Source organism: Lonchura striata, unplaced genomic scaffold (genome assembly GCF_046129695.1).
Source record: "Lonchura striata isolate bLonStr1 unplaced genomic scaffold, bLonStr1.mat Scaffold_127, whole genome shotgun sequence".
NCBI lineage: Eukaryota > Metazoa > Chordata > Aves > Passeriformes > Estrildidae > Lonchura > Lonchura striata.
In genome coordinates this window covers 76,882-146,571 of record NW_027461091.1, presented here as the reverse complement: position 1 = coordinate 146,571, position 69,690 = coordinate 76,882, and the positions used below count along the sequence as shown (strand labels likewise).

The 69,690-nt window shown below is 52.7% G+C and overlaps 1 protein-coding gene and 2 pseudogenes across 1 annotated transcript; 1 reads left to right on the top strand and 2 right to left on the bottom strand.

The window, feature by feature from the left end:
* Positions 1 to 6,792: 6,792 nt before the first annotated feature.
* LOC144248453 (class II histocompatibility antigen, B-L beta chain-like) lies at positions 6,793 to 9,742 on the bottom strand (annotated as a pseudogene).
* A 2,750-nt stretch (positions 9,743 to 12,492) lies between these two features.
* LOC144248455 (uncharacterized) lies at positions 12,493 to 21,471 on the top strand. The gene is made up of 11 exons (XM_077790619.1): positions 12,493 to 12,567; positions 12,911 to 12,995; positions 15,320 to 15,967; positions 16,145 to 16,232; positions 17,063 to 17,111; positions 18,124 to 18,233; positions 18,986 to 19,103; positions 19,496 to 19,595; positions 20,013 to 20,209; positions 20,627 to 20,764; positions 21,197 to 21,471. The coding sequence occupies exons 1-11, from the start codon at positions 12,493 to 12,495 to the stop codon at positions 21,284 to 21,286; spliced, it is 1,698 nt and encodes a 565-aa protein (XP_077646745.1). The 3' UTR covers positions 21,287 to 21,471.
* Positions 21,472 to 36,862: 15,391 nt separating this feature from the next.
* On the bottom strand, positions 36,863 to 60,581 carry LOC144248452 (class II histocompatibility antigen, B-L beta chain-like; annotated as a pseudogene).
* Between the last annotated feature and the right edge of the window lie 9,109 nt (positions 60,582 to 69,690).

The following is a 69,690-nucleotide window of genomic DNA, read 5'->3' as shown; positions in this document are numbered from 1 at the left end:
AAATAAAGTATACAGCATAGTATTAATGGCAATTTCCCTTCTTGCCTGTACAAGTCACAGGCTAAGGCCAGACTATCAGAACTCTTTGACTCAAACACTCCCGATCCTCCTGTTTGAAGTGGCAGTGTTCCTCTGCCAAGGAGGTGTCGGAGGCGTCTCAGGGCTTATTCAGGCAGGGCTTAGAACCAGTGATGCAAGCTTTGCCTTATTTCTCAGTTAGGTGTTATTCTTTGTACCTGCCTTGGGTCATTTGGGTCTTCCCAAACCATTACCACCCAGTCCTGGTTGAAAGTTAATTTGGTATCACCCGGTTTAGATGTGATAGTCCATTCCTCACGTTTCTTCACAAATTCTTTTATTTTGCTGGCATGAATTCACCCTCTTTTCCATGGTTGGGATTGCTGCTTTAGTAGTACCTGGAAAGGACTTCTTAATAACACAGTGTTAAAAGAAAAACAATACTGCATTAACTTTCACCATTAGTTTTCTTCAAAACTTTCTGGGTTTAACTAAAAACTTTTTCTGTAGCTGCTTCTTCTTCTTGTATCCAGCTGTGCTAATTGCTGCAGAGGCCAATTCTTCTTCTTGTGAGCTATAATTAGTTAAATAAAAAAAGACTAGCCCAAATTTAACACAAGATGTATCACATCTCTTGGTTTTTTGCTTTTTAGGCAACATCCAACTGTTTTAGTCTTACAGCCCCATTCTTCAAAACAAAAGCCTCCTTTCCTTAACAACAAAAATCAGAAGGAAAAAAAAGAAGTCTTGTTTAAAAAAATAAAGCACATTGTGAGAGTCAGCTATCTCTGCTTTGATCTTATCTCTATTGGTGGTCCAGCTCTCCCTCTTTTTCACAGCTTTGCCTTTGACTGTGCTTCCTCACTCCCCTCCCCTTGTTGTCACTCTGTCTAGCAGGAATGGGGGAGAACTTACAAATAGCTGCGGTATGGGGACTTTGGGGTGTATTTCGCTCTCCCTCTTTCTCTTTCTCTCTCTTTCCCTTTCTCTCTCTTTCTCTTTTTCTCTCTTCTTCTCTCTTCTCCCTTTCTCTCTCTTTCGCCCTCTTTTTCTCTCTTCACATTTCAACATCCACATTCCAATATCAGTCCACTTTCTAACATTAGTCCTACATCCTGGAGAGGTGAGTCTGCCAATCACCTCTCCCTCCTTTTTCAACTTCCTTACAAATTTAATTACTGTTGTTATGTGTGTTCTGCAGGCGTGTAATTCACAGCACCCTCCACCAAGGGCTACCAGCTACCCACAGCTGACAGTGCTAAAACTAAAGACTTATTTTGCTGTCACAATTTTCCATTCACAAACTTGAAAGGGTTGTAGGAACAAGGTAAACAAAAACTTACTTCTGAAGTGATCTTGCCTGCAGTAAAAAATTTAAGGCAATGCTTGTTAGTGCAATATAATTTGCAAAGAAGCCAAGGTTTGATTTGGGAAGGGCATCTGAGGACACAGAGCATGAGTTTTACCAATCTATAATTTGAAGAGGGAATAGACAAAATGTGGATACAGTGGGGGAGACAGCAAGTAAGGAATTTATCTCTGCAATACTCTCTTTTTGACTGCCAGGAGACACTCTCTGAAGAGGTTCTTACAGTACAAACAATAACTGGATGGGAAGAGGCACTCTTGAATTTAAGCTTTGATGTCAAAGTAGGAAACTGCCCCTGAGCACTGCAGTGCTGGAGCACCCTGCCTGCAAACTCACCAGAGGCAAGCCACTGCTGCCACGCTGCAGGGCTGCCTGCAGCACAGAGGGAACCATGGCCAAGCCCTCCCTGCAGGCCTGGGCAATCCACACAAGGAATCACAATTGCTTCATAACTCTCTAACTCATTCAAGAAATAGGAAACTGTAGTAAACAGAGATCTCCCTCACCATCTTTTTCATATGTGTGTGTCACACACCCACTGTGATGCTGGAAGTAACAAATTGTTTACATTAGAAGATACTGAAACTTTTTCTTCATCTAGCTTTGTAGTTTCCCTTTTCTATATGTAGCCACCTTCCATTGTGGGAAAAAATGAGCCCTATTTTTTTACAAGTGTTTTGTATGCACAATTTTATTTGCTGTTCTAGATACACTGCAAGTAGTTAGCACTTCCAGAAAAACTAGCAAACAAACAAAACAAAAAAACTAAGAAAGCAAAACACATTTGGGTACATGAAAAAGGACTGGTTGGAAGGAAAATTGTTTCTCATTGACCTACCAAGCAGTTGGTGTTACCTTTAGTTTAACTTTACACACTGAGAACACGATTGAACAGTCTGCATTGACTCAAATTAATAGCAGGTTTTGCTATGTTACAGGTGTAAACTAGTTTTTCAATCCTAGAGTACAGTAAGTTATGTATTTCAAGATAAAAATCACAATGCAAATTGGAAGAAATTTAGTACTGCATGAGGTGTGCACACAATTAATTTACCTCTAGAAGTCAGTTTATGACTTTCCTCTACTAGGATTGCAGTAGCTGCTATAGCTTGAATACACACTGGCCAGCCTTGATTTACTGGATCCCACATCTTTGATAAATAAGCCACAGGTCTCTTTACTCCTCCCCACTCTTGAAACAAAACCCTATGAGCTACCCCCTTTTTTTCATTTACATATAAATGAAAGGGTTTTGCTAGTGAAGGTGAGCTTAAAGTTGATATTGGGGCTAGTTTTAACTTCTTTTTTCTTAATTTTTCATTATCCTTTTTGATCCATTTTATATCATCTCCCTCTGTCACTTTTTTTTATTCAAAAATTTTACTGCCTGTGTATATCCTTCAATCCACAATCTATAATTATCCCAATAATCTGAGTATCTTTCTGATTTCCCCCTTTGAAGAAGGAGGGGGAAGGGATAGAATCCCTGTGTTTCAGTCTGGGTTGAGCTTCCAACTACCCTTACTAAGCAAGTGTCCAAGATATTTTACCTCTGATTCTACAAATTGCAGCTTCCCTTTTGATACCCTTAATCCTTTTTCCCCAAGAAAATTCAAAAGCTTTATAGTAGCCTCTCTAACTTCAGCTTCAGCTTCCCCAGAAAGTAAAAGATTATCCACATATTGGATAATTTGTATTCCAGGGGGAGTGGGGAAAGTTTGTAGTATTGTTTCTAAAGCTTGTCCAAATAAGTTTGGGGATTCTGTAAGCCCCTGTGGTAGTTTTGTCCATCTTAATTGCTGTTTTCTCCAGTTAGTGGGTCCTTCCATTCAAAAGCAAAGATAACTTGCTCTCCTGGGCTAATGGGCAAGCCCAAAAGGCATCTTTAAGGTCCACTACACTAAACCACTGATGCTGGGGAGGAACTTTACTGAAAAGAGTATAAGGATTTGGTACCACTGGATAGCGGGTCTGAGTTCCTTTGTTAACCTCCCTTAAGGCTTGTACCAGTCTATAGCTCCCGTCAGGCTTCTTTACTGGGAGTATTGGGGTATTATGGGGAGACATACAAGGTTCTAATGTCCCATCCTTTATTAGTCCTTCTATTACTGGCTTTAAACATTCCTGTCCTTCTAAAGATATAGGATACTGCTGTACATGTATGGGACAATTTTTTTTTCCTCAGTTGTAATCTTTATGGGGTCAATATTTAATCTTCCCCTATTTCCCTCCCCAGCCCAAACTTCCTTGTTAATTCTTCTTCCATCCTCCTGGCCTAGTTTTAAAAGTCTAGCTGTCATCTTCCCATCTTCTGGAACAACCCCTATTCCTAATTTCACCTGTAAATCTTGTCCCAATAAATTGCTACCTGCCCCTGGGACCAAGAAAACATCCCTCATCCAAAATTTAGTTTCTCCCTCTATTACCACATATTTAATAACGGGTACTGTGAAACTCTCTCCTTTTCCTCCTGTTACTATTACGGTATCTTTGCTTACACTATAACCTTTTGGAATATTTAACAGAAAGGTTCATTCTGCCCCTGTGTCTACCACAAATTCCAATTCTTCTTCTTGGGGACCCACTCTTAAAATTATCTCAGCATTCCCCACCTGGACCCCACCTGCGCCCCCCCTCGGCCCCATGGCCCCGCGAGGGGAATTTGGGGAGGTGGGAGTGGGGCAGCGCCAAGGCCGGGCCCCCCCGCGCTGTCCTGGCGGGAGCGGCTGCAGTGGGGACCGAGTGCGGGCGGGAGCGGCCGAGAGCCCAGCGCTGCCCCAGCCCGACCTGCCCCAGCTCCATCCCTGCCCCTGCGCTGGGATGCTGTGGGTGTGGGGGGAAGAGGGAGCCGGCAGTGGGTGCTGGGCCTGGGGGCAGGAGGAGAAGGGAAGGAGAAGCAGGCTTGAGGAACAAAATGGTCAGACGATGCAGGTGGCAGGAGAAGGTGGGATTGTGCAGGAGAAGGAGGAATAGCAAGAGGAAGAGGAGTGTGAGGAAGAGGAGAGACACAGGAGGAGGAGGAGGAGGAGCAGAAAGAGGAAGCAGCAGAAGGTTCCACCCCTCCCTGTGTCTGCAGCCTCCCCCCAGCCCCAGGAGCGCTGCTCCCCCCACATGCAGCAGGTGACTGTGGAGGGGGATCCACGATTTTCACAGGGTGAATCTTGGTGTTTCTGAGCTTTCTTGGGCTAAATGTTGGTGCTTTGGTTTTATGTGGCAGCTGAATCTTTATGTTTTGGAGGTGGATTTGCTGAGCTGTTATGTTTGGGGAGGTTTTGTACTGTGTCTTGAAGTTTGCAGGATTTTTGAGCTAAATCTTGGTGTTTTGTAGGTTCTTATAGACACAAGATTCCCAGTGACTTCCTGAGATGAACTTGGGCAAGGAGGAACCTCCAGTACAAGGAGCTTTTCTCTTGTTTTTCTGTCAAATCAGGATTTGTCATTTCCAGGGCGTGGCTGGATGGAGGAGGAGGAAAAGCCCCGGAGATGCTGCAGGAGGAGGAGCTGCAAACCCAGCCCAGGGAGCTGCGGGGAGGAAAGAGCCCCCCTGAGCCAGGAAGGCGGGCTGAGATCCAGGCGGAGCTCGGAGCTCCTGGAGAAGCCTCATGGCAGGGAGAAGCCCCACAAGTGCTTGGAATGTGGGAAGGGTTTCAGCTGGAGATCCAGCCTGATCCAGCACCAGAGGGTCCACACTGGGGAGAGGCCCTACGAGTGTGGGGAGTGTGGGAAGGGGTTTCAGAGCAGCTCCAATCTCCTCAGACATCAGCAGAGTCACACAGAGGAGAGGCCCTTCCGCTGCCCCGACTGCGGGAAGGGCTTCAAGCACAACTCCGACCTCACCGTGCACCGGCGCATCCACACCGGGGAGAGGCCCTACGAGTGTGGGAAATGTGGGAAGGGCTTCAGACACAGGTCTGGCCTGATCTGGCACCAGGTGATCCACACTGGGGAACGGCCCTACGAGTGCTTGGAATGTGGGAAGAGCTTTGGGCGGAGCTCACACCTGAGAAGACACCAGGGCATCCACACTGGGGAGAGGCCCTACGAGTGTCCCCAGTGTGGGAAGAGGTTTCAGACCAGCTCCAATCTCCTCCTACATGAGCGGATTCACACAGAGGAGAGGCCCTACCGCTGCCCCGACTGCGGGAAGGGCTTCAACCGCAACTCCAGCCTCACTGAGCACCGGCGCATCCACACTGGAGAGAGGCCCTACGAGTGTGGGAAGTGTGGGAAGAACTTCTCCGGTAGCTCTCAACTGACACAACACCAACGGAGGCACCACTAAGGGAAGCCCTGTGAGTGCCCCGAGTGAGGGAAGAGCTTGGAGTGAGGGAAGAGAGTGAGGGAAGAGCTTGGTGTGCTCCTGCAGCTCCATCCCCCATGGGAGGATCCGGGCTGGATGATCCCCAGTGACCCCCGTGGGGCAGAGCCCTGGTGTCCCCGTATGGGGAATAAAACAGAGAGTAAAGCAATGGAGCTGATAAAGGGGCCCGATATCTGAGGCCTGACTGAGCAGAAACTGTGGGAGACACAGACACAGTTTAAATCTCCCAGGGCAAGAAGACTGACCAAGCAACATGGTGTGAGTCTTTGTGATAACATAAATGTTCCCAGGTTACTGGATGTCACGAAGAATGTGTAACCAATGGGAAATTGTTACCAAAAATAGAGCCCTCTATAAGCACCATACAAGTCAATCCCTGTATAAACACCTGGTACACTCAATAAAATTGGCTTTGCTCTAAACTGGGATGTCCCCGTCTCTCCATGGTGGATAACCCTGTTGTGGGTGATCCCCGTTGGGTGGGGGAAGGTGCTGGAGGGATTTCTTTCCCTTCTCCTGGTGCTGCCGTGGTTTGGTTGGTAATAAATTCCCTCCCTGTGCCCAGGCCGGGTCTGTTGTCCCCGTGCCGGTGCTCGGGGCGGGATCTCTCCCGTTCCTTCTCTGCACTGCCGGGCCTCTCCTCAGCCAATGAGAGAACGCGGTGGAGAAGAGTCAGCCAATGAGAGCGAGCGGGTCTGATGACTCACCAGTTGCCGGGCAGACCCGCAGCAGGCAGTGTTCCCCACCTGGACCCGCCCTCCCTGCCCAGGGCCGGCCCCGCCGTGGGGTCCCCCCAAGTCCCTCCCCAGTGCCCCCAGGAACTGGGCTGGGTTTAACTGGGAAGCTTTACTGGGAACACTGGGAGCAGGCGGGCAGGGGCAGAGTGACAGCAGGGCTGGGGGGACACTCGACCCCCCCAAAATCAGCGTGGGGATGGAGTGGGGGGTCCTGGCTGGGCCCGAGGCCATGGGGAGGGGCTCTCACTGCCAGTGGCTCAGGAGCTCTGTGGGCAGAGAAAAGGGGGTGACACCGGGCTGGGGTCCCCGGGGGGACCATTCACATTCTGGGGGAGGTGGGATACGACTCACGGGACCCCCCAGACTCTCTTGCGCAGGTAGAACCCGATCCCCAGTGCCAGGAAGATGAAGCCCAACTCGGAGTCTCCAGTTCCTGCCAGCATCTTGCTGTGGCAGCATCCAGCAGCATCTCTGGGGTCTCCGCAGGGGTCAGGACCCCCCAGAAACTCTCACAGGCACCCAGGCCCCTCCAAGCACCCTCCTGGTTGCTCCCAACCTACTCAGGATCCCTGAAACCTTCCTCTTGATCCCTTCCTCACCTTCCCAGGACCCACCAAAGCCCCTCCTGTCCCTCTCAGGATCCCACAGCCTCCTTCCAGTCACCCCCCACTGCCCCAGGACCCCCAAACTCTCTCTCATTCCCTTCCCAGCCCCACCAGGGTTCATCCAGACCCCTCCCAGTCTCTTCCCAGCACAACCAACCTTGTCCCAATCTCTGCTCTTCCATCCCCAATCTCCATCCAGCTCTTCCAGGCTCACTCACATCCCTCCCAGTCACACCCAGCACACCCAAACTCCCTCCCAGTGTCCACCAGGACCCCCAGAACCCCATCCCATCCTCCCCAGTATCCTTCAAACCCCTTCTTAGCCTTTCCAAATCCACAACCTCCTCTCCCAGTTGAAACCAGGCTCTCCAACTCCCTCCCAGTTGAAACCAGCACATCCCAGTGGCTGTCCCAGTGCCCCCAATTCCTCCCCTGTATCCCAATGCTGGCTCAGGGGGTGCTCCAGGCTGACGTGCTCCACCTGGCAGGTGGAGGTGAGCCCGGCCCGGGTTGAGGTTTCCAGCAGCACCAGGAGCTGGTGGGTCCAGTCCCCTTTGGGGACCATGTCGGTGGCCACCACAGAGAGCTCCTGCTGGCCCTGGAACCACCTCAGCTGGGTGTGGGTAGGGTAGAAATCCACCAAGAAGCAGAGCAGGTGCCGGGGCTGGGCTGGGAGCTCGAGGGCAGAAGAGAGATGGACAAGGTGGGGGTGACTGGGAGAGAGCGGGAACACACTGGGATCAGCTGGGAGAAACGTGGAGAGAGAGGGGAGGGGTGGTGTGGCCTTGGGGCAGACTGGGAATGGACTGAGAGGGACTTGGAATGAACTGGGAAAGACTGGGATGATACTCAGAGAGAGGGGAGGGGATGGGGGACACTGGCAGAGGGTGGAGATCTCGGAGTGAACTGGGGAGGAACTGGGAATGGGCTGGGAAGGAGTGGGAGGGACTGGGGCGGCACTGGGAGGAACTGGGAATGGGCTGGGAAGGAGTGGGAGGGACGGGGGCGGCACTGGGAGGAACTGGGAATGAAGCGCGCGGCACTGGGAGGCCGAGTCCAGTGCGGGGCACGCGGCGCTGCGGGTCTGCCTGGCAACTGATGAGTCATCAGAGACTCGCGCTCTGATTGGCTGAGAGGCGGCAGCGCCACGCCAGGCTGAGATGGAGAGCCGGGAGGCACTGGGAGAGACTGGGATGGACTGGGAGAGCCACGGGGGTCAGTGGCAGGGACAGAAGGTCTCGGGGATGGGCACAAGGAGGGCTGAGGGCTCTGGGGCGATTCCCAGGGAGGTTTTGAGGGCCCTCAGGGTCATTGCCAGAGCAGGGCTCGAGGGGACACGCTCTGCCCCACGCTCACCTCGGCGCTCCGTGAGGAACGGGCTGAGATACTCGTGGTTGTACCGGCAGAGCCAGCCCACCGCAGTCCTTCTTTGCTCCATAACGTGTGGGTCGCTGTTGCAGTACCTGGCTGCTGTCCCTGGAGTATCTGTCCCGTGGTATCTGTGGATACCATGCAAAGGCCTTTTCTGCTTCTTTACCCTGCACTCTCCTCGTAGCAGTTCAGGCTGGAACAAATGGCTCCCAGAACAGGGACCTTGGGCAGTTGTCCAGTCCCAGAGAGCGTCTCCTGAAGGTCATCGGATCTGGGATCTTTGGGAATTCAAGCGTCGTTTGGGACCAGCTCCAGGAGGAGCTTCTTCCTTCGCTTTGTGAGGACTGTTTCTCCTGGCCTGTCGGCACCCCTTTGGAATTCTGAGGGAAGGCTGCCGCTTTGGAAGGGAAGCTTTCAGAATCCAAAGGACCGGCAGGAGCCCACCAGCCCCCTCGAGGTTTCGCTTTTCCTTTGTGTCCCTCGAATTGGTGAGTACTTGCAGCGTGGGCTGCCAGGTTCCCGGGGGAGAACTCCACACATGAACACATTTATCTTAAGTTAATCCTTTTGCCTCGTGGGGGGGAATTTTGGGTTGTTTGGGGAACATGGACAATCATTTATCCCCAGCTCAACGAGAGATTTATATTCAGATTAAAGCAACCTTAGTACTAGGGAATGTTTCATTTAAAAAGAGGGATCTTAAAACTTTTGTTCAGTTTTTGTTTGAGCACTTTCCTGAGGCTTCCCAGGAAGATGTTTTGTCACTTTCATTCTGGGGGAAAGTTGGGTGATGCATTTATGATATACAAGTGGGTGGAAATTATAAAGTGGGCAAGTTTAATCCTATTTTCAATTTGATTTTTAAATTAGTAAAGCCTAAGTGAGAAAGTTGGGTCCCTGGTTCTTGTTCCCCGTGTTCCTCCCTCCCTGATCCTAACCCTGCTTCCCCTATGGGTGGGATGGGAGCCAGACCCTGCCCACGGGCACAGGGCTGTCACCTACTCCCTGCTGCCTCCTGCCCCACTCAGTCCCTCTCTCGGGCTGGCCCTGGCCACTCCAGCAGAGCCTTCCCCGCTCCCTTGTCCCCGACTGCCCTGTCCCCAGTTTGGTCCCCAGCTCCAGGAATGTCAGTTGTACAGCCCCGCCTCGGGTCCCTCCCCTGCGCTCGCAGCTGCGTCGATGGTGTCACCGTCGGGACCAGCCCCTTCTGTCCCCTGCCCACATCCCCGAGTGGGCCCTTGAGGGTGGTTCCCTCCTTCTCCAGCCCATCCCGGTTCCCACGCCGCGGAACCGAACGCGGGCCTGGCTGGAAGCCCGCCATGCTGGCCTGCAGGCCCCGAGTCACCTTCCGAAGAGGATGAGGACGGCGGCACCCCGGCAGTAACAGCAGGCCGGGAGGAGGCTGGACACGGATCAGGGAGGAGCCCTGCGGGATGGGGACCTGGACTTGGTGAGAGATCTCGATTGCCTTGCGGCGCCTGTCGTCATTAAACGGGGAAAGGAGCCGCGATGGGAGCGGATTCCTCACACTGAGGGGAAGGAGTCGAGAAAAGCGGCCAGAGACTATGGCCGCAATTCTCCATATTTTAAAAATGTATTGGACTAAACTTTCACAGGACATACCTTAATTCCCCATGCCTTCCATTACATTACCACTGCACTATTGCAGTGGAAAAAACTTTTAAAGCCAATCCTATCCAAGTATGACTTGAGTGAAGTTTTAGGCGAAGGCCAGGAAGGCCCTGAGGCTTTGGCAGGAGAGGGGGAATTCAGCAGACCAGAGGATCAGGTCATGCTGCCCAACAATGTCTTAGATGACATCAAATCTGCTGCAAAGACTGCTCTTTTAAAAATCCCTGGTGGAACCACCCTTGTCCAAAACTTTTCTTCAATCCATCAGGGGGTTGAAGAGACATTTGTTAAGTTTGTTGACCATCTCCCAGAGGCCATTGATCGCCAAATTGATAATGTAGAGGCCAGGGATGAACTCCTGGGAAAAATGGCAATGTCTAATGCCAACCCGGAAACCAAAAAGCTTCTCGGAGCTCTTCCCCAAAATCCAGAGCCACTCATCCCACAGATGGTCGACACCTGCACTAAGGCCTCTTCTTCAGAAACTGCTTTAGCCCTGGCCATGAGCAAAGGGGTGGGGGAGGCAGTGGTGCCCATTAACAACGAGAGGTGCTTGAACTGTGGCCAGTTGGGCCATTTCCAAGCAAACTGCCCTCACTGGCCTCCTGTGCACTTTAACTCACCTCGCTGCCCTCTCCAGAACACCTAGAAATGATCAGCCCTCGCAGCGTCCGGGAAACGGGCGGGGAGCGCGGCGCGGTCCCGCACGGAGACAACGAGCGGCAGCCGCGGCCCCGGGGCCGAGGGCGGGCGGGCGAGGCCGGCGGGCGGGCAGCCCCGCCGGGGGCGGCTCAGAACCGCAGTCCTGGGGCGAAACTGCCGCCCCCGCCCCGCTGCTGCTCCGGAGCTCCTGCGCCCGCAGCGTCCGCGGGCACCGGCCGGGACAGAGCCGGGAAGGAGAAGGGGCCGAGCCTCGGCGCGGCCGCCAGCGCCGGGAGCGGGACGAGCCCCGCACGGCAGCGCCCCAGCACCGGCGCCACGTCCAGCATCACCAACACACACGCAAACCCGCTGGCCAAGGTAAAAAAGTCCCTGCCATGAACGTTCTGGGGACAGGAAATGGTTCAATGTCAAAAACAGATACGGTTTCATAACCCTGAATGATAACAAACAAGATGTGTTTGTTCAACAGACTGCTATAAAAAAGAATAACCGCAGGAAATAACTCCACAGTCTAGGAGATGTAGAAATTGTGGAATGTAATATAATACAAGGAAGAAAAGGCCCCCAAGCAGCCGATGTGACAGGACCTGGTGGAGTTCCAGTGCAAGGTAGCAAACATGCACCAAACTGCAAACCTGCGAAATATTACCCATGTCATGGAAGTCCTCCACACTCCTACCGGGGAAATTAAACCCAAAACCAGCAGCCAAATCCCAGCAACAGCCCAAAAGCTGAAAGAGCACAGAACACCGATAAGCCACCTTCCATCCAAGACTCCACCTCCATATCAAAACAACTTTCCTGTCTGATAAGTCCCACTTCTTCTAATACCCTTCCCCAATTCCTGTGGCCTCCCTGCCCCCCTCCCACTTTCCCTGTTTCCTTTCCCTTGTCCTATTACCCCTTTTTTATGTTCCCACAAATTCCTACCTCCTTTTCCCCCTTTCCATGGCCTCCCTCCACTAGTCCCTTTCCCCAGAGTTCCTTCATAATACCTGAAGGAGTGTAATTGGTGGGGAAGAAAGGAAAGTTTTCCTAAATTAACCATCTTTTTCTTAAAAAGTAATGATTTCTATTTGGAGTTTCCAACAGGCACATCACCACCTACATTACCTCGTACAGAGTCTGTCACAGCCAGCAGCACTGCCACAGGGGCCAGAGAACCAGTCCCTACTGAAGGCTCCTGATTCCATCTCCTGATAAACCAGACTAAGAAAACCCCACATCCCTCCTGCCAGCTCTAAGAAAATCTATTTGGACATTAGAGACTCAGAATTGTTTGCATTTTGAAAATTGTCGTATGAGCGCTTTTGATTGTTTTTGTCATTTTGTGTTGAATCAGTTTGATCCTCCAGAGAAGCTTTCTTAATAATATAAAAAGGGGAATTGTGGGGATCCTGGGGGGCATTTCCCTGGTTTGGGGAGACGCGGGAGGCTTCCCTCAAGGGGCTGTTGGACTGTTTGCTCCTTGCCCTGTTCCTGTGTCTGTTCCTGTGTCCCTGGGCCACTCCCTCCCTGTTCCCTGACTGGGCCTCACCTTGTACTGCCCAGGGGCCAGGGTCACCCCCACCCCGACTCCTCAGGACAGGGAGAGCTGAGAGTTGGAGCAGGGGGATGGGCGTGCTGGGGAAAACCCTGAACATCTCACGGCATGGCTGATTCAGACATCTGTGGATACCATGCAAAGGCCTTTTCTGCTTCTTTACCGTGGACTCTCCTTTTAGCAGCTCAGGCTGCAACAACTGGGGATCATCCAGCCTGGATCCTCCCATGGGGATGGAGCTGGAGCAGCGCACAAAGCTCTTCCCCCACTCAGGACACCCGCAGGGCCTCCCTGGTGTGGAAGTGCTGGTGAGTGATGATCTCTGAATTCCACCTGAAGCTCTTCTGACATTGCAAGCACTCATAGGGCCGTTCCCCAGTGTGGATCCTGTGGTGCTTGGTGAGGTTGGAGGTCCCACTGAAGCTCTTCCCACATTCCTCACACTCGTAGGGCCTCTCCCCAGTGTGGATCCTCTGGTGTTCCATCAGGTGGGAGTTCCAGCTGAAACCCTGCCCACATTCCAAGCACTTGTGGGGCTTCTCCCTGCCATGAGGCTTCTCCACCAGCTCCGAGCTCCGGCTGGATCTCCGCCCACCTTCCTGGCTCAGGGGGGCTCTTTCCTCCCTGCAGCTCCCTGGGCTGGGTTTGCAGCTCCTCCTCCTGCAGCATCTCCGGGGCTTTTCCTCCTCCTCCATCCAGCCACACCCAGGGAATGACAAATCCTGGTTTGGGGGAAAAACAAGAGGCGAGCACCTTGGACTGGAGGCTCCTCCTGCCCAAGTCCATCCCTAGAACTCAGCAGGACTCTTGTGTCCATGAAAATCTCCACAGTCTCAAGGTTCAGCCCAAAACAACACTCCCAGGAGTTCCCTATCTCTGATCTCTCCACTTTTGGGGTTCCAGAGGTTTCCTTTCCTTGGGATGATGGGGGTCCAATGGCTCCAGGGGTTCCCCCTTCTCAGGTGTCCTGCTTAGGGATGATCCAGGGGCTGTTGGGGCTCCATGGGGTCCCTTCTCCCCTGATGATCTACTCTGAGATCCCAGGTGTCCCAGGGGTTCCTCCTCTCCAGGCTCCCCCCCTTTCCAGCCAGCCGGGGGTCCCCCAGCTCCAGGATCGCCCCTCTCTGCTCTCCCCACTCTGGGGGTCCCAGGGGTTCCCCTCCTCTGCTCCCCCGGGGGTCCCCAGGACAATGTCCTCCCCCTGGTGACACTGGGCAATGGCCACATGGACTCCCAAAGATCCCCCAGGGGGCTCAGCTTTGGGGTCCTGCAAGATCCAAACCTACACACACAGAGAGAAAAAAACCTCCCGGGGTTTATTTGGGCCTCCCAGACGAACATCTGGGGCTCAATTCCACAATCTGCAAGCTCCAAACACACCCCAATAAAAACCCTCTCAGGGACCCCCCGATAGATTTGGGGCGAGCTCCCCCTCCCCTCTCACCTGCAGGATGAGCTGGGGGCGATGGTCCTGGGGCCAAGGGTGCTGCGGCCTCAGGGGGCACTGGAACCTCCTGTTTCTCCTCCTTTTCCTGCTCCTCATCCTCATCTTCCTCCTCCTCCTTCCTAATCCCACCTCCTGCCCAGTTCCTGCCTTCTGTATATTTCGAGTGGAGCACCTTGCTTGTTTTTAGAGCGAGAACAAAGATCCCCGCGGGAACACGGCTTGCTGGCTTTAGTCAGAAGTAGCGGTGACTAAAGGTCCTGTTTCCTCTGCTGTGCTCCCGTCCTTGTTCCTCCTCAGTGTTCAGGCTGGGCTATGGGGTGTCCCTGTTTGCTGCATTTTCAGAGCTCCTCCTGGAGCCTTTGGGCAATAGGCTGTGCCCTGGGAGGGTTCTTTGTGCTCCTTTGTGGCCCAGGAGAACCTTCCGGGCGGTTTCTGCGTGAGCTGCTGCTGTGATGTCACAGGAGCACTGCCACGTCCCCGAGGTGCTCCCGTGGCTCTGGGACACGGAGGCCTCAGTGTCCCCAGTGGCTCTGGGCACTGCTCCGTGCCGGAGGATCCTCCTGCCCGAGGCATTCTCAGCACCAGCCCAGCCCTGACGGGTGTCCTTGTGTGCTTGCAGGGCTGCAGTCTGCAGGCGTGTGCAGCGCAGCCAGAATGATCCAGCACGTGGCTGCTGCAGTTTGCACGCTGTACTCTGTGGCTTATTCGGGCTATTTTTTAACCCACTTGGCACGTAAGTTGATGTTTTCCCTCGGTGCTGTGGCTTTGCGCTTGCTGTGTGCTTTCTGTTCTTCCTCTGGACCCGAGCTGACTTTGTAACCAAATGGCCATGAAGGCTCCATTGCTTTGGGAGAGCTCCTGCCAGCAGCTGCAGCTGAAAAAGGGGGTGTCTGCAGCCAGCGGGGCGTGCACAGCATTTGCAATGAGCCCTGGGGGGTTCTGTTCCCTCCAGCGGGGAGTCTGTGGCAGCAGAGCCGGGAACTCCCTGCCCAGCCAAGAACTGACCCAGCCCAGCATTTTGTGCTGTTCTCTTGCTGTGGGAAGGGACTGTGGCTCCTGGAGGGACGCTGGGAAAGCAAAATGCTCTCTCGGGGTTGACTTGCACTGTGGCATTTCCCACCACAGGCAGTTTTTTCCTGACAGCATCTGGTTCATGTTCCCTCTCCCGTTGCAGGGCACCTCATGTGTGGATTCCGAGCAGCTCCTCCTCCGGTGAGTGGGAAAGGAACCTTTGGTGTTTGGAATTGTGCAGTAAACTGTGAGCTCGGCGTGTGGCAGCTGAGTGCCAGCCTGGGAGGCTGAAGGAAAGTTCCTGTCAGAGTCTTTGCAGCAGCAGCAGCAGCAGCAAAGGGATCCCCAGCAGATTTCTCCTTTTCTGCTGCTGAGCTTTTGAAGAGCTGCAGGTCTGGTTTTGCAGGCAGAGGATTGCTTGCTGGCTTTAGCCACAGTGGAATATCGTTTTCCCAACAATAAGTGGCAATGTCGACTTTAGCCCATTGTTAGTTTGAAGGACTCCAAACCCAATTTCTGCTTAGTGCAGCTGGATGTGCAGCTGAAGGCAAATAAGGTGATCACTGAGATAGAACTTCCCGTCCCTCACGCTGCCATCTGTCCACAGGGCACAAAAGCAGCACCAGCCCCTCCTCTGGCTCCCTCTGCTTCCCAAGAGGAGGCCAAAGAGGAGGAAGACAGCGGTGAGCTCCCCGCTGTTCTGGGGGACGCTGGTGAACTTCCCTCGGTGCCGGGAGATGACAGTGAACTTCCCGCTGCTCTGGGAGACGAGGGCGAACATCCCGCGCTGTGGGAATACAGCGGCGAGGCTCCTGCGGCGTGGGACAAGGACAGTGGACATCTCCCAGCGTGGGACGAGGGCAGTGGATGTCCCCTGGTGCAGGACGAGGATGGCCAAGCCCCCATGGTGTGGGATGAGGACAGAGGACATCTCCCGCTGTGGGATGAGGACAGAGGACATCCTGTGCCTTGGGAAGAGGAGGGTGAACTCCCAGCATGGGAAGAGGACAGTGAACATCCCCTGGCTTGGAAAGATGATGGCGAACCTGCAGCATTTTGGGAAGAGGACCCAGAACCTCCCTGTGCTTGGGAAGAGGACACTGAACCTCCCTGTGCTTGGGAAGAGGACACGGAACCTCCCTCCGCTGTGGGATCCTGGGCTGAAGGTTCTGACAGCAGCACAGCCCTGCAGCCAGAGGGGAGAGGGGAGTGGTGCCTGGTGCAGCTGAGTACGTCTGCTCTGTTCCTGTGTTCAGAGCAGGGGCTGTGTGTGTGTCTCGGCATCAGCTGCAGCCAGCGTTGCTCTGCAGCTGAATGTCACAGGGGCATTTATTGTCCTTCCCCAGCTGAGACCAAGGGGCTCACGGCCCCAGGGAGTGGGGCTGCATTCTGGCTCTGCTCTGGTGGGGTCTCGCTCTGGGAGGGAGCCTCTTCCACGTGGTTTCTTTCAGGGAACATCGTGAGCGTGGAGGAGCCAGACGAGAAATACCTGGAAGTGGAGCAGATTGGCCAAGGGTAAGTGCACGGCAGCTACTTCTGCACAAGCAGCCCAGGGGCTGTGCTGGTGCAGGATCAAGGGAGAAGTCAGGAGAGCTCCAAACACCTTCAGACACTGGGGTGCCATCCTGCTGTCTCTCAGTCCTGATCAGAATTGAGAACTGTGGTCAGAAGGAGCCGTCACAGGCCCCTGAGGCCGGCAGTGTCCTGCCTGCAGCAAGGAGCAGGACCTGGGAGATCTTCTGTGTCTGGAACTGGATTGCCTAAAAGAGCCACTCACCATCTGGAGACTGTCAGACAACAGCTCTCAGGGAGATTTCTTTCAAGTATTTTGCTTCATAAAATATCTTCCGGTCAGAATTAACAACCTAAAGGTTTAGAAACAGGAACCGGAGATGAACTAATAAGTGCTCTATTCTAGCACAGCTCGTAGAGCCCATACATTCAGCAACAGACACAGAGCTGATGCACTCTGGGGGAAAATGCATCACCTGCCTGATGGCAGGGCCCTTGTGGATCCTGCAGGTCTTAGGCAGGAAATGGAAAAGGATGAAATGCATTCTTTTCCAGTTCTTTAGACACCCATTGCTCACAACAGGTTTTGAACTAAAGCAATTAAGTGTGGACATTTGGGATTTGCTCCAGCCCAATTCCTTCGTGTTGGGTCTCAGTTTTCTCTTGCACACCTGGCATGGCAGAGGGCTGGTGGCTGCTGCGCTGTTGTTGCAAGGGTCGATGCACCCAGGTGTTTGTGAGCGCTGCAGGCAGCAGAGATCTCCTGTCTGGGTTAGCTTTCACTCCCAGGGCCTCAAGCACTGCTTCTTTCTTCTCTGCTGTTTTGTCTCCAGGGCTTTCGGAACCGTTTCCAAAGGACTCGACCGGGCCACTGGAGGAGAGGTCAGTGCCAACACGCCCAGCACGTCTGGCAGCTCTCCAGGGCTCTCCCCTCTGCTGGGAGCTGTGGCTGCAGCTCTGGGGGCCAGCAGAGCTTTCCTGCACAGGCTGCTCCTCTGAAGGCAGAGCAGTGTCAGCCTGCAGAGCACAGCTGGGACACACTCAGTCCTTCTGGAGTGCCCAAAGGGATGCAAGGAGGGCAGCGGTGTCTGTGAGAGCAGGACATGCTGGCTTGCTCTTCATATCTAAAAGTGTGAATGGATCAGTGTTGGAGACTGAGGCCCAATTTATCTTCACCCCAGCCGCAGACAGGAACACTATTTAGCAGTTTTTCCATCCTGCCTTTCATCTTCAAAGGGTACCTCAAGGCCTAATTAGGGTGAGATCCTGCTTGGGCTCAATTTGGGACTTTAGTTCCACTTCAGCTGTCCACAGAGAGAGAGGGACAGAAATGAGAAGATGGATGTCCAGAGCAAAGCTCTCTCCTAAACTCTGCAGTTGTGTTTGGGTCTGGGGTCAGTGACAGCCTGTGACAGGGATCACCTGAGCAATGGATGTGTGTGTTTGCTTTGTTGTGCAATCCCAAACAGAGCAGCTGCATCTGAAATCATGACCAAATCCCATGGAATTGCTAAAGGGTTCCCGGCTGTTTTGCTCTGTTTTCACAGAACCAGAATTACCTCCTGCTTGCAAAATGTATTTGAATAATAATGAGAGTGTTGAGGCTATTTGAGAAGACTGTAGGTGCAGAGAATGTGGTTAGAGCTGGGAGGCTGACAGCTGAGGGGCCATTTCTGCAGAGCTTGCAAGGCCAAATGTCTCTGGCCATGTGTCCTGTAAGCAGCCCCAGCAAGCTGAGCAATGGGCTGTGGGAGTGGCCCTTGCTGAGCTCTGGTGCCCATCCCAGGGCAGTTTGGCACAGCCCGGCTCCGTCGCTCCAAAAAGCCTCGCCCCGTGTTGGCTGTGGCCTCCTGCCACAGACTCCTCCAGTTAAAGGTCTGCAATGTCCCCTCAGGTGGCCATAAAGAAAATGAGTCTCAGAGGGCAGAACGGGGAACGCGCTGTGAATGAGCTCCTGCTCCTGAAGGACAAGAAGAACCCCAACATTGTCAACTCTTTGGACAGGTGAGTGCTCCAGGCCTCATCCCGTGCACGGGCCCTGCCTTAACCTTTCCTGGCACCCGTAGTCTGTAGCCTGTTTTGAAAATGCCTGACCCAGCCGTATCTTCCCAAAACAGCAGCCTGGCAGTTCGCTCCCTCCGTGTGCCTTGGTTGCTTTGGTTTGGTTTTTCCTTCATTGACCCCGTTTTCTGTGTCTTACAACAAGTGCTGATAAACCACAGCAGAAATTATTTCCATTGGCTTCTTCTTCCCAGCCCTTTTGCATTGCTGCAGATGCCAGGAAAACCAGGGCCTTGTTTGCACAAATGCCTCATTTGCCCATTTTTCACTGGCCTTGCCTGTTTCTGAAGGGACTTTCTGAAAGGTTTTCTGATTGCTTTTGTCCCAAGTGCTGCATGGCCTCCTCCCCTGGATAACCCTGGGGGTTGTGTTGCCTTGTTCTGCAGGGAATGGTGGAACTGATGAGCTCAGAAGCTGAACCAGCTGGGGGCCAGTGTTGTGGTTCCACACTGATCTGGGCTGTTGCTAAACTGCATTTTTCACCTGCTTGCCATCTAAGGACTCTCCTTTCTCACAGGTGTCTCTTCCTTTAGACTGTGCAGATTCCAAGGACTCTGCAGCCTCGCAGGAATGTCTCTCCATGGGATTCTGTCCTCATGGACAAGTGACCTGGAAACAAAACTCCACTCCAGGCTTTTCCATGGGGGAATTGAGCACTGCACATTCATCTCCATGCCACTGCTTTCCTCTTCCAGCTTCCTTGTTGGCGGAGATCTCTGGCTGGTGATGGAATACATGGATGGAGGAACTTTGCAGGACGTTGTGAGACAGACACGCATGGCTGAAGGAGAGATGGCAGCTGTCAGTCGGGAGGTGAGGGATCCTGCCTGTGGCTGCCACGGCTTGGACACGATGGTCCTTCCATACAGGCATGAGAACAGGAGTGGCTCCATGCTCAGGGCTCTGTTTCTCTGTTGTTTTTATGAGCTGGAGAAGAAAGAGCCTCTGCAGTGAACGGCCTGCCAGCATTGCTGCACTTCTGCTCTGTTCTTGCTCTCTTTCCTGCTGTTGTGGCACTCTCTGTCTGTTCTGGATTTGATGTGCTGTTCTCAGCTTTGCCCTGAACCGTTTGCCTGGAGCCTGTCTGCTCTGCACTCCTGGCCTGTCACAGCAAAGCTGCTGCTGGCAGAATTCGGACCTGTCCTTTCTTGTGTGATAGATTCCGGCCATTGGTTTTTGTCCTGGTGTTTCTTGTTCTCTCTCAGTGCCTGCAGGGCCTGGATTTCCTCCATGCGAACCGGGTGATCCACAGAGATCTGAAGAGCTCCAACATCCTCCTGGGCATGGCCGGCTCTGTCAAGCTGGGTGGGTGTTCCTGGCCAGGCACGGCGCTCCCGGGTGCGGCTGTGGGGCTGCTTCCCAGTGCCGGCCAGAGCCCCACAAGGGCTGCTGGGGGCACTGCCCAGCCCCTGCTGCCAGCTGAGAGCGGCTGCCCCTGCAGAGAGCTCCGGAGAGCAGTAGGGTGCCAGGGGTGGCTTTGCTCTGGGTATGGCCCTGCCAGAGGGGCAGGAGTTGGAATCTAAAGCTTCAAGGGAATCAGTAAAAGCCACTGCACGAAAGCTGAGGGTTTCTTTAAGGGTCCAGTTCCACCTTCCCTTGGCTACAGCCCTGAGCACTTTTCCAGCTCACTTCACTACTGCATTCTCAGACTGAGAGTGGGGAGTCTTGGTGCTTGGTTTCCTCATTCCAACTGCCTTTGACAGTGTTTGTTTCTGTCCTCAGCTGATTTTGGCCTCTGTGCTCAGCTCAGCTCTGAGCAGGACCGGCGCAGCTCCATGGTGGGCACTGCTCACTGGATGGCCCCAGAAGTTGTGACCAGTTCTCCTTATGGCCCCAAGGTGGACATCTGGTCCTTTGGCATTGTGACCATCGAGATGGTGGAGGGAGAACCTCCTTACTTCAAGGAAACGAGGGCCATGGTAAGAGGCAAATTCTCCAGGGGCTGCAGAGCCCTGTGAGCACAGGGTGACCCTGCACTGGGAGCAGCAGCTGGAGGTTTCTGCACCTGGGGAAGGGAATTCCCAGAGCACTCGGGCCTCAACACAGACAAATATTCTGCAGTCTCCAGCAACAATTTGCTTTGGGATTTATGCTGTTGCAGCTCTTCTGGCTCTGAGGATGACCTGAAAATGTGAATCAAGTGCATCAGCTCTTTCCAATGGTTGTGGCAGCACCAGGGTTTGGGTTCTTTGGTTGGCATAGGAAAATGAGCTGTGAGCAGCATCTCTGCCAGGGAGGAAAGTGCCCCTGGAGCTGGGGCTGAGAACCCGGGGTCGCTGTGAGCACCTGTGGGTGGGAAGGAAGCTGGCAGAGCGCTGAGTTTGCTTTTCCTGCAGGCTCGCGCTCTGATCCGGCACAACGGGACCCCGCAGCTGCAGGAGCCCCGGCGCCTGTCGGCTCTGCTGCGGGACTTCCTCGAGTGCAGCCTGGAGCCGGACGAGGAGCAGCGCTGGTCTGCTCAGGAGCTGCTGCAGGTGAATGCCGAGCGGCTGAGGGGAAGCAGCAGCACCAGGGAGGGGTTTTCTGCTGGGGCCCCTCCGATAGTCTCCAGCCTCGCTGCGTTCCACACGCAAAGCAAGCAGAATCCTCGCCGGGTTTGGCTTGGCAGGGTCCTTTCGAGGGCATCTGCCCCTGGTGCCCCACAAGGAGCAGGGCCACCTTCAGGCAGGTCCGGTGCTCAGAGCCCTGCCTGGCCTGAGCTTGGATGTTCCCAGGGAGGAGGCACCTCCCACATCCCTGGGCACCTTCTGTCAGTGTTTCCCCACTCCTGGCAAAAAGATTCTGCCTTAGATCTAACCTGAGCCTGCTTCCCTCTCCTGAGTTTCTGACCATTTCCCTTTGTCCTGTTGCAACAGAGCCTGTGAGAAAGTAACAGTTCATTTCTTTCTTTTTTATCCTTTGGGCAGCACCCGTTTTTATCATCAGCCAAGCCTCTCTCCAGCCTGACCCCTCTGATCACCGCAGCAAAGCAACTGAGGGAGCAGCGGAGGAGATGAAGCACTGGAGGACAGCTGTTAGTTACAGTAGTTAGTTAGGACAACTAGTTAGTGATGGTAGTTAGCAGTGCTAGTTGGTTATGGTAGTTAGGACAGCCTGTTTGTTACAGCTCTTATGACAGCCTGTTTGGTATGGCAGGTTTTTGAATAAAAACTCTCTTAAACCTCAACTCCCTTGAGGTGTCCCTTCCTCCTCCCTCCGTGACTCGGCTGCCCGGAGCAATGTGAGGGGAGAGCGGGCCCAGCCTGGCCCAGAGCTGAGCCCCAGCAGAGCCCTGGCAGAGCCCAGAGCAGCCTCGGATCTGCAGAGTCAGCCTGGGAGGAGGCGCTCGGAGCCTTCTGGGCTGCACCCGACTCTTGGTTACAAACTGCGTGTGCTGGAAAATGCCACCGGCTCTGCCAGAGGGCAGAAGGGGCCCGGGGAAGGCCCCAGGGCTCCCTGCAAGGGAAACACCTGCCCTGGGTTTGTTATACAGAACTATGTAGTTGGTGGCTTTTGCTCTTATGTCTTGACTTCTGCAACTTATTCTTAATCACAACGATTTTGATACAGTACAGTTTGTAATCACTTTTAACTGCTTTTGCTGTAATATAATTTGTCAGCTTTTTGTGGCCAATGCCCTGGCCCCTGTGTAGCTCATATCCTCAGAACTTCATTCATGGCTGATAGTTTAGTTTGTGCACAGTGTGAAAAACATACATACTAGTTTTGGCTATTGCAAAATATTGAACTGGATGCCATGTGTCATGCATTAGAATGTTAACTTTTGCAGAAATAGCTGTAGTTGTGAAATAATAACTAATGCTTTTATTTTTGTAACTAACTGACAGTAATAACTCAGAGGTATTTGTGAAACAGCCAATGTTGATTTAAATACTTGTAGAAGTAGCTAAAACTGTCTGTATGGCCAGATAACATTTAAGGAACGGGTGTGCTGAGGACCCTGCCGCTGACCCTTCGACTGGAAGGAACTGTCTCCTGCTGATGTGGAAACCCAGGTGTCCCAGGGTGAGGTTCTGGTGTTTGTATCCCCAATCGTGGGTTCTGTTCATGTTTGATATTCTGTTCTGTGCTCTCAGAACTGACTCTGAAAGTGAAGGTTTGTTTTGTCTTGTTATCAGCTGGCTCACCTCCCCCCATGGTCTGTTCTCCACAAGAAGCTTGTGTGGGCTGGCTTGGCTTGCTTTTGCTGGCTTTGTTTGCTTGCTCTTCCTTCCGCTCTTGCCTTTGCTTTTTTCTGTTAGTTAGTTTAACTAGGCAGTCCAATTCTTTCCCTGGACTGTTTCTTTCCCTTTCCTTCTTCTGAATACCATCCAACCTGCTCTGGACTGGGACCTGGGAACCCCGAGGAGCACCGGGAGCCTGCGCTCTGTGATCTGCAGCAGCCATCCCCAGTGCCCAGAGCAATCCCCAGCGCCCAGACCCGGGCGACCACCCCCAGGAGAGACTTTCTGGATTTGTCATCTCTGCAGAGTGGTGAAAGAGTTTTGTTGTCATCTGGTGTTGTTCATTTTTTTTTTAGTGCTGGGGAGTGTTTTGTTTGTTAAATAAACAGGTTCTTTTCCACTTCTCTCAGAGAAAATTCTTCCCAAATCAGGTGGGTGGGGAGGGGCTGTGGGGGTTTGTTTTCTGGGGGCTCCTTCCAGAGGAGGATCTGGGGGATTTGCATTCCAAGAGCACTCAGGGTTGCGGATTGAGGTTATGCCCAAGGGGATCTGGGGTTGGACAACACAGCAGGACTGAAGGTTAAAAATGTCCAAGGGGATCTGGGGTTGGAAAACAGTAACACCTAAAATTCTGCTGGGTTGAGAGACATCCAGGATTAAACCTGCTGGGTTGATGGATTAACATTCCATGAGCACTCAGGGTGTAGATATGTAATGTAGACTGTTTGAAAGTAAAAGGTACCTTGTTGTATGTGAGAGTGAGTGAAAAATAAAAGTGAGTAAATGTAGATTAATGGAAGTATATATAATGTAGATTGTTTATTTTGAGCTTTACTTTATCTCCTTGGAGGGAGGTGGATTGTGTTGAATGGTATTGTGAGAGAAAGGACTTTTTGAGTAGTAGAAAGAAGATGGTATTCTGGTTGTTAGAGAAAGTGGGAAACAGAGGCAGAGGACTTGTGAAGAAATGTGAGGAATGGACTATCACATCTAAAATGGACAACACCAAAATACACCAAAGGAGTGTTGAAAAGGACTTGCATAGAAAAATCAGCAAAAAGGAGTGACAAGGGAAACAGAGGGCAAGCCTGGACTGAGCACTGTACTCACCAGTGAGAAGATCACACGTACCTGCTGTGGGCAGCAGCCCCACAGGCAGGGGAGGTGGGGGTATAAGCCACGCCAGACCTCTGTCATTCCTGTTTCTGTCTCTCATTTGTTGTCTTTTCCCTTCTGAGATAGCAGCAAGATCGTGTCACAAATGCTACAGAAAGTATCACATGGAAAGAAACCAAAGTTCCTTTTTGTTACACACACCCATGTCAACAGCCACTGTTATAACCCATCCAAATTAAGTACCTGCAGGCAAAATGGGGAAAAACTGCAGTGTACCAGAATAGGTTGGCTTTAGACTGTTTATTGGCTAATGAAGGGGGTTTTTGTGGAAAGTTTAATATATCAGACTGTTGAAAATAGATGACAACGGGGAGGTCATCCTAGAAAAAAACAACCCAGACACCAATCCAAAAATGGGAAAACAATGTTAAAAACTAACTGGTGGGGTAATGTATTGAGGCTGGGATGGTGGAAGAAATGGGGATTCTTCCTTTTATGTGTTACAACTGTTATAAATGAAAATTTGTCCAGCCAAATTAACATGAAAAAATAAAATATTTATTTTGCAATCAAATTCTATCTAGGCCAGCCACAAGGAAAGAACAGAGCCGAGCCCGGGGTCGGCCCTGGGTGTGCAACAAAGAGGTCAGCCTCAGCACAGGTTTTCCTCTAAGCCCACACACCTCCATCCTGGCACAAGCGGTTTTTATAGGGAAAATTCTGCCTGAGGCCAAGATTTTGGCAGTCAGTCTTCTCTTCAGAGTCCACATGTTAATAAGATTTTCTGCTTTGGTGATGAGGGAGAACAATTCAGTGTCCGGAGTTTGTTGAATCCCTTGATGAAATTTACAGGAGGGAAGGCTGCATTCACCTGTGTCTGCCCAAGGATTTCTATGATATCCATCTCGGGTCCTTCAGGCAAGGATCAGCACCGGGGGTTCCTGCATCTCCCCAGCCATGGCCCATCTCCTGGGGAGCCGCACCTTCTTACTTGTAAATCAGTTTCCAATATACACCCGGTCTCACCTGCGAGGGTGGGGGGGAATGCTTATACAAACGTGTAGAGTGTTAGAGTGTTCTAACAAATCTAACAAATATTCAATGTCACATATATAATATTAGAAATGGCGCCAATTATATCTGCTACATATAACAGTATGGTAAATGTAGCTTTGTAGATAAAATGAAGCTTTAGTAGTAAAAAAGAAACTATGTCTGTGTGTGTGTGTGGGGGGGGGGGGGTTAAGGAATGAGATACTCGCTTCAAGGAACACACAAATTCTCCAGAGAAGAGCAATTTATGGTTTTCTTATTAGAAGAAGCTGATTTCTTCACGCCTTGCTCAGACTCGAAGACCCCGTGGGGATTAAAGAAAGCAGTTGAAATACAACAGAGTTTTTTGTTTCAAATAGAATGTATGCATAACCATGAAGGATATATGAATATGCAACAGTGTATTGTTTTAGGGATGATTCTTTCATTCACAAGATACATTCCTCTTGGTTTAAGTGCCTGAGAGCATCTGGACCTCAGATATTCTTTCCTTTTTATTGTCTTGTAATTGTCCTAACTCTAAATTTTTATTAGTCTAATTATATTCCTATTTTTTTCACCATTTTAATATTATTAAACTTTTAAAATTCTAAAAAACAAGTGATTGTCATTTTTCACAAATTCCTATCAGGAGACAGAGAAACAATTTATCATTTCAATCGCATCATTTGATTACAAGCTGTCCTCGGAATAAGAACCAACCAGACAGCTCCAGCTCCTGACCTTCCTGCCGACCAAGCCACTGAAATGAGGAACACAACATTTCACCAGGGGATGGGATCAGATTATCTGTTAGCAGAAAAAAAAGCAGTTTGTGGAAAACTAAATTACTCAAACTGATGTTGGCAAAGAGATGACAAGGGGAAAGTGTTGAAAAAGATAATTAAGGAAATAGGAAAGCAGTTTCTGTATTGGTCCAAGCAAGGAAAAGATGGGAATGGGACACGGTTTCTTGGCTCCCCGGCAGACCAGGGGTTAAACGTTGGGTGTCTCCTGGATTGTCCCCGGAAAGAGCCCATCTCTGCAGAGACACCTTTTTTCATTTGTAAATTAGGTCTTTCTTTCTCTGCCAACTCTGGTTTTCCAGCCCTGGCTGCAGCCACCGGTCATATAAAACTTTAAGAATCTTTTTCTACAAGCACAACTGACTTAATGTATATTTTACATAAGCACAAATTATTCCATAACATATATTACAATGAGGCCGCAGAGATCCCCCTGCAGGTCCCTGGGGATGCAGAGATCCCCTGCAGGTCCATGGGGATGCAGAGATCCCCTGCAGCCCCTGGAGGAGCCGGGCTGGAGCTCGGCGATGCCTGAGAGGAGCTGTGAGCCCGCGGGCAGAGGGGCCCCGCTGGAGCAGCCTGTCCTGGCAGGACTGAGCCCGTGGCACAGTGACCCACGCTGCAGCACTCGGAGGGGGCTGTGCCCAGGGGATGGACTCCGCTCCGAGAAGTTCCTGGAGAAGTCTCGGCCGGGAGAGAGCGCAGGGTGCAGCAGGGAACGACTCCTGTCCCTGAGCAGAGGGAGAAGCCCCGGGGGATGAGCTGAGCATGGCCCCATTCCCTGTCTCCTGCCCTGCCGGGGGAGGAGGTGCAGCTGGGAGCAGGGAGGCGTGGGGAAAGCTGCATTTAAGGCTCTGCACTGACTTCTCCTGCTCCTGCTCCGAGTCTTTGGAGTTTTCTGACAGAAATCTCTCCCCTCACCCACCCACCCACAGGGCTTCGGGCAGGTCTCCCTTTTCGGGGGAAATCAAAGCGAAGCACTGATGCACTAACGAGGGGCAGGAGAAGTGAGGCTCCTGGGCTTCCCGCAGAGGCGGAGGCACGGGAGGCGCAGGGCCGGGAAAGCCGTGGCGGGAGGCGCGGAGAAGTTTGTTTGTGTGGGCAGCTCAATCCCGGCTCGGCCCGGGCCCGTGCCGGGGCTGTTCCTCATCTCCGGCTTTCCCCTCACGCAGCCCGGGGGCGCCGAGAGCGCGGGGCGAGGCGGGGCCGTGCGCAGAGCCCGCCCCGAGCTCGCTGCCATTGGCCGCCGGTGCCGTCAGTCGCGGTTGCGGCGCGCTGATTGGTGGGAGCGGGGCGCGGCGCGGCCCCGGCGGCGGGCTGAGGGCGGCCGTGGCCGCGCAGCGCCGCCATTGGCCGAGCGGCTGTGCGGGCCCGGCAGCGGCGGCAGCGGCCGGAGCGCGGTGAGGCGGCGGCGGCGGAGCTCGGAGGCGGCCCCGGCGCAGGTGGGAGCCGCGCTGGGCTCTGCGGGGGCTCGGGGCTGGCTGCGGGCGGAGGGGGCGGCAGGGGGCTCCGGCGGCTCGCCGGTGCCGTGTCCGGCCCGTGCCGGCCCCGGGCTGAGGGCGCTGCGGGAGCGGCTGCCCGCGGTCTCCTTCCCGCCGGGGCCGGGCAGGAGCCGCTGCCGGAGCAGCGCTGGCTCGGCCCGGCTGCTGTGGGTAGGACAGAGGGGCTGCCCCGCGGCCGGGAGCGGGCGGGGAAATTCCCGTCGCCGGAGGTTCGTGTGCCCGGCGGAGAGCGAGGAGTCCTGTCAAAGTGACTTTATTGCCGAGCAGGGGCAGAGGCCGTGGGGCATTTGCCGTGCGCTCTCTGCCGTGGCTGTAGCCCGCAGCCTCCTTTTTATCCTCATTTTCCCGGCCGCATCTCCCTCTGCCTTTGCCCACCGGCTGAGTTCCTTGGAAGGTTCCGACTTCCCGATGCGCCTGGAGCCTGTCCTCGTTAATGTGCACCCTCCTTTTGTAGAACAGCCGATATTCATGGCTCTGTTAAGTCTTTGTTCTTCTCCTCGAAGTTCGGGAATGTGGCGGGACTTTGAGCAGCTGTCTGGGTCAATTTGTAACATTTATTGGAAGTGATGGTTTCTCCCCTTATCTATAAGTGCCTGGTCCTATCTCCAGGCAGATTCACTCCTTGACTCTGTTTTGTTCTTCCCAGGCCCTCTTTGGTTTTGGGATTATTCTCGGTGCCCTCATTCCCTGTCCTTTTGTAGCCGTTTGTGGATCAGGAGGCCTGGCTGCCACCTGCATGCCCTGGCTCAGCTGCTGGATGAGCTGCACTGCCAAGGTGTGGAGCATGGTAAAAAGATGAGAGTTGCTGCAGCACAGAAGAGGAGAAGCAGCATTCGTTTGACCCCTGGTCTGCTGGGGAGCCGGGGAACCGTGTCCCATTCCCATCCTTTCCATGTTTGGACCGATACATAAAGTGCTCTCCTATTTCCTTTGTTATCTTTTTTAGCAGTTTTCTCTTGTCATGTCTTTGCCGACTGCAGATTGAGCCACTTTGTTTCCCCCAGACTCCTGTTTTTTCTGCTCACAGATAATCTGATCCCATCCCCTGGTGAAATGTGTTTCTCATTTCAGTGGCTTGGTCGGCAGGAAGGTCAGGAGCTGGAGCTGTCTGGTTGGTTCTTATTCCGAGGACAGCTTGTAATCTAATGATGCCATTGAAATAATAAATGGGTTCTCTGTGTCCTGATATTAATTGATTCGGGTCCCAGGGGCTGGTCCATGGTGTTGTAGGATTTGTTCTGATGGTCCTTTAATTCTTTTGCCCATTTTTGTGTGTTCCCTCCATCCGGGGCTGCGTCAATTGACTGCTTTTTTCTAATTACATTATCAAATAGTTGAATTCCAACTGATTTCCTTGAACTTGTTATAGCAACAACCCCAGTGCTCTGATACACCCTGTACAGCACAGACAGTGACAGCAGGTGTTGGAGTGGGCAGAGGGATGATCCCCCCCTTATTTTAGTGAAGTTTTCCCAACATTCTCCATTTGCTGTTTCCCTTTGCAGCTTCAGCCATTTCTGTTGCAGAGTCAGAGATCCTCAGCATGGGCTCTGCCTTCAGCTGTGCAGATTCCATCTGTGCAAGCAGGCAGAGCTTGGGGTGAGGGGCAGAGGGAATCAGCCAATTCCTGCCTCAGGCAAGAAGAGCCAGGTACATTGTCCCCACTTTGCCCCAGCGGTGTTAATTTGAATTTCTAAAGCTCCTTCTGGGTGCCTGGAATGCAGCTTCTCTTCCAGAGGTGCTTCAGCAGCCTCACATGTGCCCCCCCCACAACCTGCTGCTTATTTTTTTTTCCCCTTCAAATCATCCATTTAATATTTGTGACTTAAAGGGTGATCTTTAAATCTCTTCTATTTTTGCGAAGTACAGCCTAAAGGTGAATGTTGAAAAACCCAGAAAAAAATGTTTGTATCTCTTACAGAAACATACACAAAAAATTCCAAGGCAATTCAGTTTTTTTCTACTTCTCCTTGGAGTAAAAATTCATTTTCACATCTCTGACCCAAACATAACCGGCAATATAGAAGAGGGATTATTACAAAAATATACTCTAATTCTCTAAACTTTGCATTGGAACTGCAGGAAAAAGAAAAACTCCACCAATAGGTTTAGTGTTAGAGTCAAGGCATTCCTTGATTCTGGCCAGGATGTGCAACAGAAATAATTCCATCCCCACACAGCCCGGGTGTGCAAAGAAAATTGTTCCATGACATGTGGGTTTTAGTCTATTTTTCCCAAACTGGATACAGTCTAAATGCATTGGTTTAATGTTCTGTAGTTTCAAGTTGTGCAGTTTTTAGTATTTGGTTTCCAGTTGGACCCGGATTCCTTTGCTTGTGCTGTTAATGAGGTGGGAAGTGCTGGATTTCCTTCTCAGCCTTTTGCAGACCAGGTGTCTGCAGCCCTGCCGGGGGCAGTGTCTGGGGTAGGTGTTGGTTGCTGTTTGCTGCTGGGGTTGATGTTTTGCTGCTGGTCGTTGTCTTTGTGGGTATCTTTTGGGCCATTCCCAGTGTGTTGAGATGTTAAACTCATCTCCACTGAGTGGTGTAACATCCCTTAACAAAACCTTTAACATTTCTTTCCCCAAGGCCAAGGCAAAGCAAGCCTGAGTAGAGAAATCAAAGGTTAACAATGTTCAAGTCTATGAGCTGGTCTATTTTCCATGGATGCACTGGCAGGCAGGGCAGTGTGTGAGTGAGAGCCAGAGTGGAATTGTCCCGGTGTCTCCCCAGCAGCTGTGGCAGTGCAGGCCCAGCGAGCACTGAAGCTGCAGCAGTGGCAGCAAGGGCTGGCCCCGGTGGCTGGAGCTGCCCAGGGAGGGTGGCCAGGCCGAGGATTTCAGCAGAGGAGGTGTGGGCAGGCCCAGGGCCTTGCCCCGCTGTGGAGCCCTGGCTGCTGCTGCGCTGCCTTCAGTGCAGGCTCAGGGGGGCCTCCCATCCTCCTGCTGCAGGCGGGAAGTGCAAATCTCCGGGGCTGCAGAGACCTGGAGCCCAGGCTGAGGGGTCCCCCCGTGTTCAGCTGTGCTGGCGGCTGTTTCTGGCCTCGGGGCCCCTTGGCATGGGCCACGCCACTTGGCCACCAGTGGTGCTGCTTTGCACTCCTTAGGCAGAGCCCACGTCCTGCTTGGATGTTGGCAGCAGCAAAGTGCCAAGGCAGGCTCTGTGCCAGCCCAGCTTCCTGGGAGAGAGATTGCACCAGAGACAGGATTCTGGCCACAGACTGCTTTAAATGTGCATCCCTTATCTCCACCCTGCACTAGGTGGAGAATTACCAGAGTAAGGAATTCCCGAGATCAAATGCAAGGGAAATAATTTAGTATCTGCCCTGGGTCTGGCTCTTCTTCTTGCCCAAGCCAATGGCAAAAGCCGTACCCATGGCATCTTGGTTTCTATCCCCAGCTTCCAAAGGTGTTTCTTTCTTTCCCCATTTATTCTTTGTACCCAGCCTGAGCTCTGGGGTTGCCAGGGGTTCTGGAGGTCCCACTGTATTCCTAAAGCTGCCATAAGCCCCTGGAGGATCTTTCCTGGAGAATGAGTTCTGCTTGTCTGAGTCTGTTTCTTCCACAATCCCTTTTATATTAATTACTTCTTTTACAGTTACCTTAATAAGTGATCCAGTGGTTGCTGAGCAGTCAGAATTGCTTTTGCCCCCCTGTTAGGTGAGATGGTGTCACCAGAAGATATTGGAGCCTTCCTGCTCATGGCATTTCAGTGCCAGGCTCTTACAAGCACACACAGCTGTGCTGGTTGAGCTGACCATGGGGGTAACCTGCGCTTTGTCTGATTCCCTTTCCTCAATAACAGCGTGTCGTGGAACTCTTTTCCCTTCTGCTGCCCTTGAAGAGCCATCCACAAAGACATTTTCTGCCTCAGGCCAGGTAATGTCTCCTGAATCTCCCCCAGGCTGGGTCTGGAGCTGTGTCACTTGAATGCAGTGCTGGGTTTCTTCCCAGCCCCTCTGTGGGCTGTTCAAACAGGAGGCTGGGTTAAACCCTTCCCCTGTGCTCAGTTCTGAATCCTCCTGTGCACTGAACAAGTTTCACACTATAATTACCGAGCACTGCTCATCCATTGCGAGGCTCTTTTGCTTATCAAAGCTTGAACTTGATGGCAGACTGGAACAGTCGGAGATCCTGTTGTCATCAGGTTTTGGGCCTCGGTTCCCGGTGAAGCTGTGGCTGCACAATTTTGCAGCCAATGAGGCCACTCTGGCCACTGGGTGAAACATTTTGGCCCAAGAATTCCTTTGGCATGGCCCTGTTGAACATTCATCTACAATTCCAATTTCTTTTCTGAGTCTGGAAGAGCCCCAGCTGAGGCATTGATATTTTTGGTTGTTCATTTTCCCAAGTTTTGCTCACTTTCTCCTGTCCATACCACAGCATGGAGGCTGTCTGAGGTTAAAAAGTCCTACAATGTTCTGGCTGGAAAGAGAACCCTTAATCCAGCCTGTGTAATTCCCTGTTAATCCTCCGTATTGTCTCAGCTCGTTTTTGGTCCTGGGAAATGTTACTTCTGAGATTGCCCAGACCCTCTCTGCATCAATCTGCCTGGAATCTTCAGTCCCAGTGTTTCCCAAATATTTAAACTTTTTCTGCATCATTTTCACTTCTTTTTCAGATACTCAAAAGGTATTTTTTAGATAGCAAATTGAGCCATTTCACAGGGTCTTTGGCTAGCACTTGTTCTTGTTCTCCTCATTGGAGCCATCTGATTCCCTGACTGGCAGGATAGGAGTGCTGTAGGGAGACATCCCTGGCTCCAAGAGCCCTGCCTTTAGCAGGGACTCCATACCAGGCTGTGAGCCCTTCCTTCCCTGCCCTGGAACAGGGTGTTGCTTTTAGACACCACTTGTCCTGGTTGCTTCCAAGTAATTTGGAGAGGCTCCACATCAAATTTTCCCTGGGGCTGCCCACACCTCTGGGTTCCCTTCAGCACAGGCCTTGCCAGACATTTGACACAAAGGTACAGCAGCAATAGCCTCTGTATCACCTTTTACAATATTACAATGCCACCATCAAATTCCTTCCTGGTTCATAAAAATGACAATAGGAAGAGAAATAAATTAGTTTATTTCAAACCTATCCCTCACAGCTCCTAATAGTGATTAAACAATTGATACCAGCTCAGGTTTCCCATCTATTCCCTTAATAATGAAAACACTCCTTTACAATTTTCCCCCCTAAGGTGTAAGATTTAGAGTGGATGGAGAGGCCCCTGTGTCCATCAGGAGAGGCCTTCTCTGGATGCAGACCAGCCTGAATGTTCTCCAGGGCTCCAGTGTCGTGGGTCCCCGGTGGGATGGGAGCTCAGAGAGCCCTGACAATCCATGTCCATGCAGGGGTGGACTTGCTCCTGCTGAGGGTGCTGCTGTCTGTGCTTGCAATGTCCTTGTGGGCTGCAGCTGGAGCCCTGACTCCTTCCCAGGGGCTGTTTGGGTGGGCTCTGCCCTGGCCAGGAGGGCAATGCCTCTGCCAGGTGCTTGTGGCCGACCCCGTCATCCCCTGGGTGCTGGGGCCCCCTTGGGCCCTGGGGTTGATCCCTCAGGGGCTGTGGGAACTCTGCCGTGGCCTTTGCCTTCAGCTTGGCCTTTTGCTCATCCCTTCTTGCCTTCAGCTGCTGTGCCCTTGTGCCCAAGTGCTGCAGGGCTTCTTCTGCCACTCCTGCAGCCCCGGTCACTGCCTGTGGGTGCTCATCCTCTGAGAGCTGCTGAGCTTTCTGCAAAACCTTTCCTTTCTGCAGGGACCCAAAGCAAATCCTGAACAGCAAATCCTGATCCTTCATGTGCACTCTGCATTTCCCAGCTGTTCCTTTGTGTTCCCCGTTGTGCTCAGGGTCCCTGCCCAGCCCGTGTGGCAGAGCCGGTGCCTGTCCTGCCGCAGTGTCCAAAGGCGGCCCCCCCGGCGGGCAGGGCCGGCAGCTCCCCGGGGCCGGGCAGCGGCCGGGGCGTCCCGCAGCCTCCTGGGGGCCGGGGGCCACTGCCGGCCCTGCCCGGGGCTGGTGGGGTCAGGCAGCGCCCGGCGCTGAGCCCCGGCTGCCCCACAGCCCCGGCCCGGCCCCGCAGCTCCCCACAGGCCCCAGCCCGTGCTCCCGGTGCCGCACCTCTGCGCCCGGTGCTGCCGCTGCCACCGCAGAGAAACCCCTGCCATCCTGACCTCCTGCTTTTCCTCTCCTGGAAACCGGGGATGGAAAGGATCTGGATCAGCTGGCAAATTTCGAGAATAAGACCCTGCTGAAAATCATCCCAATCCTGAGTATTTTTCTCCTCCTCTTTTCTGTCATCCTTTTTATTACCACATAGATTCCTCCTGCTGCCTCTTGCTGTAATGATATTGCTGCACACTCCCCTTCACCTGATCCCTTCCCAGCACACCAACACCCTCCATTCCCTTGTTTTCCAAATGCCTTCTCAGTTTCCCTTATTTCCTCCCTGGGTGTCCATGTCCTTAATTAACTGTGGGGGAATGTGCAAACTACCTCAACATTCTCCCAAGGGACCCTTCAGAGACATTTTGGGATCATCATCCCTTTGGCCAGGACCCTCCCTGGCTTTCCCTTTTCTCCCCTCCATGGGTGCCCTGCCATGTTCACTCCCCGAGGATCCCAGGGCACTCACTGATGAGATTTTCAGTGCTCTCTCCCTGCTGACTCTTCACAGACCCCCTGATGTGTCACTCGTCTGTCTCCTGGTCACTCCCGGGTCCCCAATCAATCCCGGTGCTGCCGCCAGCCAAGGGAGCCGATCACCCAAAGTGGGTGAGGCACCTTCAGCTGCACTCCCTGCCCGCCGCCCCGGACAGTGTTGGAGGACACAGCCTCCTTTTCATCCTAATTCTCCTGGCCACATCTTCCTCTCCCTTTCCGCATTGACTGAAGTACTTGAGAGGTACAGACTTCCCAATCCACCTACTACATACTCCCATAATATGCTCCCTGTTTTTATATAGCAAATGATATTCATGGCTCTGTTAAGTCTTTGTTTTTCTTCTGGAACTTCTGAGCAGGACCTTGGCTGAGGAGCAGTCTGTGTCATCAGTTAATAACATCTTCTGAGACAGATTGTGTCTGCTGTCACTTCCTTATGTACAGGTCCCTGGCCCTATATCCGAGCAGATTCAGAGCATCTGTTTGTAAAGACACTTTCCTGTGGTTCCTTCCATGGGGTCCCCCGTTTGTGGGACATCCCCCCTGGAGCAGGGTGTCCCCTCTGTGCTGCAGCCCCAGGGCTCGGGCCGAGCTCAGCCAATCAGAGCCCGCGGCGCTGATGACTCACCAGTTGCCAGGCAGACTCGCAGCTCCCCGCGTTCCCCACCTGGACCCACCTGCGCCCCCCCTCGGCCCCATGGCCCCGCGAGGGGAATTTGGGGAGGTGGGAGTGGGGCAGCGCCAAGGCCGGGCCCCCCCGCGCTGTCCTGGCGGGAGCGGCTGCAGTGGGGACCGAGTGCGGGCGGGAGCGGCCGAGAGCCCAGCGCTGCCCCAGCCCGACCTGCCCCAGCTCCATCCCTGCCCCTGCGCTGGGATGCTGTGGGTGTGGGGGGAAGAGGGAGCCGGCAGTGGGTGCAGGGCCTGGGGGCAGGAGGAGAAGGGAAGGAGAAGCAGGCTTGAGGAACAGAATGGTCAAAGGATGCAGGTGGCATGAGAAGGTGGGATTTTGCAGGATAAGGAGGAATGGCAGTAGGAAGAGGAGTGTGAGGAAGAGCAGGCACACAAGTGGAGGAGGAGGAGGAGGAGCAGAAAGAGGAAGCAGCAGAAGGTTCCACCACTCCTTATAGGTGCAGCCTCTCCCTCAGCCCAGGATCGCTGCTCCCCCCACATGCAGCAGGTGACTGTGGAGGGGGATCCACGATTTTCACGGGGTGAATCTTGGTGTTTCTGAGTTTTCTTGGGCTAAATGTTGGTGCTTTGGTTTTATGTGGCAGCTGAATCTTTATCTTTTGGAGGAGGATTTGCTGAGCTGTGGTGTTTGGGGTGTTTTTGTTCTGTGTCTTGGAAGTTTATGGGATTTTTGGGCTGAATCTTGGTCCTTTGGAGGTTCTTACAGACACAAGATTCGCAATGACTTCCTGAGATGAACTTGGGCAAGGAGGAACCTCCAGTCCAAGGTGCTCTCCTCTTGTTTTTTCCCCAAACCAGGAGTTTGCATTTCCAGGGCGTGGCTGGATGGAGGAGGAGGAAAAGCCCCGGAGATGCTGCAGGAGGAGGAGCTGCAAACCCAGCCCAGGGAGCTGCAGGGAGGAAAGAGCCCCCCTGAGCCAGGAAGGCGGGTGGAGATCCAGGCGGAGCTCGGAGCTGGTGGAGAAGCCTCATGGCAGGGAGAAGCCCCACAAGTGCTTGGAATGTGGGAAGGGTTTCAGCTGGAGATCCAACCTGATCCAGCACCAGAGGATCCACACTGGGGAGAGGCCCTATGAGTGTGGGGAGTGTGGGAAGAGGTTTCAGAGAAGCTCCACTCTCCTCCTCCATGAGCAGAGTCACACAGAGGAGAGGCCCTTCCGCTGCCCCGACTGCGGGAAGGGCTTCAACCGCAACTCCAGCCTCACCGTGCACCGGCGCATCCACACCGGGGAGAGGCCCTACGAGTGTGGGAAGTGTGGGAAGGGCTTCAGTCACAGGTCTAGCCTGGTCGACCACCAGGTGATCCACACTGGGGAACGGCCCTATGAGTGCTTGGAATGTGGGAAGAGCTTTGGGCAGAGCTCACACCTGAGAACACACCAGCACATCCACACTGGGGAGAGGCCCTACGAGTGTCCCCAGTGTGGGAAGAGGTTTCAGACCAGCTCCAATCTCCTCCTCCATGAGCGGATTCACACAGAGGAGAGGCCCTTCCGCTGCCCCGACTGTGGGAAGGGCTTCAAGCAAAACTCCCACCTCACTGTGCACCGGCGCATCCACACCGGGGAGAGGCCCTACGAATGTGGGAAGTGTGGGAAGAGCTTCTCACAGAGCTCAGCCTTGACCCAGCACCAACGGAGGCACCACTAAGGGAAGCCCTGTGAGTGCCCTGAGTGAGGGATGAGGGTTTGGGAAGAGCTTGGAGTGAGGGAAGAGAGAGAGGGAAGAGCTTGGTGCACTGCTGCAGCTCCATCCATGGGAGGATCCAGGCTGGATGATCCCCAGTGACCCGCGTTGGGTAGAGCCCTGGTGCCCCGGTATGGGGAATAAAACAGAGAGTAAAGCAATGGAGCTGATAAAGGGGCCCGATATCTGAGGCCTGACTGAGCAGAAACTGTGGGAGACACAGACACAGTTTAAATCTCCCAGGGCAAGAAGTGACCAGAAAAAATGGTGTGAGTCTTTGTGATAAGATAAATGTTCCCACGTTACTGGATGTCACGAAGAATATGTAACCAATGGGAAATTGCTACCAAAAACAGAGCCCTCTATAAGCACCATACAAGTAAATCCCTGTATAAACACCTGGTACACTCAATAAAATTGGCTGTGCTCTAAACTGGGATGTCCCCGTCTCTCCATGGTGGGTAACCCTGTTGTGGGTGATCCCCGTTGGGTGGGGGAAGGTGCTGGAGGGATTTCTTTCCCTTCTCCTGGTGCTGCCGTGGTTTGGTTGGTAATAAATTCCCTCCCTGTGCCCAGGCCGGGTCTGTTGTCCCCGTGCCGGTGCTCGGGGCGGGATCTCTCCCGTTCCTTCTCTGCACTGCCGGGCCTCTCCTCAGCCAATGAGAGAACGCGGTGGAGAAGAGTCAGCCAATCAGCGAGAGCGGCGCTGATGACTCACCAGTTGCCGGGCAGACCCGCAGCAGGCAGTGTTCCCCACCTGGACCCGCCCTCCCTGCCCAGTGCCGGCCCCGCCGTGGGGTCCCCCCAAGTCCCTCCCCAGTGCCCCCAGGAACTGGGCTGGGTTTAACTGGGAAGCTTTACTGGGAACACTGGGAGCAGGGGGGCAGGGGCAGAGTGACAGCAGGGCTGGGAGACACTCGACCCCCCCCAAAATCAGCGTGGGGATGGAGCGGTGGTCCTGGCCGGGCCCGAGGTCACAGGGAGCGGCTGCGGCCGCCAGCGGCTCAGGAGCTCTGTGGGCAGAGAAAAGGGGGTGACACCGGGCTGGGGACCCCGGCGAGCACCCACACTCTGGGGGAGGGGGGACACGACTCACGGGACCCCCCAGACTCTCTTGCGCAGGTAGAACCCGATCCCCAGTGCCAGGAAGACAAAACCCAACTCGGGAGTCTCCAGTTCCTGTCAGCATCTTGCTGCGGCAGCATCCACCAGCATCTGGGTGGTCCACAGGGGTCAGGATCTCCCAAAAACTCTCACAGACACCCAGGCCCCTCCAAGCACCCTCCTCATCGCTCCCAACCCACTCAGGATCCCCTGAAACCTCCCTCTTGATCCCTTCCTGACCTCCCCAGGACCCACCAAAGCCCCTCCTGTCCCTCTCAGGATCCCACAGCCTCCTTCCAGTTGCCCCCACTGCCCCAGGACCCCTAAATCCTCTCCCAGTCTCTTCCCAGTGCCCACCAGGACCCCCAGAACCCCATCCCACCCTCCCCAGTATCCTTCAAACCCCTTCTTAGCCCTTCCAAACCTACAACCTCCTCTCCCAGTTGAAACCAGGATCTCTCCAACTCCCTCCCAGTTGCTCCCAGCACATCCCAGTGGTTCTCCCAGCACCCCGAATTCCTCCCCTGTACCACAGTTCCAGCTCAGGGAGTGCTCCAGGCTAACGTGCTCCACCTGGCAGGTGGAGGTGAGCTCGCCCGGGTTGGGGTTTCCAGCAGCACCAGGAGCTGGTGGGTCCAGTCCCCGTTGGGGACCACGTCGGTGGCCACCAAGGAGAGCTCCTGCTGGCCCTGGAACCACCTCAGCTGGACGTGGGCCGGGTAGAAATCCACCAGGGAGCAGAGCAGGCGGCCGGGGCTGGGCTGGGAGCTTGAGGGCACCAGCGAGATGGACACGCTGGGGGTCACTGGGAGAGAGCGGGGACACACTGGGATCAGCTGGGGGGAACTGGGAGAGAGAGGGGAGGGGTGGCGTGACCTTGGGGCAGACTGGGAATGGACTGGGAGGGACTGGGAAGGATTGGGGTGTCACTCAGAGAGATGGGAGGGAATGGGGGGCACTGGGAAGGAACTGGGAATGAAGCGCGCGGCACTGGGAGGCCGAGTCCAGCGCGGGGCACGCGGCGCTGCGGGTCTGCCTGGCAACTGATGAGTCATCAGAGACTCGCGCTCTGATTGGCTGAGGGGCGGCAGCGCCACGCCAGGCTGAGATGGACAGCCGGGAGGCACTGGGAGACACTGGGATGGACTGGGAGAGCCACGGGGGTCAGTAATTAGTTGGTTGGTCCGTCTTTGGGATGCTGCAGGCGAGGCTACAATTCTGGATGGCATTGAAGCGAGACATTTGGGATCCCTGTCACATGATTCCTGTCATTGATCAAGGAATGATGAGGGGGGCTCACCCTCACAGCCTCTGGGCACGGGTTCTGGAAAGTGTAGCACAAAGATACCTGTGTGCAGATGATCTTTATGTGCAGCAGACCCAGTGGAAGACTATAGAACATGGGATCCAACGTCTGAGAGAAATGGCAGTGGCAGAGATTATCTTCTCAGATGAAATAACTAGAAATCCAGGCTTGGCACCATGTACATCTGTGATGTGGCGAAAACTTGTACGGCTTGGGCCACATGAATACGCTTCTGCTTTAGCAATAATGAAACGGGAGGAGAGGGATGAGACCGTGCTCGACATGGCAAGGAAACTCCGAGCATATGCAGATGCTGTACATGGCCCAACCCATGCCAGAATTGCAGCAGTGGAAACATGTCTGCAGAAATTAGAAGATAAGATAGAGGAGAATCATAAGAGACTCAGGGAGGAGATTAAGGAGGACCTTTTCCAAATCTCAGCAGTACAGATCAGAGGTTCTGGTATCCAACATAGACGTTCCTCAGATGGTGAGAGAAGGTACACCCCAAGAGCTGAGCTGTGGTTCTTCCTGTGTGACTGCAGAGAAAACATGAGGAGATGGGACAGAAAATCTGCTGCTGCTCTGGCACAACGGGTGCATGAATTGAAGGAAGGCAAGACTCAGAGAGGAAGTGACACCAAAAGGAGAGCAGCTCCAGTTGCCCGTAGCCAAACTGCCAGGCATGATGATGATGATGACACGTCCGATCCCCTTGAAGGAACCTCTAAGACATACGCCCAAGGTAAGAAGGATAACCAGGCTTAGAGGGGCCCTGCCTCTAGCCAGGTAGAGGCGAGGGAAAACCGTGTTTTCTGGACTGTGTGGATTTGCTGGCCTGGCACATCGGAGCCACAAAGATATAAGGCTTTGGTCGATACTGGTGCACAATGCACATTAATTCCATCAAGACACGTAGGGGCAGAATCTGTCTCTATCGCGGGTGTGACAGGGGGATCACAAGACTTTACCTTGGTGGAAGCTGATGTAAGTCTGGCAGGAAAGGAGTGGAAGAAACACCCTATTGTGACTGGCCCAGAGGCCCCATGTATTTTGGGCATAGATTATCTTCGAAGGGGGTATTTTAAAGACCCAAAGGGACTCAGGTGGGCATTTGGGAGAGCAGCTGTAGCGACAGAGGGCATCCAGAAATTGAACACCTTGCCTGGACTGTCTGAGAATCCAACTACAGTAGGACTTTTGAAGGGAGAAGAACAAAAGGTACCAATTGCCACTTCAACAGTGCATCGTTGACAGTACAGAACAACTTGAGATGCTGTGGTTCCCATCCATAAGATGATCCGAGACCTGGAGAGCCAAGGGGTGCTCAGCAAAACCCACTCACCCTTCAACAGCCCCATCTGGCCTGTGCGTAAATCTGAAGGAGAATGGAGATTGACAGTGGACTACCATGCATTGAATGAAGTGACTCCACCGCTGAGCACTGCTGTACCGGACATGCTGGAACTCCAGTACGAGCTGGAGTCCAAGGCAGCAAAGTGGTATGCCACCATTGATATTGCTAATGCGTTTTTCTCCATTCCTCTGGCAGCAGAATGCAGGCCTCAGTTCGCTTTCACCTGGAGGGGCGTGCAGTACACCTGGAACCGACTGCCCCAGGGGTGGAAACACAGCCCCACCATCTGCCATGGACTGATCCAGACTGCACTAGAAAAGGGTGAGGCTCCAGAACACCTGCAATAGATTGATGACATCATTGTGTAGGGGGAACACAGCAGCAGAAGTGTTTGAGAAAGGTAAGAAAATCATCCGAATCCTCCTGGAAGCTGGTTTTGCCATCAAGAAGAGTAAAGTGAAGGGACCTGCTTGAGAGATCCAGTTCCTGGGAGTGAAGTGGCAAGATGGATGGGGTCAGATTCCTACAGATGTCATCAACAAGATCACAGCTATGTCCCCACCAACCAACAAGAAGGAGACACAAGCTTTCTTAGGTGCCATAGGTTTCTGGAGAATGCACATTCCCGAGTATAGCCAGATTGTGAGCCCTCTCTACCTGGTTACCTGCAAGAAGAATGATTTCCACTGGGGCCCTGAGCAGCAACAAGCCTTCACCCAGATCAAGCAGGAGATCGCTCATGCTGTAGCCCTTGGCCCAGTCAGAACGGGACCAGAGGTCAAGAATGTGCTCTACTCTGCAGCCAGGAACCATGGGTTGTCCTGGAGCCTTTGGCAGAAAGTGCCTGGGGAGACTCGAGGCCGACCACTGGGATTTTGGAGTTGGAACTACAGAGGGTCTGAAGCCAACTACACCCCAACAGAGAAGGAAATCTTGGCTGCCTATGAAGGAGTCCAGGACACCTCAGAGGTGATTGGCACAGAAGCACAACTCCTTCTGGCACCCGGACTGCCGGTGCTGGGGTGGATGTTCAAAGCAAAGGTTCCCTCCACCCACCATGCCACCAGAGCTCCATGGAGCAAGTGGATTGCTCTCATCATGCAGCGTGCCCATATTGGTAAACTGAATCGCCCTGGGATTTTGGAAATAATTACAAATTGGCCCGAAGGTGAAAGTTTTGGTGTCACAGATGAAGAAGAAGAACCAGTGACACAGGCTGAAGAAGCTCTACCATACAACCAACTGCCAGCAGAGGAACCACATTAGGCTCTATTCACTGACAGTTCTTGTCGCATCGTAGGGATGAATCGGAAGTGGAAAGCAGCTGTATGGAGTCCCACACAATGGGTTGCAGAGGCCACTGAAGAAGAAGGTGGATCAAGCCAGCTTGCTGAACTCAAAGCCGTTCAACTGGCCCTAGACATTGCAGAAAGGGAGAAGTGGCCAAAGCTCTACCTCTACACTGATTCATGGATGGTAGACAATGCTCTATGAGGGTGGCTGGAGAGGTGGAAAGAGGCTAACTGGCAGTGTAGAGGAAAACCTATTTGGGCTACTGAAGAGAGGAAAGATATCGCTACCCGGGTAGAGAAGCTACCTGTGAAGGTTCGCCATGTAGATGCCCATGTCCCCAGAAGTAGAGCTAATGAAGAGCAGCAAAACAATCAGCAGGTAGATCAGACTGCAAAGTTGGGGTATCAAAGATAGACCTCGATTGGGAACACAAGGGGGAGTTGTTCCTAGCACGATGTGCCCGTGATGCCTCAGGCCATCAGGGCAGAGATGCCACCTACAAGTGGGCATGAGACCGAGGGGTGGATCTAGCCATGGACAGTGTTCCATCACCATCATGTGATCCATGACTGTGAGACCTGTGCTGCCATCACAGGCCAAGCGGGTGAAGCCCCTCTGGTATGGTGGGCGGGGGTCCAAGTACAAGTATGGGGAGGCCTGGCAGATTGACTACATCACACTGCCCCAGACACGCCAAGGCAAGCGCTACGTGCTGACCATGGTAGAAGCCACCACTGGATGGTTGGAAACCGACCCTGTGTCTCATGCTACAGCCCGTAACACCATCCTGGGCCTTGAAAAGCAGGTCCTTTGGAGGCATGGTACCCCTGAGAGGATTGAGTCAGACCATGGGACTCGTTTCAAGAACAGCCTTATCAACACCTGGGCTAGGGAACATGGCATTGAGTGGGTGTACCACATCCCCTACCATGCACCAGCTGCAGGCAAAGTGGAGAGGTACAATGGACTGTTAAAAATCACCTTAAAAGCATTGGGTGGGGGATCTTTCAAAGATTGGGAGCAGCATTTAACAAAGGCCACCTGGTTAGTTAACAGCCGAGGTTCCACCAATCGAGCAGGTCCTGCCCAGTCTGAGCCCCTGAATATAGTAGATGGAGATAAAGTCCCAGTGGCACATGCCAGAGGTTAGTTAGGGAAATCAGTGTGGATCAATTCTGCCTCAAGTAAGAAAAACCCATTTGTGGGATTGTCTTTGCTCAGGGACCAGGTTGTACATGGTGGATAATGCAGAGAGATGGAGCAACACGATGTGTACCTCAGGGAGATCTGATTGTGGGGTGAGACTCATGTGCAAATATCACTGTTTGCTGGGTGTTACTGCCAGTGTCTGTACATGAAAACACACAGACATGAGACAGAAAGAAATGTGTAACTGTTGAAGGTTTGAGTAAGTGAGATGGAAGGAAATGTGTATGAGTAAGTGAAAGATGGAAGTTTTAACTTGATTAAATTTTTACATGATGTTGACAGTATGGAGATAAGGGGTGGAATGTCCTAGGGTGACGTTATGGTGATTGTATCCCCAATCCTGTGTTCTCTTTATGTTTGATATTATGTTCTGTGCTTTCAGAACTGACTCAGAAAGTGAAGGTTTGTTTTGTCTTGTTACCAGCCAGCTCACCTCCCCCCATGATCTGTTCTCTAGAAGAGGCTGGTGCTGGCTGGCTTGGTTTTGCTTTGCTTGCTGGCTTTCCTTTGCTTGCTTTGCTTGCTTGCTTCTGCTTTTGCCTTTACTTTTGCATGTTAGTTAGTTTAGCTAAGCAGTCCAATTTTTTTCCCTGGACTGTTTTTTTTCCTTTCCCTTTCCTGAATATCACTCCAACTTGCTCTGGACTGGGACCCTCTAAACACCGAGGAGCACCGGGAGCCTGCGCTCTGTGATCCGCAGCAGCCATCCCGTGCCCAGAGCAATCCCCAGCGCCCAGACCCGGGCGACCACCCCCAGGAGAGACTTTCTGGATTTGTCATCTCTTCAGAGTGGTGAAAGAGTTTTGTTGTCATCTGATGTTGTTCATCTTTTTAGTGCTGGGAAGGGTTTTGTTTGTTAAATAAACAGGTTCTTTTCAATTTCTGTCCGAGAAAATTCTTCCCGGACCAGGTGGGTGGGGATGGGCTGTAGGGGTTTGTTTTCTGCGGGCTCCTTTCAGAGATTTTATCTAAAATTTGCCCTAAACTAGAACAAGTATTTTTCTGCAAAACTTGTGGCTTGAGAGAGTGGAAAAAAAACCTGTTGTAATCATATTTTGGTTCCAATTACTTTGTGTTGGTATGGAGCAATTACTGGTTATATTGTTTGAATTCATAGTGTCTCTTGGGGTGAAGGCTTGCATGTGTCTCTGGTCCCTAGGGTTTTTTGAGATCTTAATCCCTCTATGGTCCCTATGTTTATTTTTTTATCCAGGAATAGCTCCAGTATTGTCCCTAATACGTAGTTTTTGGAGTAGAAGAGCACTGACCAGAATACCCATCAGGCTGGGCTTGGGTGTCATGGCTTGCAGGGAGTTTATGAAGGTGCTGAAGTCTGTTCCAGGAATGCATGGATCATGGTCATGATTGTGCAGCCAGTTTGTTAGAGGAGTAGCAAGGGATGAGGCTTTTAAACCTTTGCTTTCCTTCTTCTCCTCTGAATCTCTTAGCTCCCTATTAGAGAATGTTCCGTTTCCCCTGACTGTTAAAGAGACCATCTTCCTGGGGTTTAATCTGGTAACTTTCTCTATACAGTCTGCAGTCTCTTTAGAATGAGGGCTGAGATTTCTAGAGGGGCTGAAGAGACGCCTGACCCAGGAGTAGACCCAGGTGTGAGAAATCCCGAGTGGTGTGGGAAATGGGGGAGATGGGAATTGGCACATAGAGGGTTTTCCCACATTCAAATTGATTTTACTGATTTGCCTAAAGTAGGAAGGTATAAACACTTATTGGTGATAATAGATCACTTGACTCACTTTGTAGAGACATTCCTTACCTCCAGGGCAACTACACAAACAGTAGTAAAAATACTATTAGAAGAGATAATCCCCCGCTATGAACTAGCAGAAGTAATAGACTCAGACAGAGGGCCACACTTTGCCTCCAAAATAATTAAAGAAGTAGTTACAATGCTAGGAACAAAGTGGCAATATCATACTCCCTGGCATCCACAAAGCTTGGGTAAAGTGGAAAGTGTAAATGGGAAAATTAAGAAACAACTAACTAAATCGATGTATAAAACACAGTTATCTTGGGTAAAATGTTTACCTTTAGCCTTGTTAAATATAAGAACTCAGCCCAGAACTGATATTGGAATTTCTCCATTTGAAATGCTTTATGGGATGCCTTATGACATGGATTCTCCTATAGATCACCTGAAATGAGTAATCAACAAATTAACCAATATGTCAAGCAACTTATGAAAGCTTGGGAAGGGCTTAGAAGAGCTGAGTTACTAGTGCAAAAACCTCCTTTAGACCTAGCAATCCATAATATAAATCCAGGTGATAAGGTGTTAATAAAAACCTGGAAAGAAACCTCACTGACCCCAAACTGGGAAGCCCCCTATGTTGTTTTACTCACTACAGAAACTGCAGTCAGAACCGCCGAGGAGGGGTGGACCCATGCGAGCCGAATAAAGGGAGCGATTCCTGCTGCTGCCGAAGAGCCCTGGAGAAAAACCAGCCAGCCCGGGGACCTTAAGGTCACATTTAAATGGACTGAATGGACTCAGTAAGAATTGTACCAACCAGCTGGTAGAGTGAGATATTGGACTATGGATATCCCATAACTAATGATTTTAGAGTATATTGTACAAATAAGGATTGTAATTGTTACCCTTTTGTATGCTCTATTTGTAAAATTTGCCAGGAACGGTGGTGGGTCCATAGTTACAGAGGCACTCCTCCTAGGGGTATTTGTAAAGGTGTTATCAGTTAGAAAGAGAACTGACAGAGCCAGTCCTAAGGATTGGAAAAGAGAATGGGACCATACAAAGAGAATCCCAAGAGTGGTGGGAAGTGTTTACTAAGGGGGCCAGACCTGAAAATTGTTGTTTCCACTCCAATGAACCAATTCCCCCAGTTGTTCAAATTATCAAAGGGAATTGCCGGAAAACTTTACCTGGGATTCAGTGTGACTCACCACAAGTGAAGGATAAAAACTGGAAATCATTCAAAAAGAGGCAGCAAAAACAGAGTTTGGGTCCTCTTGAAGAATATCCTTGCTCCGAGAAGATGGTGCGCCTCGTGGCTTGGAGCAACCGAGTCGGCGAGCGAGGCAGAGGGATAAGAAGCGATGGAGGAAAGAGCCCTCAGACTGGGACAATTCAAAGTATTTCAAGAACTGCCTCAAGGATACTGATCTCCCAAGGGTAAAGGTGAGCCCGGCAATAACATGTCAAAACAAACACTGGGAATGGGGAGATAATGATAATCAAACCCTGGGGCAGTTTGGTCTCCACCCTTGCTGGCAAATTCTGTGCATATTAGTTATATCTTGTACCTGGCCTGGTCAAGGGGACTATGCACACCAGCCATTTAATTGGACTCTGACCAAAACAGACCAAGGGAAGTTGTTAAGCATAATGCCACCACTGTAACTCCTGTGTTTTTTTTGTTACTAATGAGGACTTGGTAAACTCTGTGTGGAGATGGAGTAAACCTGATCTCCGGGCTACCTATTGGTGTCCTAGTTCCAATCCTGGGGGGGGGATATTGAAATTATCCTGGGGAATATCTGTGAGTATTAGGGCTGTGAAGACATAGCAACCGCCTAGTCTGTCACCCATCCAGATAAATTTTTAAAGGTCTCATGGTACCCTGAGAGGTGCAAAATTCTGGAGTATGGCACTCAAGGAGAAATTCTGTATAAGGGAGATTGCAGGTCCCGTAATATTGTTGTTACTAAGTTTAACTTTAAAACTTGCATTCTTAATAAATACATAGACATTGTAAAAGAAAGATTAGAGGCAGCTCATCTAACACTTATTAGAGATAGGTAGGAAACATTGCCCAGAGATTCAAAAGTAGATGAAATCCTGGTCTTAAGCTACCAAAAGTTAAAGTGTTTTAATGAACAAATTGGTCAAGAGAAAAAGGAGGGATTGTAATAAATAAAAAGGTCTTTGTTCATCAAAATGAGCATTGAAGGAGATAAGAATCTGAACAGAGTAGGGAATCTCAAGATGTGGGAGGAGAAGGAGAATGGGGGAAAACAGCAAGTATTCTGCTTAAGAATTGTGCAGATGCAACTAGCATAGAAGACTGTGTAGCTAATTATATACAAGTTAACTTTTAGGCCAAGGAAAATGTGCAAGGAAGATGAGGAGCCTTCATCCTTATGACCACCAAGGGCAGAAAAAAGACCCCCTAGCAACCAATTGCACCGGCGAAGAGTACATCGGGAGAAAATACGTCAACCAGAAAAAAAAAAGGGACTATAAAAACAAAAAGGTCAAAGGGGGAAGGTGCGCCGTGGCAGAACAGAGACTCCCCGGCCACCCAGTGCTGTTCTTTTGCTTAATACCACTTGCTTAATAAATTCATGTTAATTGATTTATCTATAATTAGCCTCCCCAATTGAATTTGTCCATAACAAGCCTGACTAAAGAAATGAAAAAAAAAAAATTAAAGTTGGTATATTATTCAACACACATGTGCAGAGCAAGCCCCCAGCTGCTGAGTCTCAGGAGAAGGCTGAGGGAAATGCACCCAATACGTCCCCTCTGCGACTCACTCGGCATCTGGTGAAGAAGTTTGGATGCCTGCAGGGGTTGCTTGTCTCCTCTGGGTGTGCTCTTCCTTCCCTCTGGGAGGGCCTTAATGGAAATTAGTTCCATTTCTCCTGCAGACCAGAGTGGCAGGGAGTCCCTGCAGGCTGGTGATACTCTGATACAAGGAAACGGGTGCATACAAACCAGGCTGTGAAAAGCCAGTGTCCATAAGGGAGCCAGAGGAGCCCTGCATCTTTATTTGAATAAAGGGAGAGAGTCCATGGGGACATCTGCTGCTGGGGTTTTCTCTCTCAAAGTTTTGGAGGACACAGCCTCCTTTTAAACTCCTGGCCACATGCTGCCCTCTTCCTTTCCCCACTGGCTGGGGTACCAGGCCAGGGGACTGCAGGGACCTTTGTACCGTCTTTTCCTTTTGCAAGGTATTAGTTCTGGTCTCCATCCAAACTGTAATAGATAGATAATGAGATGATTGGCTCTTGCAATTAAGGGATGAATATTGTGTGTATCTTAAGAGAAGCTTTATTGATGTAGAGTTGTGTTTTTGTGATTTGTTGTTTAGATGTTCTGTGTTCTCCCCACAGTCCCCTTCCCCTCCACTCCCTATTGTTCCCACCTGGAACAGGTGGGCTTTCTAGGACAGGTAGAAAGAAGGCATGTGTGATATTCGCATATCCTTTGAACAGTGAGAGACACAGACTTTCCCAGGAAAATCCTGGGAAAGGCTGTGAGAAAGCTCAGAGAAAGAAAAACAATTATCTTCATTTGCTGCATCTGTTGTTTGGCACATGTGGAATGGAGATTGTTTACCAAAGAGGGATTTCTTCATTGGACTCTGGTGATGGTGTTTTGATTTCATTTGACCAACTGGAGCCACTCTGTGTTGGACTGTCTCTAAGGGTCATGGATTTATCTTCAGTATAGCAGTAGTATAGTTTTTAGTATAGTGTAATATAGGACAGCTTAATAAATCTTTTGTTCAGCCTTCTGCAAACATGAAGTCAATGCACGTCATTCCCTGAGGTGGAGGTCCACCACAATAGGTGTCGACATATACCCCTTGCATGGGAGAGTTAGGAATGGAAACGCTTGTTGCTGGGGGGATGCGATGTGACAACACCTGACCTTCAAATGCAGCTGCAAGAAATAAATTCCACCAATAAAGGGCAAAGAAGGGTTGACTGACAGACTCTGGGAGGGGCCAGGGGTGTCTGATGCATCAGACACCCTCCAGGTATGTGAAAGGTGAAGCATCAATCTTGAAGATGAGGCAGCCACCTGGCAGGCAGCCATGAGGCAGGGGGCCTTCCCAGGCCTGTTCTTCCTTATTAGTCCTTCTCTTATGTTTTTGTAAATGTTTAATAAACATTTTAAAGTTTTTAAATTTGTAGGGAGCTTGGCAGAAGAATAGTTAAATAGCAAGGGACATGAAACTGTAAAATTAGTCAAAGTATGAAGGGCTACGCGACCAATTAGGAGCTTGGCTTTCACAATATGCATGAGCTAATTAGCGAGTATATATAAACTGTGTAATCTGTCACAATAAACTGAGACTTGATGATCATGATATCTTAAGTCTTGTCTCCCGTGGCACCTCGCCAACATAAATTGAGCAGTTGTTTCTCACAAAACCCAGTCCTAAGGTGGGATGGTTGTGTGTCGTGGCTTGACACAGGAAAAGAATTTTCTTGGAAGGAAGAGGTCAGTCCAGTCAGGGGTCAGGTTTGGATACTGACATTTGGGGTGACCAATTGAAGGTGGACACGCCTCTGAGAACACAGAGGGGTTAAAAGCAGAACTCCCAGGAAAACTTGCTCTCTTTGGTTCCGGTCATTGCAGAGTGCAAACCTCCCCTGCCCAGCCATGAGCTGGGTGGGGAAGGGGAAGCCATGTGGCCTGCAGAGGTAGGCCAGGGGGTGAAGGGTCTGGAATTGAGCTGGGCCAGTTCCTGCGGATGGAAGGGTGGAGAACGTCTGAGATGTCTTTGTTCCCCCCCGCCCAGCCTAGAGAAAAAGACATAGAGAGCCTGCAGACACCCAGGAGTTTGCGGGCAGAGGAGAAGGAGGAGGAGGGGGGAAGATGCCCAGCATGGGAGACAGCACAGCGTCCTGAGCTAGAGATTTTAGCCATCTGGGGAGTCTGGGAATTTTAACCCTTTCCTGTGAAATGAAGGCTTTGTGAAATATTGCTCCTCCTCAATTTGAAGAAAAAGAGAGACAGCCAGGGACCTCAGTTATTAGGGAAAGAAGGTTGGGGGAGATGATGGAGTGGCTGTTGGCTGCAGTTTTTTTGTCAGCTATAGACTGAACCAATCCTTCCTCCAAGAGAGACTGCATTTTAGGGGGATGCAATGGTGAGCCAAGAAACTCCACCAGCAACTACCAGTTCAAGGATGAACAGAGGAAAGCAGAGGAGGGTGTGAGGATGCCCTCTGTCTTCAGAGAAGAAGAGAAGGTGATCTCTGTTCTTGGACCCCCAGCCTCAGGGGAAAATGGGGGGAACTGTAGTCCCAAAATGAGACACTGGACTGTTGTTCCTGTTGGTCCTTGGCAAAGCATCCTTAAAGGGGCCCTATAAGCAGTCTCTGTCCATGCACAGTGGTGAGAGCACTGTGACATGGAGAGGAGAGTGTCAGACTGGCTCGGTGTGTTTGGGTGGTGCCATGTGTGACATGGAAACACAAGAGGTGGCAGCTGTGTTTCCTGGGGGTCTATGGTGCTAGGGGGACTCCCCTCTCCCCCAATGGACTCAGTATTGATTTTCTTGAAGGGTGAAGACTTGATTAAGGGTCCAATCGTGTCTCGCTGTGGTTTGTTGGAGGTGGGTGGTGGGAGGAGGAATGTTTTGAAAGATTTTCATTTCAAATTTTGTGTGTGTTTTTTTTCCTCCCTTTTTTTTCCTTTTATAGTAGTAGTAGTAGTAGTGTAATAAAGTTTTCCCCTTGTTATTAAGTTTGGCCTGCTTTGCTCTGTTCTCGATCGAATTTCACAGCATTCAATTGATAGGTTACATTTTCATGGGGGCGCTGGCATTGTGCCAGTGTCAAACCATGACATCGTGTTACTCCTGACAGGAATGGGCTGTTCTGCAGCCTGTGCTTTTCCGTACCCTGCTTTGCTCTTCAGGTGGCAGATGCCTTGGGCAGGTTACTCCAGACACACGAGAGTGCCAGGGTAGGCCCAATCCCTAAAGCTCTCACAGAGCTGTGCTTCACTCCAAATTAGGTAATCATGAAACGGATTTTAAAGACTGTAGCACATCTGCAGATTCAAGGGATAGTAAAGCCAGTGCTGCACTCTGAGAAGTAAGTCCACAGTCTGAGTCGTTGATGACATTGAACTAATTTGCAGCTCATTGTGATGATGATGCTGATAGTATCATAGAACATTTCCTTTTTTTTTCCTCCCCCAAATAAAATGGTGCCATTCAGCTTCTGGAGAAAAGAACTCTCAAAGGTGCAGTTTGGCAGTCATGGAGGCAGAGGTGGGGGAGAGACAGATATGCCCTGGAGGGATTCTCTGGAGGGCTCCAGCATTTAAACAAGCTACTTGGATACATAGACTCGGACATTTTCAATACTATATGGCTGCATTACATGGTTTTCCAAGCCTTACGCTGGCCAGAAAGCTTTTAAAGCCCATGGGAGTTTAGCCTCCATGAGAAAGGCAGTATCAGTTCCTGTGCCAGGTGAGACATAGCGTTCAAAAGCTCAGCTTGTGTCTAGAGAAGCCACCAGCCTAATGTAAGCACGGCCAGAAAGCTTCTCCAGTCCTGCTGAGTGGGTGTGGCAGAGCTGCTGTGTTTTACAGCAGCTCCATGGCAGAGCAGCAGCTGCAGGAGAGGCCTCAGGACAGCCCTGGGGGGAGCGGGGCGGATGGAAGCTGAGCAAAGCCCCTGCTCTATGACACAGGCAGAAGCAAACAAAGATGGTGACTTGTAGAGATTCCTGCTGTGCTCAAAGTTTGCCTCTGAAGACTGAGAGGTGAGCTTGTCCGGAATCCCAGAAAACATCAGGGAAAAGGTTTTAGGTTAGTTGTTGTGATTAGGCACAATGTCCAGTGAGAAAAGAGCCTCTAAAGCAGGCTGTGAGTCATAGGGTGTCTTAGTTTTTAGTAGAGCATAGATTACCAATTAAATACAATTTTAATTTTTATTCTAGAAGTGTAAAAATATTCTAAGTTTTTCTGAATTCTAAAACTACTTTGAAAAATATAGAACTGTTGTGGGAAAAGGGACAAAATATTTGGAGAATTATCTATGAAAAATATTCATAAATCTTGCAAAATGAAAAATAAATGCAGTAGCTGCTGGTCTCAGGAGCCCAAAGCCCAGCTGCTGCCTGCCCAGCACTGGCTGTGCCCAGACAAGCAGCTCCACCAGTGCTTGTGGTAGCAGCCAGGGACCAGAGCTGAAGCACAAAGATGCTGGTGGAGTCAGGCCCTGCCCTGGCAGGAGGGCTGCACCTCCTGTCCTGGCTGGACACCAGGGCCAGCACCTTTGGGGACAGAGGGCTCTGTTATAGGTGGCAGCAGCATGTCCCCAGCAGTAAGTGGGTGATGCAGCTCTGGAAGGGCTGTTGGAAACTGGCTTGGGGACGGCTGATGACAGGCACAGGTCACCGTGACTGAAGTCTTTGTCTGGTCTTGTGAAGCTGCAGAGGCGCTGCTGTGTAGAGAGGAGTGGCTGAGGCCCCAGCTGCCGGTGGCACACAGGGACCCTCTTGCACAGCAGGGCCCAGAGCTGGCAAGGCTCCCCAGCACGGCTGGAGCGGCTGGCACACCTTGGCCCAGCTGCACAGCTGCCCCTCGAGGCCCCGGCGAGCAGGGGACGGCTCTGGGCAGCTCCCTGGCCAGGAGCAGCCCCCAAGCGCCTCTGCCTTTCAGGGGCCATCTCGTCCCCGCTCTTTCTCCTGCCCACCTTGATGTGCCTCTGCCCTGTGCCCCTGGGGCTGCTCCTGGCCAGGCAGCCTCAGGGGGAGCCAGCACTGGCTGCAGCCCCAGCGGCCCCCCAGGACAAGGCCCAGCAATGGAGAGGCTAAGGAAAGCACTGGGCAGCAGCAGAACCCTCAGCAGAGTGCTTTGGACAGCCATGGACTGCCCACAGCTCCACTGCAGCTCACTGTAAATGTTTCCCATCTACATTAGACTTTTAAAATAAACTGTTTGAGGGAAAGATGATGAAAACACTCACCGTTTTCTCTTCCAGTAACACCAGATTCCAACACAGGACAACATGAAGATAAGCTCCAAAAAAAGCAGACCTGCAATTAACTGTAGCACACAGTGTGTTTCCCAATAGCAACCACTTCTGAGGCTGTTCTGGGCATCGGGAACAGGTGTTGTGGGGCCGGCTGCATCTGTGGGAGCAATGGGGAGCGTGAGCCCGCGCTGTGCTGCACTGCTGAGCTGGCAGCACGGTGGATACGGCCAGGACGTTCTCTGTTTGCCCAGAGCTGGGGCCTGCAGGCACCTTGCCGCCCCTTGGCACAGGCTGTGCCTCCCAACACAGCCCAGCAGGCCGGCAGGAGAGCCCGGGGCCAGGGCAGCTGCTTGGGCCGTGGCTGCTTGGAGGGACAGGGGCCAAACCCATCCCTGAGCAGCCCCTGCCAGCCCTGGCCCTCCCTGCCCTGGGACAGCTCCCCCAGCCCCAGGGGACAGAGCCAGGCCCTGTCAGGAGCCAGTGCAGCCCCTGCCCAGCCGGGAGCCAGGGCTGGCTCTGGCCCTGGGCTGGCAGCAGGGCACCCGCTCGGGGCTGCTCCTGTGCCTGGGGCCTCTCGGCACTCAGGGCGGCTGCGGGAGCAGCTGCAGCGGGAGGGACGTTGGTGCAGAGTCCCGATTCCCCGGGGCTGCCAACGAGCTCCAGAGGCCTGGAAGCCCAGGCGCCTCCAGCTTTGGCTGCTGCTGGGCCGTGCAAGGGCAGGGCCTGGGGGAAGAGCTGCTGCCACACAGCCCCGCCGAGGGCTGAGCCCGGATGAGCCCGGCACTGCAATCACCTCCTGTGCCTGTGCCCATGCCTGGCATCGCCTTCCTTCCTTCAGGAAATGCTGCCTTCCATAGAGCATCTCTGTCCATCCCTTGAGAAAGGAAGAGGCACAGGTGAATCAGATGGAACCATTACACATCAGGGGGCTGGAAACTTCCGGAGGCAATCCTTGTCAAAGACATGGATAAGGATCAGGAAAAGGCCCAGGCTCTTGGGGCTGTGACAGGGCTCTGTCTTTTCCAAACCACCACCCCTCCTGATCTTCTGGGGACTGGGAAATTGGAGGGGACATCAGGGTGTGTATGGCCCGTGGTGAAATTTGGGCTCCCTGTCAGCTGGTGCCAAATGCCTTCCTGCAGAGGCTGGGGAGAAGCTGCAGCCAGGCCAGCCTGGGAAACAGCCCTGCAGGGCATGAGAGCAGCAGTGGGGCAGTGAGGCTGCCATGGATCCCTTCCCGCTGTGCCGGCCACAGCCTGTCCAGATGTGCAGGGAAAGCCCCCGGCTGCTGAGTCCCAGGGGAAGGCTGAGGAAATGCACCCACCTTGTCCTGCCTGCAGAATTTCCTTCAGCATTTGCTGCATGTTTTTGGCTGGCTCATGGGGATTCTTGCGTCCTGTAGCTTTGTTCTTTCCTGTTGGAGGACCTTAGAGCAAAACAATGCCATTTCCCAGGAAGGGATCCCACAAAACCCATGCTCAGCCTGTGGGATCAGCAGGGATACACTACTCACCCCTGCGATAGGAGCTGGGCTTGTGAGCAACATCCACCAAAGGAGCTGGGAAAGTCCTCCCTGCAGCCACACCTGTAACTCAACAGCCACAGAAGCTTCTGCCATCTCTGCAGATCTGCACGGGCAGCACTGAGCCGCAGGAGCGGTGAGAGGATGGCCCAGAGTGAGGGCACACACGTGCGTGATTCTGTCCTGGCACCTGCAGCGATGCCCCCCTGGCCGAGCTCTGGGCTCTGAGCTGGCAGCTCTCACAGCGGGAAAGGCCTTGACCTACCCTCAGCATCTCCTGGAGGCTCAATCCTGAACGTAGGTTGGGAAGCCAGATCACTTTTGCTAGCAGAGTTATCTGCAAAGAAAGGCAGGACAGAACATCTCCTGTGACACTGTAGGAGATCCTCAGGTTGCAGCCAAGGCTCAGCCCCAGGGTCCAGCCCTGGGCTCGGCCCCTTCCCTCTCTGCTCTTCTCTGTGGCTGCACAGAGCACACAGAAGGACACTCTGGCATTGCACACAGGAAGAAAACTGACAGCTAAATGCTCCTTCCTCCCACTGACAGTGATCCTGTGGGATCACTCAGGGTTTGAGAAGGGAGCAGGCTGATTTTCCTAAATCCATCTAAATTGAGATGGTCTTAAGGGAAAGGGCAAATGTATGAGCTTTTGCCACCTTGTTGCTGCCTATTCTGTCAGAAAAGGTACATCAAGAATTTACCTCCGGCATTTCCCAAGAGTCTCAAGCCGTAATCCAGCAGGCCTTCCAGATAATCAATGGTCTGTTCCCAATCTAGAAGGGAGCAAAGATCAGAACCATTTCCATGGTGTGCTGGGATCCCCTTCTGCCTCAGGGGGTTGGGGAAGGTCATGGGAGCCTGATGTGAAAGGAGAAGGCCGATGTTGCACAGGGGCCTGGGGAGCTCTGGGCTGGCTCCAGTCAATCCCCATCCCACTTTGCAGGCCCTGTGCAACATCCCTGGAGAGGAAATGGAGCAGCACGGGGCCCATGGGGATTCTTTCACTTGCACAAAGGAAACTCTCTTTAATCCCTGGGGAAAACTGCAGCAGGCAGTGCTGCAAATATCCCTTCCTAACTCCCTCCCTCCCTCCCTCCTGTCCTACCAACTGCCCATCGTCCTTCTGCTGGAACAGCTCCCCTGCCACAATGGGAGATAGCAGAGCTTTTACAGGACACCCTGGAGCCTTGCTCTCCCCCTCTGCCCTTTCCCCACCAGGTTTTGGGACGTGTCTCCCATGGAGGGACCCCAGCAGGACTGCTCAGTACCCAAGTACCCTCAGCATAATAATTGCTCTGGGCTGTGCCGGCCCTGTCTGAGCTGTGCCCGCACTGCCAAGCAGCAGAGAGGGCAGCTCAAGGCTCAGCAGGGCGCAGGCCCAGAGGCACAGCAATTACCTCCTGTGACTGTGCCTGGCATTGCCTCCCTTCCTGCAGCAGAGACTGCCAATGAGCCACTGCTTCCTCTGGGAAATGCCTCCTTCAGACCAGCTTCTACATCCACTTCTGGAGAAAAGAAAAGGCACAGGCGGGGCTGTTCCGCATAGTGGAGGTGGCATCTTCAGGAGGCAATACTTGTCAAAGGCAAGCATGGTTAAGGATCAGGAAATCCCTATAAAATTTCTGGGTAGGCTACGATCCACTCCCTCTTCCAAACTGCCACCTCTCCTAATCTGCCTTGAGACTTGGAAATTGCAGAAGATCTCAGGGTGGGCATGGGCTGTGGCGGAATTTGGGCACCCTGTCAGCTGGTGCCAAATGCCTTCCTGCAGAGGCTGGGGAGAAGCTGCAGCCAGGCCAGGCTGGGAAACAGCCCTGCAGGCCGTGAGAGCAGCAGCAGGGCAGTGAGGCTGCCATGGATCCCTTCCCGCTGTGCCGGGCACGGCCTGCCCAGACGTGCAGGGAAAGGCCCCAGCTGCTGAGTCCCAGGGGAAGGCTGAGGAGATGCACCCACCTTGTCCTGCCTGCAGAATTTCCTTCAGCATTTGCTGTATGTTTTTGGATGGCTCATGGGGTTTCTTGCGTCCTGTAGCTTTGTTCTTTCCTGTTGGAGGACCTTAGAGCAAAACAATGCCACTTGCCAGGAATGGATCCCACAAAATCTGTTCTCAGCCTGTGGGGTCAGCAGGGACACACTACTCACCCCTGCGGTGGGAGCCAGGCTTGCAGGCAGTAACCAGCAAAGGAGATGGAGAAGTTCTCCCTGCAGCCACACCTGTAACTCAACAGCCACAGAAGCTTCTGTCATCTCTGCAGATCTGCACGGGCAGCACTGAGCCGCAGGAGCAGTGAGGGGATGGCCCAGGGCGAGGGCACACACGTGCGTGATTCTGTCCTGGCACCTGCAGCGATGCCCCCCTGGCCAAGCTTTGGGCTCTGAGCTGGCAGCTCTCCCAGAGGGATAGGACTTGACCTACCCTCAGCATCTCCCAGAGGCTCAGTGATGGGGATGGGTTGGGAAGCTGCACCATCTTCACCAACAGGGTTATCTGCAAAGAAAGGCAGGACAGAACATCTCCTGTGATGACACTGTAGGAGATCCTCAGGCTGCACCCAAGGCTCAGCCCCGGGGCACAGCCCTGGGCCCGGCCCCTTCCCTCTCTGGTCTTCTCTGTGGCTGCACAGAGCACACGGAAGGACACACTGGCATTGCACATGGGAGGAAGATGGACAGCTAAATTCTCCTTCCTCCCACTGACAGTGACCCTGTGGGATGACTCAGGGCTCCAGAAAGAGAGCAGTGCAAGGTTTTCAGAATCCTTCAACCCTGACTTAACCTTAATGAAAATGGAAGATGAGTGACTCCTTGCCACACTGATACTGATTATGCTGTCAGGAAAAAGGGAAATGCAGAACTTACCTCCAGCATTCTCCAAGATATTTAAAGTGTCATTCACTAGCACTTGCAAATCATTCAAGTCGCGATCCAAATCTAGAGGGAAGCAGAGACCAGACCCATTTCCATTGTGCTGGGATCCCCTTTTGCCTCCGGGAACTGGGCACTGCAAGGGGATCAATAAGGCTGTGGAAGCCAGGTGGCAATGGGCAAGGCCAAAGATGCACAGGGGCCTGGGGAGCTCTGGGCTGGCTCCTGGTCACTCTCCACACTCTTTCCCTGCCCTGTGTAACATCCCTGGAGAGGAAAGAGGGGCTGCCCAGGGCCCACGGTGGCTCTCTCCCTTTCACAGAGGAAAGCCTCCCGAAAGCCCATGGGAAAACCATCCCCAGCGCTTCCCGGGGAGCAGGGAGCTCTGTCCCGGGAAAGGGGAGCCAGGTGCCGGCTCACCTATTCCCCCCGCTTTTAGCGGAGCAGCCTGGGCAGCCCTGGCAGGCAGGGCCACGGCCAGGAGCAGCAGGAGGAGGAGGTGCAGAGCAAGGGCCATGGTGCCTTGCCCTGTGCCAGTCCCGCCGCTCTCGCTGCCACCACTGTCCTGACACCGCTGTCCCAATGTCAGCACCGCTGCTGCCACCGCCGCTGCTGCCGCAGCAGTTGTGCTCCAGGACTGCCTGCTCGGGCCTTGTGGTGCTGTGCAGCCACGGGGCTCTGGGACCTCTGTGACCCAGAGCCTGCTGTGACCTCAGCCTGCTGTGACCCAGAGCCCTCTGTGACCTCAGCCTGCTGTGACCCAGAGCCCTCTGTGACCTCAGCCTGCTGTGACCCCAGAGCCTGCTGTGAGCTCATGGCCTTAGCGGTACCCCCAGAGTGTACCCCTTTAGTACAAATGGAGTGCCCTGACTGTATATGTTTTGCTTCATCCAAGGGCCATCTCTCAGAGAAACCTTCAGGGACACAGGGTCTTGTCTGGGTGGAGGCAGCATCTGCAGAGCAACAAGCTGGTATTGCACCTGTGACAGCGACATCAGGCATGGGCATGGAGATGGGAAATGTCAGGCAGATATGTCCCTGACTGAGTTGTTTGGCCGTTCTTGGAGTTCTTTGCCCCATTCAGAGAGGCAGCTGCTGAGAGAGGAGGTAGCTGAGGTCCCACTTGCAGCTGGGACACTGTCCTGGGGTAACTTTATGATGCTTGTATGCCCATTTGTCAGTTCAGCCCAGGAATTAGTTTTGCACATTTAGGACTGGTTCCAAGAGCGAAGGGGCAGAGGGTGAGTAGAAGTGTGGAGTTTGTTGTCAGAAACTGCACTTGCTCCCCCACATCCTTGTGTGGGACTCAGATTCAGTCAAGGAGAGAAACGAGTTTCTAGCCTGGCAGAAGCCTGGGAAAGTTCTGGAGAAGAATGTAAATAATTCTTTATCTCTCTTGTTTTTCACATTGTTTATAGTTAAATTCTATCACTGTGCGTCAAGCACTTTCCACCAATGCTGTGCCTTGTTTTCACTTCAGAACCAATGAAGTTGGTCCTCACGAAGCTCTGTAAAAAAGAGCAGTGTATTTTGAATAAATCAGAGTTTTACTCTCACAGCCTTCTGAGTCAGAGTCCCTTCATTGTCGTGCTGCCTCGACAGCAACATCCTTCTCCTGGACTGTGCTGTCAGTGGACAGACAAGACAGCAAGATAGAGCTCTCCTTTACTTTTTAGCTAGTATTTAGCTAACTGAGGCAGGGACTTTCTCTGGACTGTGGTTTTCATTTTTCCTTGGAACTATTTAAACCTGCTCTGGACTGAACACCCAGAAGAGCCCCAGCAGCTCACACCTGTGGCCCACCAAGCTGGGCCTGGGCTGCGGCATTTCCAGGGCCAGAGGGACTGATAACAGAATGAGTTTGCAGAGGTACTGCCCACAGAGGGGACTTTCTGACTTTATCATTTCTTCTAAGTGGTGAGAGGTTTTATTGTGTAATAATGTTGGTTTGTTTTTTTTTGTTTGTTTGTTTGTGGTGTTTTTTTTGTTTTTTTTTCTTTTTTTTTTCTGATGGTGAATACTTTGCCTGTTAAATATATAGAGGTTTGTTCCACTTTTCTCCAAAAAAATCTTTTTTCCCAAACTAGCTGGAGGCAGGACTTCTGTTTTCTAGGGAACCCCTTTCGAGGTCATCTACCAAATTTGCCCTAAACCAAGATAAAAAGAGGAGACCTACCTGCACAGCAAGAGATTCCCACTGTGCTCAAAGTTTGCCTCTGAAGACTAAGAGGTAAACTTGTCAGAAATCCTGGAAAAAATCAGGGAATAGGTTTTACATTAGTTGTTGTGGCTAGGTACAAATTTGCAGTGGGAAAAGAGCCTCTCCAGCAGACTAGGCACCCTGGGATGTCTTAGTTCTCCCCAGAGTAAAGATTACCAATTAAATGCAATTGCACTTTTTATTCTAGAAGTGTAAAAATGCTCTAAGTTTTTCTAAATTTTAAATCTACTTTGAAAAATCCTAAACTATGGAAGTGGAAAAAGGGATTTTCTTTCTAAAATAAAAAATATAAAGGTTTAAAAAAACTTGTAATTTCTAAAAATGAAAACCAAAGGCAAAACGTGGTGTCTCAGGAGCCCAAAGCCCAGCTGCTGCCTGCCCAGTACTGGCTGTGCCCAGACAAGCAGCTCCGCCAGTGCTGGTGGTAGCACCCAGGGGCCAGAGCTGAAGCCCAAAGATGCTGCTGGAGTCAGAGCATACACTGGCAGGAGGGCTGCACCTCCTGTCCTGGCTGGACACCAGGGTCAGCACCTTTGGGGACAGAAGGTTCTGTTATGGATGGTGGCAGCATGTCCCCAGCAATAAGTGGGTAATGCAGCCGTGGTAGGGACAACAGATACTAGCATGGAGATGCAAGATGACAGGTCCAATTCTCCCAGACTGAGGAGTTTGGCCAGCCTTGTGAAGCTGCAGAGGTGCTGCTGTGTAGAGAGGAGTGGCTGAGGCCCCCAGTTGCCGGTGGCACACAGGGACCCTCCTGCACAGCAGGGCCCAGAGCTGGCAAGGCTCCCCAGCACGGCTGGAGCGGCTGGCACACCTTGGCCCAGCTGCACAGCTGCCCCTCGAGGCCCCGGCGAGCAGGGGACGGCTCTGGGCAGCTCCCTGGCCAGGAGCGGGCCCCAGAGCACCTCTGCCTTTCAGGGGCCATCTCGTCCCCGCTCTTTCTCCTGCCCACCTTGCTGTGCCTCTGCCCTGTGCCCCTGGGGCTGCTCTTGGCCAGGCAGCCCCAGGGGGAGCCAGCACTGGCTGCAGCCCCAGCGGCCCCCCAGGACAAGGCCCAGCAATGAAGAGGCCAAGGAAAGCACTGGGCAGCAGCAGAACCCTCAGCAGAGTGCTTTGGACAGCCATGGACTGCCCACAGCTCCACTGGATACTCACTGGAAATGTTTCCCATCTACATTAGACTTTTAAAAGAAACTGTTTGAGGGAAAGATGATGAAAGCACTCACCGTTTTCTCTTCCAGTAACAGCAGATTCCAACACAGGGCAATATAAGTAATAAGCTCCAAAAAAAGAAGACCTGCAATTAACTGTAGCACACAGTGTGTTTCCCAATAGCAACCACTTCTGAGGCTGTTCTGGGCATCGGGAACAGGTGTTGTGGGGCCGGCTGCATCTGTGGGAGCAATGGGGAGCGTGAGCCCGCGCTGTGCTGCACTGCTGAGCTGGCAGCACGGTGCATACGGCCAGGACGTTCTCTGTTTGCCCAGAGCTGGGGCCTGCAGGCACCTTGCCGCCCCTTGGCACAGGCTGTGCCTCCCAACACAGCCCAGCAGGCCGGCAGGAGAGCCCGGGGCCAGCGCAGCTGCTTGGGCCGTGGCTGCTTGGAGGGACAGGGGCCAAACCCATCCCTGAGCAGCCCCTGCCAGCCCTGGCCCTCCCTGCCCTGGGACAGCTCCCCCAGCCCCAGGGGACAGAGCCAGGCCCTCAGAAATTGATAGATTGAAAAGATTTGATCAGAGTACATGTCTGTCTGGTTCCTTGGCAGTGTTTTCAGATCTTCAGACCATCCAAGTGAGTTTGTAAAATCTTTCAGTAATTCTCTCCCCTTTAGTTTCATATTCTAGTTGAAACATGATCAGCACCTGGTGTTTTGTTATTTATTGCATGTATTTTGATTGCCTCTAAAATCTCTTGAAATTCTTCCACAAAAGGCTCAACTTCTTAGGGAACAACCATTTATTGTTTGACGATTTCCATTTGTGTTCTTTCTCAGACTTACTCAGGTATACTTGATATGTCTGTAAAATCACCTCCGATTCCTGGCGTGTGTATCCTGCTCCCATTCTCCAGCACACCGGGTAACCCTGAGAGGAGGTGTTTGCACTGTCTGTCCTGGCAGGAGGGCTGTGCTGACTTCTATGGATCTCACAGCAGCGCAGAAAGGAAAAGTGGAGCAGTGCAGCAATGCTGCTGAGTCAGCCCCTGATGTTTTAGTGACTCCTTCCTACCCCTGAGGCGGGGACTCCTCAGAGCACACACTGACTGCATTGGCTGCCTCCCAGCTCAGCCTCCTCTGGCCAAAAGAAATGCTAACCCATTGCTGCAATGCATGACTTACAATTCAAGGGAGCACACAATTCACTTGGTAATTTTACCATATAATGGGAACTGTAGATTTGCTCATCAATGTCCCCTGCCTTACTCTGTTCTTAAAACCGCCAGGTATGCACTGAAAGATGTGATGGATGTTTACTTGCAATACTTCACTGTCATGTTTCATCAATAAGCTTTAAGGTCCCAACTGCACCTTGCTGACCTTATGAAAATAAGTCTAAGAAGTATTTGCTACTGGAAAATTATTGTTCTCACATTGAATACTCATCACCACCGTTGCTGATGAGAGAAAGGAAATAAATTCTGAGATTGCACACTCTGCTTTTAAAGCTAGGAAGTATTAGGATACAGACATTTCCTCACCTCATTCACAACACAGGATGCAAAATACTCATTATCTACCTCTTATTTACTCAGTTTGAATTGTACGAACTGTAAACACATTGTACTCTTTGGTCATGGGCAATTTTATACATTCCTCCCTAATATCCCAGCCTTTACTGAACTTATCTTCCTAACATGTCTACAAAGAAAGCTTCCAACTTCACTGAGAGAAATAGTAAAGAAGATAAGCAACCCTCAGTATTTTGGGGAGCGATTTAAAGTGCAAGAGCTTGATTTGCCAACACCTTTAATATCGCACATCTTTCTAGGCCCAGCTCCTATTAACTTAAATTTCAGCTGCATAGTTCAGCTCTTCTCTAAATCAGACCATACAATTTCATGATAGTTAATCAGAAAATGAGTAATACACGCACAGAAGCTGCAGGGAGAACTGAACTGTCCAGCAGCACACATTCCTCTGGGATAGAAAGTGGAACAGCATTGCTGAGGTACTGATAAATAAAACACGAGCTGAATAAATAGTGCAAAATGTGCTCCTATGTAAAGAGAACGTCCTGTATAAGTTTACATGCTTAGAATAAATGAGAACTGGCTAACTTCGGAAATACCACCTAAATTAAAGCTGGGTAAACTTTTAGCTCATGTCCCTGGCTGGACAGCAAACTGATCTTCTGAGTAGGATTTAAGGATCTTTCAAGGATCTCCAACGTGCATGTGACCTTCCTGAAATCCATTCTCATCATGCATACGTGTACCACGCTTCTGTCATAGGTAAGGACAAGCAGATCCTTCACACATGGAACATCACTCATACAAGGAAAGGCTGGGACAATTGGGTTTGTTCAGCCTGGAGAAGCTTTGGGGTGACTTAATTGTGGCCTTCCAGAACCTTAAGGAATTGACAAAAAAGATGGGGAGAGGCTATTTGCAAGGGCCTGGGGTTACAAGAAAAGGGAGAGTGGCTTCAAACTGAAAGAGAGGAGTTTGAGATTAGATGTTAAGAAGAAATTCCTCCCTGTGAGGGTGGAGAGGCCCTGGCACAGGTGCCCAGAGCAGCTGTGGCTGCCCCTGGATCCCTGGCAGTGCCCAAGGCCAGGCTGGACAGGGCTTGGAGCAGCCTGGGACTCTGGAAGGTGCCCAGGGCGGGGGCGGGAGTCGGTGATTTCAGGCCCCTTCTGACGGGAACCATTCTGAGATGCTGTGGTAATGAATGAACAGTTTCTCAGCGTAGCTGCTAGCACCAGTGTGTCCGGGGAACATGAAGGGGGCCAGGAAGGCCAATGGCACCTGGCCAGCAGGACCAGGGCAGTGACTGTCCCTCCGCGCTGGGCTCAGCTGAAGCCACGCTTCGAGCCCTGTGCTCAGCTTTGAAACCACGACATAACAGACATTGAGGCGCTGGAGCCTGGCCGGGGAAGGGGAAGGCTCTGGAGCACGACTCCTACGAGACACTTGGGGTCAGGCCCGGAGAAAAGGACGTTTTTCAAACAGCCGGCGCCCGGTCGTGGGCACCGCGTGAGTTCCCCCGAGGGAGGGCGGCGCAACCCAGGGGGCGGAGGGCGGGGGAGACCGTGCCAGCCCCCGAGCCACCCTGCCCGGCCCCCGAGCCACCCTGCCCGGCCCCCAACCATCCTGCCCGGCCCAGCCCCGCCCGGCCCCGCCGCTCCCGCCGCTCTTTCGCGCCCTGCCCGGCTCCACCGGCGGCAGCATGGCTCCCCCCGCGCCCGGGGCGCTGCCTCTCCTCCTCCTCCTCCTGCACCTCGCCGCCTCCTCCAAGCTCAGCACCCCCAAGGTGCTGCTCCCTTTCAGTCGCGGCGCCCGCGTCAACTTCACGCTGGAGGCCAGCGAGGGTTGCCACCGCTGGTGAGTGCGGGTGCCGCCGCCCTTGTCCGTTCTCCCCCGCCGGCACCTGCGGCGGCTCCCAGCCCGCGGCGGGGCCTGACGGCTCCCAGGCAGCCGGGCCCTCTCCCACCGCTCCCACCTCGCTGCCGGCGGGTGTGGGCAGCCCAGCAGTGCGGGAGCAGGCATGGAGATCACCCCGAAGGGGAAAGGGTGTTTGTTGTCTGCAGCGGGGGTTCAACCCGCTGGAGGGGGGCAGTGTCTGCAGGCCGGGCCCTGAGCAGGAGGTCCCTGCTTGTAAAGGAAGCTTCCCGCCATGGCTCTGTGCCTGACATGTGCCTCTCACCGCTGTGCACCCACCCACACACCCACACGTATTCACCTGCCTCTCTCTGTACCTCACACACCCAGCTGCTGCTCTCTGTACCCCACACACACACTGCCCCTGCTGCTCCAGGTACCGTGCCCACTGTGCCTCCACACCCGCACTGCTCACCCTGCCGCCCCGCACTCCCGCAGTGCCACCACACACATGGCCACAGTCCCAGGTGTGCGGGGACAGCGCCCAAAGTGCTGCTGCTGTGGAAATACCCCTTCCCTTGCTGTGCTTAGTCATGAAATACCCCTTCTCTTGCTGTGCTTAGTCATGAAATACCCCTTCTCTTGCTGTGCTTGGTAATGAAATACCCCTTCTCTTGCTGTGCTCAGTCATGAAGGTCCTGACAGCTTTGAGCTCAGGCTGTGGACATAAAAAAGTCATAGCTACGTCGGGAGCCTCTCACCACTGCTGCAGGTGTAGGTAACAGCGCCCTTAAGACTCCACCTGGGAACAGTGAAGTGGAATTTCAAAAGTGAAAGCTGTCCCAGTTTTCTTAGTGTTGAGCACGTGGGATGTACTCCAGGAACTTCTGCCTGGGAGCCCCCTTCCTGCCTGGCACAGGGGGGAGGGCTGGGTAATGTTGAGTCTGAGGCTGAAGGCAAATCCCACAGCATGGGCAAATTTAGAAAGCTCATGGTAGTCTTCATGTTAAGTGTTGCCAACTTATTGTCCTTTCTTTCTGGGACTTGTTGTCCCAGAGCCCCGTGGTTCCAGAGCACTGCCACGCCCGAGCAGGCAGTCCTTGAGCACAACTGCTGTGGCAGCAGCGGCAGTGGCAGCAGTGCTGGTGACATTGGGACAGTGGTGGCAGCGAGAGCGGCGGGACTGGCACAGGGCAAGGCACCATGGCCCTTGCTCTGCACCTCCTCCTCCTGCTGCTCCTGGCCGTGGCCCTGCCTGCCAGGGCTGCCCAGGCTGCTCTGCTGGAAGCACGGGGAGCAGGTGAGCTGGCAGCCTGGCTGCCCTTTCCTGGGACAGCGCTCCCTGCTCCCCTGGAAGAGCTGGGGATGGATTTCCCATGGGCTTTCGGGAGGGTTACCTCTGTGGGAGGGAGAGAGCCACCATGGGCCCGGGCTGCCCCAGTTTCTACTCCAGGGATGTTGCACAGGGTAAGGAAATTGTGTGGAGAGTGGCCAGGAGGCAGCCCAGAGCTCCCCAGGCTCCTGTGCAGCTTTGGCCTTGTCCATTGCCACCTGGCTCCCACAGCCTTACTGATCCCCTTGCAGTGCTCAGTTCCCTGAGGCAGAAGAGGATCCCAGCACAACATTGAAATTGGTCTGATCTGGGTTCCTTTCTAGATTGGGATCGTTACTTGGATAATTGGGAAATACTTGTGAATGATGGTTTGGTGACCTTGCCAGATGCTGAAGGCAAGTTCTCAATGTACCTTGCGTGACAGTATAATCAGTGTCAATCTAGCAAGAGCTCTCTTCTACCATTTCCCATAAGTTCTTCTAAAGGTTGATGGATTCAGGAAAATTTGCCATGCTCCTTTCTCAAACCCTGAGTGATCCCACAGGATCACTGTCAGTGGGAGGAAGGAGCATTTAGCTGTCCGTCATTCACCCATGTGCAATGCCAGTGTCCTTCTGTGTGCTCTGTGCAGCCACAGAGAAGAGCAGAGAGGGAAGGGGCTGGGCCCAGGGCTGTGCCCTGGGGCTGAGCCTTGGGTGCAGCCTGAGGATCTCCTACAGTGCCACAGGAGATGTTCTGTCCTGCCTTTCTCTGAAGATAACCCTGCTGGTAAAAGTGATCTGGCTTCCCAGCCCACGTTCAGGATGGAGCCTCTGGGAGATGCTGAGGGTAGGTCAAGGCCTTTCCCCCTGCAAGAGTGTCCTGGGTTGTAAGATAAGCTTGTATTCTATTTGCCATCTGTTGAAGGCAAACCTATTGGGCAGGTTTTGTTATATTTTCCAAGAACCGGTTTTGCTCCTAAGAGGTAATGGTTTGTTAGTGGGCCATTGACTGATTCAATGCAGGGCTGGTAACATAACACCATCCTATTGTGAGATGTTCCACCCAGAGGGGGAAGCCAAGCACTCTTTTATTTTTGGAGACAGAGCAGCTATTTACTTTGGGGGATTCCCGGAGAAGCAGCTCTCTTCGGCGGCACTCGCAGCGAAGCAGCCAGAGCGCGCTGAGGCGACGGCGGCGGAGCTCGGAGGCAACCCCGGCGCAGAGGAAGACCGGCCCCACTGCAACCAGATCTTCAGAGGAAAACTATACCCTTCTAAAGATCACCACTGCAGCTGCAATTCATCAACCACTGCAAGGGGAGCAATCATCCCAGCAGGACTGCTACTGGCACCCCAAATCCTCAGGTTCTGGACTTTTTCACTGGTTTTGTTTGTACCGATTGCATTTGCCGTTTTTTTAAATTGTTGTCTAGTTTTCTCCTAGTAAAGAATTGTTACTCCCATTCCCATATCTTTGCCTGAGAGCCTTTTGATTTAAAACTCCTAGTAATTCGGAGGGAGGGGGGTTTACCTTCTCCATTGCACAGGAGGCTTTAGCCCTCCTTCACAGATTCCTGTCTTGTCGAACCAAGACAGAGAGCTGCCAGCTCAGAGCCCAAAGCTCGGCCAGGGGGGCATCACTGCAGGTGCCAGGACAGAATCATGCACGTGTGTGCCCTCGCCCTGGGCCATCCCCTCACCGCTCCTGCGGCTCAGTGCTGCCCGTGCCGATCTGCAGAGATGACAGAAGCTTCTGTGGCTGTTGAGTTACAGGTGTGGCTGCACGGAGAACTTTCCCTGCTCCTCTGCTGATTCCTACACAGAAGCCTGGCTCCCATCGCAGGGGTGAGTAGTGTGTCCGTGCTGCCCCTCAGGTTGAGCCTTGGTTTTGTGGGATTCATTCCTGGGACATGGAATTACATTTCTCTAAGGTCCTCCAATGGGAAAGAACAAAGCTACAGGACACAAGAAACCCCATGAGCCATCCGAAAACATGAGGCAAATGCTGAAGGAAATGGAGCAGGCCAGACAAGGTGGGTGCATTTCCCTCTGCCTTCCCCTGGGACTCAGCAGCTGGGGGCTTTCCCTGCACATCTGGACAGGCTGTGCCCGGCACAGCGGGAAGGGATCAATGGCAGCCTCACTGCCCCACTACTGCTCTCATGGCCTGCAGGGCTGTTTCCCAGGCTGGCCTGGCTGCAGCTTCTCTCCAGCCTCTGCAGGAAGGCATTTGGCACAGGCTGACAGGGAGCCCCAGCTGCACCACAGGCTTGCAGTCCCCTGCAATTTCCCGGTCTCCAGGCGGATCAGGAAGGGCAGCTGTTTGTAAAACAGAGGGCCATGTGGCAGCCTCAAGAGCCTTGGCCTTTTCCTGATCCTTATCCATGTCTTTGACAAGTATTACATCCTGAAGATGCCAGTTCCCCAGTGGGGAATTGTTCCACCTGATCCGGCTTTTTTCTTTTCTCCAGAGATGGACCACAGGGCTTTCCTGAAACAGCATTTCCTGGAGGAAGCAGCAGCGCCATACCAGCCCCTGATACATGAAGGGAGGAGATGCCAGACAGCACCACAGAAGGTGATTGCTGAGCCAGGCTCAGCCAGGCTGAGCAGTCCTGCTGAGGTCCTTCCATGGGCGACACATCCTGAAACCTGTGAGTGGCTGCACAGGGAGCCCAGGATGGGGAAAGGGCAGAGGAGGAGAGCAGGGCTCCAGTGTGTCCTGACAGGACCTGGCTCTGTCCCCTGGGGCTGGGGGAGCTGTCCCAGGGCAGGGAGGGCCAGGGCTGGCAGGGGCTGCTCAGGGATGGGTTTGGCCCCTGTCCCTCCAAGCAGCCACGGCCCAAGCAGCTGCGCTGGCCCCGGGCTCTCCTCCCGGCCTGCTGGGCTGTGTTGGGGGGCACAGCCTGTGCCAAGGGGCGGCAAGGTGCCTGCAGGCCCCAGCTCTGGGCAAACAGAGAACGTCCTGGCCGTATGCACCGTGCTGCCAGCTCAGCAGTGCAGCACAGCACGGGCTCACGCTCCCCATTGCTCCCACAGACGTCATCACTGAAACAGGAATATATGCCCCAGATCCAGTGCGCCTCCCAAGAATTGTCTGCCCCCAGGATGTGCGCGGGTCCTGCATGATAGGCACGGTGGTGATACTGTTCTCTGTGCCACTTGTGCTGATCAGCTGCTATCATGGCATCCGGAAGCTGTACGAGATCAGACGGTCAGTTGTTGACTTTTCTCCCTAATTTTCTTGTAGCTCTGCTCATAGGACGGGTAGCCTGACTCATGGTCATGCTGCAGTGGAGCTGTGGGCAGTCCATGGCTGTCCAAAGCACTCTGCTGAGGGTTCTGCTGCTGCCCAGTGCTTTCCTTGGCCTCTTCATTGCTGGGCCTTGTCCTGGGGGGCTGCTGGGGCTGCAGCCAGTGCTGGCTCCCCCTGAGGCTGCCTGGCCAGGAGCAGCCCCAGGGGCACAGGGCAGAGGCACATCAAGGTGGGCAGGAGAAAGAGCGGGGACGAGATGGCCCCTGAAAGGCAGAGGTGCTCTGGGGCCGCTCCTGGCCAGGGAGCTGCCCAGAGCCGTCCCCTGCTCGCCGGGGCCTCGAGGGGCAGCTGTGCAGCTGGGCCAAGGTGTGCCAGCCGCTCCAGCCGTGCTGGGGAGCCTTGCCAGCTCTGGGCCCTGCTGTGCAAGAGGGTCCCTGTGTGCCACCGGCAGCTGGGGCCTCAGCCACTGCTCTCTGCACAGGCACCACCTTGAAGAAAAGCTGAAAGCTGGTAGCTGGTACCGAGACCTCTGTGGATGGAGAAGCAAGAGGAGCAGCTTTGACTCTGATTACTTTTTAATTGAACATTCAAGCCCTGTAGTGCTTTGAAGCCACAGGGCCTGAACACCATGAAAGGCCCAAGAAAGGATTTGGAAGTGCTCGATTGAACTTTCACTGAGAGCTTCCAAATCAGCTCTTCTGCTGCCATAAAGAGCTGTCAATGCAGTGTCCAGGTCCACCAGCAAAGCCCATCCGGAACCAGCACTGGCTGAGCTCCATGGGCAGGAGCAGCCGTGGATGCCCACGGTGTGGGCAGGCAGGAGCCAGGCAGGGGCTGCTGTGACCAGCGGCGGGGCCCCGAGGGGCTGGGGGAGCCCATGGGGCAGGCAGCAGCATGGGGCTCCTGAGAGAAAGCAACCCCATTTTGTCTTTGTTTTTCATTTTTAGAAATTAGACATTTTTAGAAATATTTCAAAACATATTTTCTGTAGAGAGACATTCCCAAATAGTCCTTTGCAATTGCTATAGTAGTTAAGGATTTTACAAGGTAGTTTTAGAATCCTGGAAAAGAGACGCCATTTTGTCTTCATTTTTAATTTTTAGACATATTTAGAAATATTTTTTGAAGCGAGAAATCCCCAAATGTTTCTTCCCTTTTTCCACAATACCTCCATATTTTTGAAAGTAGTTTTACACTTCTGGAAGTTTTGTTGCAATTATACAATAAGAAATAAATTGCATTGAATTGGTAATCTTTACTGTGGGCAGAACTAAGGCACCCTAAGACACCCAGCCTGTTTCAGAGGCTCTTTTCCCACCGGAGCCTTGTGCCTAATCACAACAGCTAACAGCAGCTCACTCCAAGGGCTTCCTTAAGGAGACTGGGGCAAGCACTGATCTCTGCTCTCTGGCCAGGGACGGCACCCAGGGAACAGCTGGAGCTGTGCCAGGGCAGGCTCAGGCTGGAGATCAGGAAAAAGTCCTTCCCTTCTTCCCCAGAGGGTGCTGGCACTGCCCAGGGAATGGGCACGGCCCCGAGGCTGCCAGAGCTGCAGGAACAACACTGCCAGGGATGTCCAGGGTGGGACTATTGGGGTGTCTGTGCAGGGCCGGGGTTGGACTGGGTGATCCTTGGGAGTCCCTTCAGCTCAGGATATTCTGGGATTCTGTGAATATAATTTTTATCTAAATTAATTTTTATCACCTATCTAAAGTTCACCAATATCAAACATTCCACAGTTAAACCCAGAACTGGGGCCTAGGGTAATTTCCAGATGTACAAGCAGGCCGCCTTTCCCTGCCATCCTCTGTTAAGGAGGGGAACTTCACTGTCCAGTGCTTCCTGCACCACCTGCTTCTGTGATTCACTGCTGGAACCGGATTCCCCTTGGGAAACACGACTTTGAAAACACCTGATGTATTTCCACCCTGCTTTTACTGTGTTCCATGGAACAATAGCTTCTCTTATGCCAATTCTACTGCTTGAAAAGTCACTGCATTGAAGGTGTTTTTACACTTGTACCCAGCTCTCCCAGCCCTGCAGGCTGGTCAGTCACTTGGGTC

Bases quoted from the DNA above. Each gene is read 5' to 3' on its own strand.
- LOC144248455 (XM_077790619.1), top strand. From the start codon at position 12,493: ATGGAGCTGGAGCAGCGCACAAAGCTCTTCCCCCACTCAGGACACCCG. The intron at 18,234-18,985 runs GTGAGTGCTCCA...TTCCTCTTCCAG, and splicing joins ATTGTCAACTCTTTGGACAG to CTTCCTTGTTGGCGGAGATC. The intron at 19,596-20,012 runs GTGGGTGTTCCT...TTCTGTCCTCAG, and splicing joins GGCCGGCTCTGTCAAGCTGG to CTGATTTTGGCCTCTGTGCT.